General features: G+C 47.6%; 7 protein-coding genes, 1 long non-coding RNA gene and 1 pseudogene across 18 annotated transcripts; 5 read left to right on the top strand and 4 right to left on the bottom strand.

Annotated features, from left to right (window-relative positions):
* The first annotated feature begins 17,440 nt into the window (after positions 1–17,440).
* Positions 17,441–20,639, top strand: LOC120650716 (4-hydroxybenzoate polyprenyltransferase, mitochondrial-like). Its single transcript, XM_039927951.1, has 9 exons — positions 17,441–17,947; positions 18,271–18,406; positions 18,519–18,640; positions 19,199–19,268; positions 19,364–19,513; positions 19,616–19,751; positions 19,836–19,932; positions 20,036–20,256; positions 20,340–20,639. The coding sequence occupies exons 1-8, from the start codon at positions 17,556–17,558 to the stop codon at positions 20,103–20,105; spliced, it is 1,173 nt and encodes a 390-aa protein (XP_039783885.1). The 5' UTR covers positions 17,441–17,555; the 3' UTR covers positions 20,106–20,256; positions 20,340–20,639.
* A 718-nt stretch (positions 20,640–21,357) lies between these two features.
* On the bottom strand, positions 21,358–27,810 carry LOC120650691 (lysine-specific demethylase JMJ25-like). Of its 5 annotated transcripts, none has more exons than XM_039927907.1 (16): positions 27,416–27,810; positions 26,902–27,051; positions 26,250–26,423; positions 26,031–26,161; positions 25,633–25,732; positions 25,395–25,527; positions 25,256–25,319; positions 24,401–25,175; positions 23,795–24,127; positions 23,297–23,534; positions 22,752–23,209; positions 22,590–22,662; positions 22,405–22,490; positions 22,177–22,296; positions 22,029–22,096; positions 21,358–21,932 (listed from the first exon to the last, which is right to left on the bottom strand). In XM_039927907.1, the coding sequence occupies exons 1-16, from the start codon at positions 27,719–27,721 to the stop codon at positions 21,707–21,709; spliced, it is 3,435 nt and encodes a 1,144-aa protein (XP_039783841.1). In that variant the 5' UTR covers positions 27,722–27,810; the 3' UTR covers positions 21,358–21,706. The 5 variants fall into 5 exon arrangements, with proteins under 5 accessions (XP_039783841.1, XP_039783858.1, XP_039783873.1 ...); XM_039927924.1 differs by having other exon boundaries at positions 26,250–26,420; XM_039927939.1 differs by lacking the exon at positions 27,416–27,810 and adding an exon at positions 27,271–27,321.
* A 1,825-nt stretch (positions 27,811–29,635) lies between these two features.
* Positions 29,636–32,463, top strand: LOC120650685. Its single transcript, XR_005665774.1, has 5 exons — positions 29,636–30,315; positions 30,409–30,566; positions 31,295–31,359; positions 31,625–32,002; positions 32,105–32,463. It is a non-coding gene; the product is annotated as an uncharacterized LOC120650685 (long non-coding RNA).
* A 2,197-nt stretch (positions 32,464–34,660) lies between these two features.
* On the top strand, positions 34,661–36,007 carry LOC120650677 (transcription factor TCP7-like). The gene has a single exon (XM_039927889.1). The coding sequence runs from the start codon at positions 35,198–35,200 to the stop codon at positions 35,861–35,863; it is 666 nt and encodes a 221-aa protein (XP_039783823.1). The 5' UTR covers positions 34,661–35,197; the 3' UTR covers positions 35,864–36,007.
* A 6,702-nt stretch (positions 36,008–42,709) lies between these two features.
* On the bottom strand, positions 42,710–44,072 carry LOC120656598 (annotated as a pseudogene).
* A 1,016-nt stretch (positions 44,073–45,088) lies between these two features.
* Positions 45,089–46,756, bottom strand: LOC120650671. Its single transcript, XM_039927875.1, has 2 exons — positions 46,124–46,756; positions 45,089–46,047 (listed from the first exon to the last, which is right to left on the bottom strand). Exons 1-2 carry the CDS (start codon positions 46,669–46,671, stop codon positions 45,333–45,335), a joined length of 1,263 nt encoding a protein of 420 aa, XP_039783809.1. The 5' UTR covers positions 46,672–46,756; the 3' UTR covers positions 45,089–45,332.
* A 1,293-nt stretch (positions 46,757–48,049) lies between these two features.
* Positions 48,050–53,161, top strand: LOC120650648. 2 transcript variants are annotated; one of them, XM_039927851.1, is made up of 12 exons: positions 48,050–48,210; positions 49,751–50,006; positions 50,098–50,172; positions 50,259–50,317; positions 50,396–50,531; positions 50,709–50,805; positions 50,888–50,954; positions 51,200–51,298; positions 51,936–52,025; positions 52,260–52,414; positions 52,490–52,591; positions 52,782–53,161. In XM_039927851.1, exons 2-12 carry the CDS (start codon positions 49,754–49,756, stop codon positions 52,879–52,881), a joined length of 1,233 nt encoding a protein of 410 aa, XP_039783785.1. In that variant the 5' UTR covers positions 48,050–48,210; positions 49,751–49,753; the 3' UTR covers positions 52,882–53,161. The 2 variants fall into 2 exon arrangements, with proteins under 2 accessions (XP_039783785.1, XP_039783792.1); XM_039927858.1 differs by lacking the exon at positions 48,050–48,210 and adding an exon at positions 48,970–49,259 and having other exon boundaries at positions 52,782–53,117.
* Positions 53,162–53,309: 148 nt separating this feature from the next.
* LOC120650642 (pentatricopeptide repeat-containing protein At5g38730-like) lies at positions 53,310–58,730 on the top strand. 3 transcript variants are annotated; one of them, XM_039927835.1, is made up of 10 exons: positions 53,310–54,632; positions 54,860–55,474; positions 55,541–55,611; positions 55,941–56,385; positions 56,539–56,626; positions 56,756–56,844; positions 57,243–57,463; positions 57,560–57,681; positions 57,758–57,829; positions 58,255–58,705. In XM_039927835.1, exons 1-2 carry the CDS (start codon positions 53,393–53,395, stop codon positions 55,333–55,335), a joined length of 1,716 nt encoding a protein of 571 aa, XP_039783769.1. In that variant the 5' UTR covers positions 53,310–53,392; the 3' UTR covers positions 55,336–55,474; positions 55,541–55,611; positions 55,941–56,385; positions 56,539–56,626; positions 56,756–56,844; positions 57,243–57,463; positions 57,560–57,681; positions 57,758–57,829; positions 58,255–58,705. The 3 variants fall into 3 exon arrangements, with proteins under 3 accessions (XP_039783769.1, XP_039783758.1, XP_039783776.1); XM_039927824.1 differs by having other exon boundaries at positions 54,860–55,611; positions 57,243–57,321; positions 57,404–57,463; XM_039927842.1 differs by lacking the exons at positions 53,310–54,632; positions 54,860–55,474; positions 55,541–55,611 and having other exon boundaries at positions 56,034–56,385; positions 57,243–57,321; positions 57,404–57,463; positions 58,255–58,730.
* Positions 58,731–58,934: 204 nt separating this feature from the next.
* Positions 58,935–64,970, bottom strand: LOC120650616 (testis-expressed protein 2-like). Of its 4 annotated transcripts, none has more exons than XM_039927795.1 (7): positions 64,707–64,970; positions 62,434–62,678; positions 61,390–62,071; positions 60,965–61,319; positions 60,405–60,502; positions 60,137–60,331; positions 58,935–60,053 (listed from the first exon to the last, which is right to left on the bottom strand). In XM_039927795.1, exons 1-7 carry the CDS (start codon positions 64,953–64,955, stop codon positions 59,370–59,372), a joined length of 2,508 nt encoding a protein of 835 aa, XP_039783729.1. In that variant the 5' UTR covers positions 64,956–64,970; the 3' UTR covers positions 58,935–59,369. The 4 variants fall into 4 exon arrangements, with proteins under 4 accessions (XP_039783729.1, XP_039783734.1, XP_039783739.1 ...); XM_039927800.1 differs by having other exon boundaries at positions 60,405–60,499; XM_039927805.1 differs by lacking the exon at positions 64,707–64,970 and adding an exon at positions 63,315–63,579.
* Between the last annotated feature and the right edge of the window lie 1,849 nt (positions 64,971–66,819).

The following is a 66,819-nucleotide window of genomic DNA, read 5'->3' as shown; positions in this document are numbered from 1 at the left end:
GGAGACGCCATGGCTGGCGGCTCCGGTGCTACCGCTCAGGGCGGTGGCAAGAAGAAGAAGAACAAGAACCGAAATCGCGGGGAACCGCAATCTGGCGGACCAGTCGTTGCAGCAGCAGCGCCAGCGGCGGCGCCGGCTGTGGCAGCAGCGGCTGGGGGGCAGAATGCACATGGAAAACGCCCTCGCCCGCAAGGTGGAAGCGGATGTTCATGCCCAGTGCATCCCACCGCTCGCCACAGCGCCGCTGACTGCCGCGAGATCCAGAAGCTCGCGAAGCGGGTCAGTGGGCGGCGTGAGCAGTCCTCCAAAGACGGCTCACCTCCTCCCCGCCAGCGAGCCGGCAAGGAGAAGGCCTCCGACAGCGGGGCCGCGGCCGGGGAGAAGGAGCTGGGGTACCAATCCCCCGCTCGAGAGCTGAAGGGCGTCTACCACGACGACGACTCCGATTCCGACAACGGCGACCGCCACAAGAAGCTGTACGTAATGTACGGAGGAAGCTGGGAGCTTGTCTCCCGACGGGACGTGAAGACCCTTCACCGGGAGGTCCTTTCGGTGAAGGCGGGGGTCCCGAAGGCGGCGCCGCACCAGAGGTGGATGAACACCACCATCTCTTTCGGGCCATCCGACTGCCCGGAGAATATGGCCGGAGCTGGTGTACTACCTCTAGTCACCGCTCCTGTCATATCCAACGTAAGGCTCTATCACGTGCTGATTGACGGTGGGGCTGGCCTCAATGTCATCAGCTATGCAGCGTTCAAGCAGCTGCAGATCCCGGAGTCCAAGCTGACTCCCTCTCGCCCATTCTCTGGAGTGGGCCCACACCCGGTGTTCCCTCTGGGGAGCATCACATTGCCGGTTACATTCGGGACCGAGGAGAACTTCCGCACAGAGAGCGTTCTGTTCGATGTTGCGGAGGTGAACCTCCCGTTCAACGCCATCATTGGCCGACCGGCACTCTACCGCTGCATGGCCATTGCTCATTATGGGTATTTGGTCTTGAAGATGCCTTCCCCTGCAGGAGTCCTCACCGTGCGGGGCGACCGCACCGCTGCCGTCGCTGCAGTTGAGAGGCTGCATGCTCTGGCGGTAGAGGCTGCACGTTCCGAGGACGATCCATCCACCTCGCAACCCAAGGCGCCTGCAAAGGCTACCAAGGTCCAACCGTCCGATCCGGACCATGTTCCCGTGAAGACGGTGCAGATTGGAGCGGACTCCACCAGGACCACCCGCATCGCGGGGAACCTGGAGGAGAAATAGGAAGACGCGCTCATCGCTTTCCTCCGGGCAAATGTCGACGTGTTCGCTTGGGAGCCATCACAGATGCCCGGGATCCCCAGGGAAGTGATCGAGCACAATCTGAGGATCTACCCTGACGCCACGCCGGTGCGCCAGAAGCCTCGGAAGCAGTCCGTGGAGCGACAGAACTTCATCCGCGAGGAAGTCCACAAGCTCCTACACGCCGGCTTCATCGAGGAGGTCCACCACCCCGAGTGGTTGGCCAATCCGGTCGTCATCCCAAAGGCCAACGGGAAGCTTCGGATGTGCATCGACTACACCAGCCTCAACAAGGCATGTCCTAGAGACCCCTATCCTCTTCCGTGTATCGATCAGATCGTGGACTCCACCTCCGGGTGTGACCTTTTGTCTTTCCTAGATGCATACTCTGGTTTCCACCAGATTCAGATGTCTAGAGAGGATAGTAAGCATACCGCCTTTGTAACAGTAGATGGGCTTTATTGCTACATTGTCATGCCATATGGCCTAAGGAATGCCTTACCCACGTTTGTACGAGCTATGAACAAAACCTTCTGTAATCTAATTAGAGATATTGTTGAGGTTTATGTCGATGACATTGTGGTCAAGATTAAGGTAGGGTCAACACTAGTGGAGGACCTGTCCCTCGTCTTCGACCGGCTCCGCGCCACGCGCACGAAGCTGAACCCAGAGAAGTGCATCTTCGGTGTCTCAGCAGGGAAGCTGCTGGGTTTCCTGGTCTCACATCGAGGCATCGAGGCAAACCCGGCCAAGATCAAGGCGATCGAATCGATGAGGCCTCCTGGCCGCGTCAAGGACGTCCAGAAGCTTACTGGATCTCTCGCTGCTCTTAGCCACTTCATATCGAGGTTGGTTGAGAGGGCCCTTCCCTTCTTCAAGCTATTGAGGTGGTCCGGTCCATTTTCTTGGACCGAAGAGGCTGAACAGGTCTTCCAGGTGCTAAAGCAGCACCTCACCTCGCTGCCAGTATTGGTGGCTCTAGAGCCCGGTGAGCCGTTGTTTTTATATCTTGCTGCGTCTGCGGATGCAGTCAGCATGGTGCTGGTCGCCGAAAGGACGGAGCAAGCTCGCCAGGGGGACACCAGGGTCTCCCCGGCCAAAGATGGTGAGCCGGACCCCGGACACGGGGGCCGTCAGCCTCACCTCTGCCTGAAGCCCCAGACCCCGCACAAGGGGGTCCGGAGGAGCCTTGTGCCAGTGGGAACCCAGAGCCGCTGGGGGCCCAAGGACCTGATGTGGTGGATAAGGGCGAGCCGGACCCGGTAACCAGGGTCCAGACCGTCCAAAAGCCAGTTTACTACATCAGTGAAGTCCTCCACGAGGCGAAGGCCAGGTATCTTGAGACGCATAAGCTTATCTATGCAATACTTATTGCGTCCAGGAAACTGCGCCACTACTTTCAGGCACACCGAGTTATCGTAGTGACGTCTTACCCGTTAAGAGCGATCCTGCATAACTCCAACGCCACAGGCAATATCGCCAAGTGGGCGGTAGAGCTGGTCGAGTTCCAACTGGACTTCCAGCCATGCCATGCAGTCAAGAGCCAGATCCTAGCTGATTTCATAGTGGAGTGGACTCCTTCCCCAAGCAATTCTGGGTGTCCGGTCGTCAACGCTGGACCCCCGGAGCCGGAAATCAGGGCGCCAGTCTTCACCGAGCCCCACTGGACACTCTTCTTCGACGGGTCCGCCCGCGAAAAGTGGGCCGGAGCTGGTGCGGTCCTCATCGACGCAAACGGAGATCAGCTGAAGTACATGGTGCACCTTGAGTTCAAGGCCACCAACAACATGGCGGAGTACGAAGCTCTGATCTTTGGCCTGACGCAAGCCCTCTCATTGGGGGTCCGACAACTTCTGGTGAAGGGGGACTCCCAGCTAATCATCAAGCAGGTCCGAGGGGATTGCAACTGCAACAATCCCCAGCTCGCGGCATACCTTATACACGTGAGGAAGCTCGAGAAGGACTTCGACGCCTTGGAACTGGAACACGTTCCCCGCGAGCACAACTCAGCAGCAGATGATCTCTCTGCGAGAGCATCTACCTGGGCATCCGTGCCCGAGGGTGTCTTCGAAAGACGGCTGCTGAGACCTACCGCCTATCCTGCCGAGCTGGGTGAAGGGGATCAAGCTAGCACCTCGAAGCCAGCGGTCCCGGCAGCACTCCACCTATGGTGCCCGACCTGGGTTGTGTGCTCTGTTGAGGATCCTAGTGACCTCACAGAGCCACCCCCGCCTACTCAGGGAGCTCCCAATGCATGGATCTCCGAGATCCGGGACTACCTGAAAGATAACATCCTCCCTGATGACGATGTGTCCGCTGAGCGCATAGTCCGATTGGCTAAACGCTACGCGGTGGTAGAAGGGGATCTCTACCGCCGTGGCGCCAACGGTGTCCTCATGCGGTGCATTTCCCAGGGAGAGGGCCACGAGTTGCTCGCGGAGATCCATGGAGGCGAGTGCGGAAGTCATTCCTCATCTCGCACGCTTGTTGGCAAGGCCTTTCGGCATGGCTTCTATTGGCCAACAGCACTCCAGGATGCGGCTGAGCTGGTAAGGTCCTGCAAAGCATGCCAATTCCATGCAAAGCAAATACACACCCTGGCTCAAGCTCTGCAGATGATTCCGCCCTCATGGCCATTCGCTGTGTAGGGTGTGCATATCCTGGGGCCATTCCCCCGGGCTGTCGGCGGGGTACCGGTTCCTCTATGTCACCATCGACAAGTTCACCAAGTGGCCGGAGGTTACCCCTGTGGTGAATATCACTAAGAAATCAGCAGTCGCATTCCTCAGATCCATTGTGTGCAGATTTGGCGTCCCAAACCGCATCATCACGGACAACGGGGACCCAATTCAAAAGCAGACTCTTCCAAGAGTACTGTGAGGACATCGGCATCCAGCTATGCTTTGCATCCGTAGCACACCCCTGCAGCAATGGACAGGTTGAGAGAGCGAATGCAGAGATCCTCAAGGGACTCAAGACCCGCACCTACAACTGCTTGAAGAAGCATGGTGCCAAATGGGTTGACGAGCTTCCATGCGTACTATGGGGCAACCGGACCACACCCAGCCGAGCCACCGGGGAGACTCCGTTCTTCCTGGTCTACGGGGCTGAAGCATGCCTTCCCCCAGAAATTCACCTGGGCTCACCACGGGTCCAGGCCTTTGACGAATCCATGCAGGAACATCTGCGGTGCGACGACGTGGACTTCGTTGACGAGCGAAGGTGGCGAGCAGCAATCCGAAATGCACGCTACAACCAGGCGCTCCGGCGCTATCATCAATGGTTCGTGCACAGTAGGGAGCTCCGGGCTGGCGACCTCGTCCTCAGATGGATCCTGAGCCGAGCAGGGCTCCACAAACTTTCCCCCAGCTGGGAGGGGCCCTTCAGGGTTACAGAGGTATGCCGGCCCGGATGTGTTCGCCTCGCCACAGAAGATGGAGTGCCGCTGCCCAACCCATGGAACATAGAGCATCTGCGTAAGTTTTACACCTAGGCGGAGCGGGGAAATGAACTTTTCCTTTGTAATAAGATAGAGTTACCGTGCGGCCCAGAGCGGTTGGGGGCCACCCTCGTAAACCCGACCTCTGGCATCCATCGCACTGTCGGCTAACGCGCGGCTCAGAACGGTAGAGGTCCGACCTCGTAAACCCGGCCTCTGGCATCCATCGCGCAAGCCATGTACATCAAGATTGCAAAGGAAAGATTTTCTCCTAGTTCTGTCTTTGTGTCAAGTTAATTTTCGCATTTCGATTCTCGAAGTTTTCACCTTTCTAACCCCCGCAGGGACCTCAACTCTTGTTGCTACAACTAAGATCTGCATTGAGCTGCTGGATTACCGTACAGATCCGGACCCTCTTGCTGCTGGAGAGGAGTCCAGACCCCTAGGGACCTACTCTGGAGAGCGAGTGCTTGTTTCCTGGGGTGGTCCGGAGCCCTGTGTAGCCGCTTAGCTGGTTCCGTACCCAAAAGCCTACACACTCCACCACCCTGTAACGAGTACTCTAGTACCTGGAGCCGGGTAATTAAGGTCCCAGACCCCGTTCCAGCTCAAGAGTTGGTTTCCTAAGTCCAACACGGCATGTCCAGTCCTATATCTCAAAGGATCGAGTACAACAAAGTGACCTTGCCCACTGCTGCGAAAGGCCTGGGACGATGAAGCCAGGTCCGGAAAGATCGTGCTGTTTCCTGGAGTGGTCCGGAGCCCTGTGTAGCTCCTTAGCCTGGTCCCGTACCCTAAGCCTACGCACTCCACCACTCTGTAACAAGCACTGAGCAACCGGGACCTGCGCATCTAGAGCCCCGGACCTTGTACCAGCCTGGCACTAGTCAGAGATGAGTCCCGCGGGCCTGCTACTAAGCTGTAAATTTGAAGTTGTACACAGGTTAAGTCCTGACTGGTGGTAGCCAGTCTCAAACCATGGAGCCTACCTACCAGGGGGTCCTAGCATCCGCTTCAAAGCCTTCATGCAGATCAAGGTCTAGTCTCAATGGTAGACAGACTCAAAACAACTGAGTCTATCTCCCAGGGGGCCCGGAGCATCCGCCTTGTCCCACACATCATGAATGGATTCTGCATGCGTCAAACAGCTAAGTTGCAGTATCATTGCTACTGTATAAGTAAATTTGATTCTTCTCCCTGTAGTTCTGTATGCTACACAGGGAACAAGGCGCTTGCTCGTCTTACAAACTATGCAGCCCTATGCCCAAGGAGGTCCGGAGTATCTTCTACGGCTCACGTGGCAGACAGGTCCAATCAACTGAACCTATACCGCAAATCAGCAACTAACAAACAGCTAAGTTGAAGTTTCTTCTATTTCAGAAAATTTCAGCTAGTACAATGTTTGTTACATAGTGCAAAAGGAAAAAGATACAATGCCCAGCTTAAGGGTCTGCAGGCTCCCGCTTGAAGTAGGCGGCAATGAAGTCGACGACTTCCCGCATGCTGTCCCGAGCGGCGGCCTCCGTCTCCGCTACAGGGCCATCGACCACGGGCGCCAGCGAGATGGCAGGGTCGTGGCTCCGGAGGCAGGTCAGGATGTGCTCCGCCACCATCTGGATCAGCTTGCGGCCCTCGGCTTCGAGCTGCCCAGCAAGGACCGGCCCCAGGCGCTGGAGCCTATCCGAAGCAGAATTCAGCACTGGGAGGGCGTCAGCTACCGAAGCTGGCGGCCCCGCCACCTGGATTGGGCTCAGTCCAAGTGGCACCAGTGCCAGGCTCTCTTCGGTCGCCCAGTCAGCAATCCGCTGGGCCTCCATGCGCTGGTCCTCCTGGTGCTTTCGGACCGCCTCCCGGACCGCCTCTTGCACCCGGGTGTCCAGAGCCGCCTTGGCCACCTCCACCTCGCGGGACCTCTCCTCGAGCTTGGCCTCCTTCCGCTCCGCCGACTCCTTCAGCTTCTTGAGCGAGTCTAGCTGGCGGCCAAGTTCCTTCTCTATGCCGGTGACGTGGGCCTCCCGTGCATAGAGGGACTTCCGGGCCTCCTCCAGCTCCGTCTCGGCATCAGTCAGCTTGCCTGCTCTCTCATGCAGTTGCTCGCGCAATCCCTGCAGAGTAGCAGAGAAGACGTCGAGCTCCTGCCTCCGGACCTCGAGGTCCTCGCTGCAAGTCTCCAGCTCGGACTGCTAAGCCGCGAGGCGAGCCTCGAGGTCGGACCGCTAAGCCGCGAAGCCAACAACCTCCAGGGTGAAATCTTGCTCCCGCTGCGCCAGGGATTTCTCTCGGTTCGACAATGCGAACTCCCGGTCAAACACCTTCTTAAGGTTGGCTCGGTAGGCCTCTTGGTCCGCCTTGAGCTTCGACCGAGTTTCTGCAGCGCGGGAGGCTTCAGCCTTCGTGTGCGCTTCCAGGCGGGTGTGCCAGTCGGAGAGGCGCTGGCGCTCACTCTCCAGAGCAGACCACTCCTGCCGGAAGGCCGCCTCGGCGGAGGAGGTTGCCTCCTCGATCGACCGCCGGACCTGAAACAACACCTGGGGGAGGGGAGTCGCATCCTCCTCCGGGAGTTGGAGCTGCAGGAGCCGCCTGCCAAAGACCACCTCCAACTCCTCCTCTGCAACAGGACCGGAGCTGGAGGTGGGGGCTTCCGCTGCAGCACTTGTCTCCGGCGCCAACGCTGCCGCCGCGTCGGGTGCGGCTGTGTCCAGCTCCGGCGCCTCCGCTGCCGCCGAGTCGGGTGCGGCTGTGCCCAGCTCCGGCGCCTCCGCCGCCGCCGCGTCGGGTGCGGCTGTGCCCAGCTCCGGCGCCTCCGCCGCCGCCGCGTCGGGTGCGGCTGTGCCCAGCTCCAGCGCCTCCGCTGCCGCAGCGTCGGGGGTAGCGGTGCCCAGAGCCGGCATCTCAGCCGCCGCGGCATCGGGTGCGGATGCCCCCAGTGCCTGCGCCTCGGCCATCGCTGCGTCGGGTGCCGGCGCCTCCGCCGCCGCTGCGACGGCTGCCTCCGCCATAGGTGCCCCCGCCGCCGCAACGTTGTGCGCTGCTGAGTCTAGAAATGACACGCCTGTCAGCATCACGTCGTGCACCACTAGGCTGGCATAGGTCGCTATACCTGATGATCCCGAACCCGCTGTCGCTGTTGCTGTCGACGCCGAAGCCGCCTGGGTACCAGCCGACGAACCAGCGATGGTGGAAGAACCGCCGGGGCGACGACCCCTGGCAACAAAATGGAGAAACCTTTAGCAAGAAGCGGGGCACCTCGCGCAGGGGAAGAGAGCAGGATAACACTAACCCAGAAGTACCGGGTACCCAGCGTCCTCGGAGGCCCGGCCTCTTCTCCTGCAGCTGCTGCTGTTGCAGCTGCTGCCCCTGCAGCTGCGATGCAGGCGCAACCCGGGCTTGCTCCTGCTACTGCTGTCCCCGTGGTTGCGGCACGGGCGCGACCCGGGGTTGCACCTGTTGCTGCTGTTGCCGCTCTCGCGCCCGCTGCAGCTGCTCCTGCGGCTGCTGCTGCTGCTGCTGTTGCTGCCGACGGGAGGAATTCCTCGGCGGCGATGGTGGTGGTGTAGTCACCCCAGAGGACCCACGAGGGCAGGCAGCCCGGGAGCTACCCTGGCCCGCGCCCTCAGAGGTCCTCTGGCGCTTCGCGGCGGACTCCGAGACCAGGGTCCCGTCGCCCCTGAGTAGCCTGCGCCGGCCTGCATCTCCCGACGATGCACCGGAGCTACTCTGTGCCCGGCTGGAACCGGCTGCGGCCGCGCTGCTGGCCGCGGCCTGCTTTCCCTTCGTGGTGGCGCCGGACCCCGCAGCGCTTAGTGTAGCTTGATCCCCGGACGCGCCAGGGATCTAGAGCCCACGGTTCGGGTCGCCTCCGGTCTGGCATGGGGCCAGTCCCCCGTCGTCTAGAGTTGGCAGGGTAGCCAGCACCGCCACCCTCGCGGGGTCCTCGCAGAGGGGGACTATGCACTGAGGGAGGATTAGGTTCTCCGGGATGAAGGCATCTCCCGTCACGTTCCGCACCAGAACCTCCAAGGCCTCCTGGGTCAGGTCGCTCCCCTCTCCGCGGTGGGTCCTGCTGCAGTCGTTGAGGCTAGTGAAGCTCCAAGCAGGGTGCGGCCGCTGCTTCAGGGGGGCGATCCGGTGCTTCACGAAGTCTCTGAGCACGTGCCACGAGGTGAGGCCGCTCTCCGCCAGCGACCTGATCTTGTCCAGCACGGAGTCGAACTCCGGCTGCAGGGACGGCTTGGCCCTCCAGGTTGCGCGGTCGGAGGCGGGCCCCTCGGTCGGCTGGGCGAGGCGCTCGTTGGCTTCGGTGGTGGCGATCACCCAATCCCTGCGCCACTCCTCCCACTTTCCGCCGGCAAGGCCGGGAATGTAAGGAGTCGGCAGGTCACTCCTTATCTGGAAGTAGTACCCCCCCACTTCGTCCCTGCTCCTTCCGGACCTCACCAGAATGAAGAAGTAGCGGAAGAGGATGACGCAGGGCCGCACTCCCACGAACATCTCGCATAAGTGCACGAAGATGGACGTCAGGAGGAGGGAGTGGGGCGTCAGATGCTGAAGTTGGAGGCCGAAGTCTTCCAGCAGCAGCAGCAGGAACGAAGAAATCGCCAGTCCCACTCCGGTGGAGATGTGCGAGGTGAATAGCACGAACTCCCCGGTGCGGAGGTTGCCAAGGGGAACCGAGCCTACTCGCACCCCCCAGCCGGTCTCCTGAGCACTCCACCCAAGCAGGCGGCGCACTGTGTTTAACTCTCCCTCGGTCTGGAAGCGGCGGGGATGAACAAGGGATGCCATCCCTCGGTGGAGTGAGGAGCAGCCTGCGTAGGGGAGAGAAGGGCAAGGAAAGCTCGAAGGCAAAAGGGCGCAAAGGCCGGAAGTAAGAAGACGAATGTGGGAAAGTGACCACGGAATGCGGTTCGCCCCATTATAAAGCCTGACTCAACCGGCGCGCCCCGGAACCGTCGCCGGAACCCAAGCGACGTCCGCGCCTGGTGTTAACCGCCCAGTCCATGACATGGGGGCCCAGGCCCACCTGTCGGGGTGAGCGGGTAACCAACAAGGGTGCAAAAAGACAGGATCTGAACCGTCGCCCGCGTGCGCGGAGCAAGGCGGAAGCTGAGCTGACGTGCGCGCATTAATCGCTGGCGTGGCCGAGCTTTTCGGGAACTGCGCCGGTGGTAAATATTCCGTTTACCCCGGCCGCAACAATACCGAGCATCGCGCGCGTGACTAGGTGAACCACTGTGCGTGGGGCCCATGGTCAGTAAGCCGTCGCGATGTGATGAGGCAGCAAACAACCCGATGGATGGTCAAAGCCGGTCAAGACCCCTGCAGTAAGAAGCTTCAAGCTATACGAAGCCAAATCACAGTAGTGGCCCCACCTGTGGGTTCGAACCTCCCCCAAGGTGTGCCCGGGGGCCACTGTCGGTACCCTATAGCAGGGATACCCACTCTTAGTGCAGCAAGGCAGGACCCGTGTAGTTATCCGTAACTGCGCAGAAAAGACGGAGTAGTCAGGCCCCACAGGTCAGGCTCTTCCCTCACCAGGCCAACGGCCCCGGACCCGTTCCCCGCCTGGGGATGGGTCCGGAGACGCCACGTGACTCTAAGGAAGGGAAGCTCCATGTCGACAGCCGAGGCCTCGGACCCCCCGTGGGGGTCCGGGACCTCCTGCGTCCATCCGGACCTCCCGCACTGCGTGGGGGTCCGGAGCCGCCACGTGGCCCGGAGGCACGGGCTCGAGCGCGAGCCTTCCGCTGGAAGACTCGTGCGCCCACTGCATTTAATGCAGTTGGACAAGGCGTGCTCTGCCGATGCGGCGCGCGAGACAGCCTTTGTCAGGCCTCACTGTGCACCGCGTATTACCAAGGTGCACAGTGCAGCCGTCTGTGCCGCACCCGCGCAGAGCCCGTCTTCAGCATTAAATGGATACGACGGCACGACACTTTTCCATCATGCCGCATATGCCGCAAGCTACACAGACCGCTTAAGCTACGTGGCAGGCGTCGCCAGGCATCGTCCCGACAAGACATCGCCTGGACATGATGGACATGGTGAGCGAGGGACTCCAGGAGCAGGCAAAGGAATCCAGGAGAGAGATCTCCTTTGCCTGCGACGCCATAATGTATGAGCAGTGCGTTATTTTTATACTACATCGTTGGGTCCACCTGTCGGGGACCCAACAGCCATGTACGCGCCCCCTTTGAGATATAAAAGGGAGGCGCTCACTGTGCACGACAACTCTCTCCAGACAGACTCAAGCTCTCGCGAACTCTCTCTCTCTCGAGGGAAGGCAATTCAACACACAGTGGACGTAGGGTATTACGCTCCGGCAGCCCGAACCACTCTAAATCTTGTCGTGTTCATCGTGTTCCTGAGGGAGATCGAACTAGGACTAGCTAACCCCCGAGTACACACCCTTTGGGCTTGGGCGGGTGCCTTCCACCACCCGGCTGTGGTTTGCAGCACCACGACACTCGCACAGCAGACGGAGCACATCGGAGGTCCGTCGGGTAAATTCCCGATAAAACCACTTAAACCTGGATCGAACAAAGCAGCATAACTCACGCGAAGGCGAGTCCAGAGATTACAACACCTCACAATATATTACACCATAAAGTTTAACATAAGAGTAGAATTACAACTAAGTTCCAAATTTAACCAAGTACTTTTCAAAGCCAACATATAAGAAGTTCACCAGAGTTCTTTATTTTAGCGGAAAGTAAACACGAGAACTAACGACGAAAGGGGTGTCACGATGAAGCCCATTTCATGACATCACTCGTTCTTGTCATCGGTGGCCGGGGACGTATCCCACTCCACGGACCAACCAGGCGGGAGAGTGCAAGGCCAGGTCAAACCAGCAACCATATCCTCAAAGGTTTCACCTGAAACAAAATATAGCCACAAGCAAGGCTGAGTACACTAATACTCAGCAAGGCTTACCCGACTGAGGGTATACTTAGCCCTTTATCTAGACATGCAAGGCTTTTGGATTAAGGGGTTTGTTTTGCCGAAAAGCAGTAAGGACTAGATCCTTAATTGCAGGTTATAGTTTTCATGTTCTAGTTCAATTAACCATTCTATGTGAGCATCTATCCAATAGCATACATGGTGAAAACAATTATCTTTTATCATCCAATCAACCATATTCAACATCCTTATCTTTCACTTCTTACTCTATGTGGCAGAAGAGTTAAGCAGTACCATTATCCGTGAGAGGCGGACGATTCGAATCGAATTTGTTAACCTGGCCAGGCAGACCTAAACACACGTCACGTGGTTACTCCCAGAGTCACACGTGCAACATTTCCCCTTTCTTTCCGGGTTGTGGATCAGGGTCACCGTCCTCGACTACAGAGTACGACGACTCTGCACCCGCATGTGCACGCATGAGAAACGACGTTCAAAGAAGGTGAAAGTAAAGTCCACTTGCCGGTCCAATCAGGTACTTATGCTTACCGATTACCATATTTCTCGGCATGTGGTTAGTACGTTCAAACGCTTAACCACCACTACCACACACTGCGGCCTTATCAAATTTTACTAAACAGACGGGGCATCACAAGTATCACAGCCCCGCCCGTAGACCTTATAGTTGCAGCAGGTAGTAAACATACAACTCCTATAATGCTCGCGAGTGACATGAAATCACTCGACTTCTACCGAAACATTAGCATAGCCAACTAGCGACCTACACATACTAGTGTTCAAGCATAGGTACCTAGGATCATGCAACTAAGGTTCCAATCAACTCCTGTAACTTAAATGCACAAGTAGATAGGAACAATAATAAGTTGCATAAATTTAAAATAGTAGGACATGCTCCGGGGCTTGCCTTCCTGGGCGTAACTAGTTCTGGGCTCTTCCGAAATCGGGTTCGGGTCTTCAGTAGCTTCAGTTAGATTCACTTGAGCTTCACGCTGCTCACTCTCGGACTCGGGCACCAGCTCGTACATTCCGTCAGCGAGAGTGGTAGTATCTATATGAAATGCACATGGGTGAGTTGTGGTAATGATAATAATTTATAACTTGCTTCACTATAAAGTTGTAATTCAAACAAAACCCGAAGTTAAAAAGTGAAACACTTTCATTCATATTTTACTGGGCAATCGTTTATAGAGTAGGAAAATAATATTAGTTAGTTCATAAAGTCAAGGTGGGGTTTTCATCACAGACCAAAAAAAACCCAAAAGTTGTTTCCTTTAACAACACTAACGATAACATGCTAGAATCAAGATGAATTTACACAAAATAAACCACAACACTTTTGGATCTAAAATTTTTACAGAGGAGTCTAAACATAAAGCTAAACACACTTTAAATTTATCAGAATTTTTCTAGACATATAACATGAGTAATAAAATTGACAAATGCCACTCACATAGAACAAGACTAAATTGTACAGAGAGTTACAAAGTGTTTTTGGATCTCAAAACTTGTATGCTATCTTAAATTATGAAGTCTGAGCCATGGTAAAATTTTCATATTTTTCCAGTTATAACAACTATTTATAACAATTTAGCACCATTTTTAAATATTAAATCACAGAGCTATCTACACAAAACTAAAATTAATGAAACTTGGACAGTGGTGTTAATCTAGTATTTTAAGCACACATAAAAAGTTTCATACACATATCTATAACAGAACATCCAGAGATAAAAAGTAAGCTACTCTACTAGATCTAGCCAAAACTAGGGTTTCCTCTAGTTATAGATGTTAACTGGTGCTTAGATTTTTACACAACACTAGTCATGGCATGTATTAGCTACCAACCAAAAATCACCTATAGATGCTAAGTAGAACTCCTAGAATAATTATAGCCTAGGTAATCTAATCTTTTTCCTAGATTAAAATATAGACAGAAAATAAATATATGCATGTAATGAAAGTTGCAGATCTTGCTGCAAGGATTCCAGAACATTTGGATTTGCATTTGTCTGATTTTTCTACGAATTTATAGGCATTTTCAAAGTTTGCTGTTTTGGGAAACAAAAGAAAAAGAAAGAACTTTTTGCGCAAAGGCCCCTGGAAGAACTTAATTCCTCGCAGAAACACCCCTGGCCGGAGTTGAAGCAGGGGAGGCGGCGGGCGGCCGGATTCCGGCGTGGGGGCTCACCGGAGGCGGGGAAGAAGTGGTGGAGAAGCTTCACGGCGTCGAGAGGAACCCAGGGGTGGGCTCGGTTAGGGCTAGGGGTGGCCGGGAGGGACTCCTCCGTGGAGCAGGAGCTCCGACGGCGGCTGTTGGTGGCGGCGGTGCGGCGGGCCTGGGCGGCAGCGAGCGGGTCGGGGAGCAACGGTGGAGGTCAGTGGTGCTTGCTGTGGGGTCGGTTGGGCGCGAGTATGGGTAGAGGAGGGAGCTCCGCGGGAGCCTAGGGGGCGGCGGCGCTAATGGCGGCAGCGTCGGCCGTTTCCGGGCAGAGGGGCAAACGGGGCTCGGCGCTCGCGCTCAGGAAGGAAGGAGAGAAGGGTGAGGACGATGTGGAGCTCGCGGGAAGGGTCTAGGCGGGTCAAGGCGAGGGGGAGGGCGAGACACGGTCGGTCGGGTCGTCACGGCGTCGCCATGGTGCCTCGGCAGCCATTCTTGGCGAGCGCGCCGTGGATTGCGACGCGTGGCGAGGCCGAGAAGCTACGGAGAGGAACCGGGGCGGAGCGGGCTGGGGCGCGGCGAGGGCGCGGCTCGTGGCTGGGGAAACGGCGCGCGGCCGGCGGCTCTGCTCGGCCGGGTGGGAACAGGGGAGGGTGAGAGAGAAGAGAGAGAGAGAAAATTAGAGGTTTGATTCAAATTCAAAATTTTCTCAAAATTTTCCATTAACACTCAAAAAAGTTTTGAATACGAAAGATGTTCCAAATTTCAAATCCTACCACTTTTGTTTCAGGCCTACTTTCATTTGGGGCCCAATTCAAAAGTTAAATTTGAATCCCGACGAATGTAGTTATTACCCGGTTCGAGCTAAATTCAAATTTTTCTTCGACTTTTGTATGAAAACTTTAAAAAAATTTAGCATGACAATTGTTCAACCTTTAAAACTCTACAAGTTTTATTTCAGGAAAATGTTCAATTAAACCACGGTTTGAAAGTTATTTTAAATCTAACACAACTAAGATTTTGAATTCCTAGTCATTTCATGTAGACTTGCATTGGGTTAAGGGTACATGATTTGGTGCTAATGACCCTGGTTTAGCTAATGAAACACCTGGGGTGTTACAGCTAGACAGCTCGCTCGATTAATACAATTATTAGCAACCAAGTTCAGTGAAGTGGTTGGTAGATATGAGGCCTTGTTTAGTTGGGAAATTTTTTTGGATTTTGGAACTGTTCATTTTTATTTGGCAATTAATATTCAATTATGGACTAATTAGGCTTAAAATATCCGTCTCGTCATTTACAGTTAAACTATGTAATTAGTTATTTTTTCAACTGCATTTAATACTCCATGCATATGTCCGAAGATTTGATGTGATTAGTACTGTAGGAAAATTAGCCTGAATGTGATAGAGGACCATGGCACTGTACATTATTATTATTGCACACGATCGATATGATGGAGCTGACCATGGTCTGATGGTTTTGCCCTCGTGCATCTGCAGGGTTCCTAGCTCCTGCTTTTTTTTTTATCAAGACGTATCTGTATTAAAAGTTAAGGAAACAGTGCATACTCGTACACGTGCAGATACACTCCAGAAGGATACAAAGGACAGTTGTTTAGCACAAAGGTCCCTAGAAAAAGATTGTGATCTCTTGGTAATCTTTAGCTGTCAGAAATATAAATAACTAGGCGTATAGCCCGCGCATTTGCGCGGCTAGTATTGAAAATTCAAAAATTTGCATGTCGTTGTATCTTTACTTAAAGGTTATACTATTTTTTTACCATACATCATCCTGTTCATTATCGTAAATTATGTCTTATTGTTGATTAAAACAATTCAACTATGATCTACCTATGATAACAATTTAATTTGTTGAGTTTTAATAATATTATGCAGATCATTATTCTTATTTTCATTTTGTTTTGATTGATTGTTGTTAGCTTTAGTTTTTATTAATAGTATATATTTGTAACTGATATATAGCTAAATGGTATTTTATATTTAATTTTTCATAATGGCATTGGTGGGTGATTTTTAATTAGGCACAGAGGTATTTTAGGCTAATTTTTATCGTAATGGCAGTGGTGTGTAATTTTTATTTTTCTATTTTTCTCCGATTAACATGGAAATTTCTAGGCCTTGAGAGCGAACGTGGAGGCTCCGTTTGTTGGCCAAATAATAAGATAATAGATTAGTGCTTGCGCTCACTCTCATCACATGAAAAAAAAGGTAACAAAGAAAATTGTATTACTCTCTTGTATGGCCATGCAATCGGCATCTTATGAGCATAGCCATTGTCTCCACATCACCATAAGGTCGAGGTGGAATTGTATCTCATTTCAACACAACATTCACAATAACTTGACAGCACTGCTTTCCAAGAGCCTCACCTCCAAGAATGTTGTTAGGATTAGTAGAAACGATTGTTCCCTTAGTCACATGCAGATTAGATCTGAAGATGGCATGAAGTATCACCACATGTCCAACCTGAAGCAAATGATGTATTTATGAGAATTAAATTGATGTATAGAACTACTAATATAACATTTAATTAAGATTTTTGTATGAGGGATGAGACAGTTAGAAGTTCCTCATGTGAATTGCAAGGGGCATCATTCCTTGTCGCGGCATTGATGGGGCAGCACTGACACTCCCGGGGCTTCTCGATCTGATTGTGCTCCACTGCTGTCGTGGCTTCATCTCGGTGGCGCAGCGCTCTCCTATATAAACATGACGCCGTCTCATATATATCGACCCATGCATCGGCCATCGCCATGGACATGGAGGATCGAGGGCCGGCCGGGCCCATCTGCGGCATGCATGACGACGTTTCAGCAGGTAAATGCTTGCTTTGCATTTAAAAAAGGACAGCATGCATAATCATGCATTTATTTGCTTTGCATTGTTTGGAGAGCAGTCACTCTCTTTATTTCTTTTTTTTCCAACGTACTCCTCTGTCCACGAAAGAATACAACTCTACAAGTCAAATAATTTCAAGTTTGATCAAAGAATTACAAATATTTATATCTTTAAATAGATCTAATGATACTTATTTTGTACCATAAATATTAGTATTATTTTGTCTAGATAAAGTTGAAATTATTTGACTCTTTGATAAGTGAGAGTTGCATTCTTTTTTGGATGGAGGGAGTACTACGTACCATCCAGTAGACAGATTTATAATTTTTTTTGAGGGGGCCAATGCTAGCTTTTTTTTAGAAACACAATACAGACGCAGACGCTCACAAACACGCACGCACACTCATTCCTATGAATACACGTACGCAACCCTACCCCTATAAGCACCTCGGAGAGATTGAGCCGGCAAATCCTCGAGATTAACGAAGTCACCCAGGTGCTCCGCTATCGACGGGAACGTCGCCTACCACTGAAAGCACAAACGCCGTTAAATTCTAGAAAATTCGCTTTCACGAGGAGTTGAACCTAGAACCTCAGATGCTACTGAGGCTTTTGTAACCACTAGACTACGTGCCTTTTTGCGGGGGCCAATGCTAGCTGTTGTCATGCGAGAGTAGAGTATCGGCATCGGCAGGCCCTAATTAATTAAACCAGCCCATAATAATACTTACTACACACAGGCCAGAGCAGAGCCCCGGATGGATGGAATGGAAGCCCGTGGGCCGGATCCTCTCTGGCCTTCCCTTTTCCCTTGCCTCCCTGTCGGGTCGACGCCGCCGCCGCCGTTCCCGTCGCGCCCTGCCACTGCCACCGGAGGAGGGAGGGCGGGCACACACCCATGGCGCTGCTCCGCGCCGCCGCAGCCGAGCTCCGCCGCCGCGCCCGCCGCTCCCCTCTCCCCCTCCCGCCGCTCTCATCTCTCCTCTCGAGCCCACCCTCCGATCCTAGCCCTCCCGCCCACTGCCGCCACCTCATAAGCCTCCGCCGGTACCCGCACCCAGCATCAGCATCCGCCTTCTCCCCCGACTCGCTGTACGCCAGGATTCTGCTACCGAGCCACTTCTCGCCCGCCTCACCCCTCTCCACCTCCTCCTCTTCCCAACCCGCGGACAAGCCACCACCGCTGACGTGGGTGGACAGCTGGATCCCGGAGGCCGCGCGGCCGTACGCCATGCTCGCCCGCCTCGACAAGCCCATCGGGACCTGGCTCCTCGCGTGGCCCTGCATGTGGTACCTTCTCTCTCTCTCTCTCTTGGATTCATTTCCTGCAGTTTGAGGTGGTTAGCGATCCAACAACTACAACACATGGAGTCATGGACACTGCTTCTTCTGGACACAAGGGCAACTCGGAATCATACATACATTGCCACCGTACAGACTCAAGTACAGTCCTTAGCTAACACAATGATCATGTAGCCAGCCATTAGCACACATTTTATCTAAATGATAAGTTGGTCCAATGATCTTGTGCCAATCTTCTGTGCATGTGTTGCTTTCTTTACACTATTAAATCCATAGCATGTTGAAGAGAGACTCAGACCTTTGCTTCGCAGGTCGATCACCATAGCAGCGATGCCAGGGCAGTTGCCTGACTTCAAAATGCTGGCACTCTTCGGATGTGGAGCTGTCCTCCTCAGGGGTGCTGGCTGCACAGTGAATGATCTTCTTGACCGCGACATTGATAACAAGGTGATTCTGTTTCTTCTTCTTCTTTTTTTCCTATGTGCATATGATCCCTTCCCTTTGTATTTTTCACTGAAATCAGCAGAGTTAAATGATCCGTGATTTTCTTACTCCACAGGTTGAGCGCACCAAAAGCAGGCCTTTTGCATCAGGTGTTCTTACTCCTTTACAGGGAGTGGGCTTCCTCGGATTTCAGCTTCTGCTGGGACTGGGCATTCTTCTCCAATTGAATAATTATAGGTATCCATGCTTCTTTGGCTATTATATTTTTACAGTATTAGATGCGTTTAGCCTAGACTGATGTAGTTTGACAGTATTAGATGCGTTTAGCCTGTCCATGCTCCTGCAAACACTGATAAGTGATTTTCAATGTCAGAGCATTATGAGCAATTGCTGGACCATTTAGGAACTCTTTATTTCAACTCTTCTTTTCTCGAGGATAAGCAAGATACCCTATGTTCTGCAACTCAATTTGATGGCAACACAATTAGTCAACTTACTATCCATGCTGTTTGGATCTCGTTTGTTTGATAAACTCACTATGCCTGAGGCTATGGCCTGGATGATTCTTTAACTGCAGCATTAATCAACGTGTTCTGGGTTTGCATCCTAAGGTTATGGTGCATACAGTACAGTTGCATTTTCTTGATTGATAACCAGGAAAATTGTCGACCATCGTGCTTATTATATATTTGCCAATACAGAAACGGATATATAGAAGCATAATATGTGCCTGTTGATGCTTGCATTATAAGCACAGCTTATTACAGTAATTTTATGTCATTTTTCTGTATGTAGCCGTATTCTGGGGGCATCTTCACTTCTTCTGGTCTTCTCATATCCCCTGATGAAGAGATTCACATTTTGGGTGTGTATTGTACATATTATGGAGGTTCAGAATACAATATTCCTGCTTACAGAGTTTAATAGCTATGTTTTTTTTTTTCAATTCATTAATAACAGCCTCAAGCTTATCTTGGCCTGACATTCAACTGGGGAGCTTTATTAGGATGGGCTGCTATTAAGGAAAGCTTAGACCCTGCAGTCGTCCTTCCATTGTATACAGCTGGTATATGCTGGACACTGGTATATGATACCATATATGCACATCAGGTGTTTCCCTGTTCACATCCTTTCATATTTATCGTTGATGAAGTGTCCATTTTAGGTTGATGTGATGTCTTATACGCATATATCTATCTATTTACATCTCAGGACAAAGAAGATGACCTCAAAGTAGGAGTTAGGTCCACAGCATTAAGATTTGGAGATTTGACCAAGTACTGGATTAGTGGTTTCGGTGCCGCATGCCTTGGCAGCTTAGCACTCAGCGGCTACAATGCTGACCTTGGTTGGTGCATACTGTAATGCTTTAGTGAATAATAATATTATGTTTATTTAATATTGACTGCAAACCTCAAATCATTTTGGACAGGATGGCCCTACTATCCATTTCTGTGTGCTGCAGCTGCGCAGTTAGCATGGCAGATTTCAACTGTGGAACTTTCCAACCGCTCTGATTGCAACAGGAAGTATGTTTTCCTTTCTTCCAGTATGCAGTCATCATTGGCATTTAAGACAATAATCTGCTTGCAATCCTATGAGAATTTGAATTCATGAATCGATTATGTGCAGGTTTGTGTCCAATAAATGGTTTGGAGCTTTGGTATTTAGTGGGATTTTATTTGGGCGTCTTGTATCATGATGAATTTATCAGGCATGCTGTTTATCCTCGTTTGTATCATATATTGATGGGTTCAATGTAGAAACCAAAACAATTTTGTGATTGTGGGAAGAATATACCAAGCGCTTCACTATGTGGACTAGCAATTGCAGCTTGGTGCGGAATGGACTTTGTAAGCTAGCTCCATCTTCGCATGGCTTGTGCTTACATCCTTGCTAAATTGCTATTTTGACATAACCTTTGCTTCTGAAGCAGGCTATTTCTCGAGCACGTCATTTTGGTGCTCTCTCCACCTCCTGTAAGCAGTTACAAGACAAAAGGAGCAGGAAAATACGTTGATGTACAATCCTTTTTTTTTTATCCTTGTGTGCTGTTACATGTGAAAAGATCAGTTAGAGCGGCCTTTTTTTTTGGATTGTTTAGCGCCTCTAGAATCTAGGTGGAAACAGATGTGCAAAAGAATTTTTTGTATGAAGCCAGAAACACAGTTCAGTTGTTTACGTACTTATGTTTTGGAGAAAATTGAGTACTCCGTATTTATTATGTTTTGGCAAAGTTGCGAAGACCACTCTTTGGAGTGGTAAAATTTGTCTGATGTTTTGGCCCATGATGGGTTGGGAATCCTGCGATGGTCTACATCACCATTCACAAAATTGGTTGGAACGGTATATTGAAGGGGGTTGTGTTGTGTACCATATATTTGAACGGTATATTGAAGGGGGTTGTGGATTACGACTAGTGACTCTGGAACATGGCCCCTCTCACATTAGCATCTTTCTTGTTGTTGTTTTTTTTTCTTTCGTTTTTCTTTGGGACCATGTTGCCGCTGTAGTAGCACTTTCCCCCGCACGGGCGATGGATGCCGATGCATAAAGAAAAAAAAAAACAAGCTCAGAGTCGCGCCTCTCATCCCAGTATACTCAGGATGTCGTGCCGGACCCACCAGCACTGGTGCATTTCCTCACTGCTTGTGCTTCCTGACCACAAGTCTGGTGTTATATATACTGAGATGGTGCTCGCTGTCCGAGCAGGGTGGTATTAAGCCACCCTGCCTGCTAGACCTCTTGCTAATGCTAGCCGCTGGTGGGAGTGCCCTGGCTGGTACGTAGAGTCGAGACTCGAGAGAGGCCTTTGGGCTGTGAGTGACTGGTTATGTCGGCCCAGCAGCCCCTGCCCCTTTCTCCCAGAATACTGGCAGCATGCATGCTAGGGCCTACAGGTCACAGGCACCACCACCATCGCATTGCACTAAACCTCCAGACAGCCACAGCAATAATACTCAAGTCCATCAATCAATTGCCAAAATATCAGCTGATCAGCATCATACTCCAGTCCAGTACAAGTGCGCTGCTACCGCCAGCTGCTTGCTACATCTACAGGAGATGGTCAGTCTACTTAACCATGGATTCTCCATCTATCGGTGTCAACCGGCCATCACCATACTTCAACAAAATTCAGACACCATAATGGCGCCTGCGGTGACTAATCAGCCGGCCGAACAAAACCCAGGCACCCCTAATGGGGGTCTGCGGTGACTGATGCATGACCTCATCACTACTCTGCCAACAATCTCTGCACCTTCCAAAATGCATCATCGTCATCCCCAGTCCAAACATAAGGAATCAATGTCCACGCTTGCGGGAGCTTGCTGGGCGACCGCGCCTCTTAAGTTTATTATTCTCGACAGCAACTTCTTCACTCCGCTTGCCGCTGTCTTCTTCACTCTGTGGATCGTCTCCTTGCGGCACTACACCTCTTCGGCAACTGCCCTGCCCTTTCGGTGGAGGCGGCTTCTCCTCTACAGATGATTTAGCTACATTGCTGGGCTCACCAGCCCAGCTCTCCAACCTGCCAAATCAGTCACAGCGTGATCATTCAACAAAATGTCTCCAACAGCTATACAATTTTTACGGCAGAAAAATATGACTGGCCAGTGTTCCTTACCCTTCTGAGGAACAAGAATCCAAAAAATTTACTACTTCGTTCAGAGCATGAAGAGCCATCTTCTTGATCTGAAGACAACATGTTTGACTCCAGGTTAGTCATCACATCATACTAACCAGATCACTGGCAATACAAAATTAATGCTAACCTCTAGTTTATCTTCATTAGCTCTGTGGGAAGAAGGAAGTCGTCTAAACTCCCCAGTCAACTTGATACACTCGCCAACATTTTCAGGGGAAACAAAGTCCAGCGCAACTTTGATGCAAGACTGCACAGATGGACATGGTTCCATCAGTCAGAACCATGATATTTGATCCCACAACAAAACAAGAGTAAAATTGAGCTGGATTGTCACGAAGGTAAAGATCTGCCACACCTTCAAATTTCTCACTTGATGAGGACATCCAGCGGGAATGAAAACTGCTTCGCCAAGCTTCTGCTCAAATGTCCAGGGTTCAATACCTAAAGCAGGGAAGCCAACAGACGAGAAGAGGGGCATGCCATTTTCAGATAAAAATCATTCAAGAGATCTCAAGGCACGGGGGTGGCATTTTTTCTAACCATATTCTTCCTTGAGCTTTCTCTTATGCTCTGCAGTTAAGTAGAAACTCTGGTCGTGTATCGGGTGAATAACCTGTTCAGTTAACATGAACAGTGATTGTTGGTCAGCATATAAAAGTACAAAGGAAAATAGTTCTTTAATGACTGCAACAAGAATATGACCTGCTTCACTGGATTGCAGTGAATATGCCGGAATTCAGAGGAATGTTTCCTAAGATAATCTTGTAATTTCTCGGAATCCTCTCTACGAAAGATATCCCATAAAGCACCGCCCGTGTTCTGCTGCTCTGGGCCTTCCCCCGCAGCAGGCTTTTCCTGAATGTCTTTGGAATTTTGTTTTGCATCAGTGCCATTGCAATCAACCTTTTTAGGTTTCTCTTCTTGAGATTTGGTGCCAACTTCCTTGAGAGTTCCACCTCTAGATCTCTTTCCATGCTGTCCCATGTCAATACCATCTGAAATGCAATGAGATCCATTATGCATCTTATGAGATGCATTGATCTCATTACTTGGAGCTGGGCACTGCCCTAGTTCACTTCGTGAAACAGATTCATGAGACGACTCTTTATCCTTTGTATCGCTTTCAGAATCATCAGGTGGTAAAGCATTGATGTCCAAACCTGCATGAGGCATGCAAGAAATGCCACAAGGCTTTAAAACAAACAGAATAACTCAATCATTACCAAAAGTAAATTTGCGTTACAAACCATTAAAACTGGATTTATTGGCATGATTGTCTTCCCTACTATATGAGGTATTTGATTCTTCATCAACAGATTTATCCCTCTTTTCAATTGGAGATTGTGATAACCTGAGATCAGTGCTGGATTCTAGACCCCCATATAATTCCTGAAGATCTTGCGCCCGCATGTCTTGTTGGATTTTTTCAATTTGGCAAAGACTAGTCTGACAAGTCACTTCAGCTGTGTGTGTTAAGATATTTACCTGGTTAAATCACACAACTTCCACAATCAATATTGACCTTGTTAGATAACAAGATCCAATAAACTGATAGATAAGAAATAAAAACCATTAAAAGTTCAACAAATGAGCTAGGTACCCAGCAACGGAAAACATCTGCTGGGAGAGCAAGATATAGTAAGTGGACAGTACCCAGGGACCTGGCTGAAGTCAATTTTGTTCAGCACTGAAACCTCATGTAGAACAAAACGAGAAGAACATAATCATTAATAAACATAACATACCGCATCAGAAATGTCACAGTGAAGCTTGGTCACAGAATCACCCCTGCCTAGCTCTTTGTGGAACCCATAAGCAATGTAACTTTTGGGTCCAAGATCTGGCTTCAAGACACCAGTAGGAAGCTTAACTGCGAGATTTAGCGGGCCATATCGTGGATCAGTATACTCAGGAAACGGTAATGCGCTAATAAATTCAGCACCATGACGAGGCAATCGCTGGTCAAAGGAACTAGAAGGAGGCCAGTCTTTTAGCTTAAGCATCTCAGGCCAGTGAGTCCTAGTATGAGCTCTGCCAGATGTATATCCCGAAAAGAACATATGTATATTAATTTCCACCTGCAGCATGAATGCATAGTAAGCACCTGCATATAAAGCTGCAAAAGAAGGAAACAAGGCACATCTAAATTCAAGCAGAGACTCATAAATATCCCTATCTAAAATGAGAACTTCAATTTGAGCAATGAAGTTTGCAAATACTACTATAATACATGTTCTCTTCTTCTGGACAGAAACTATTATATCCAAGCCAGATAAATATGACCAGCATGATATTAGAAAAATGAACATATCGCCTAAAAAAAGGTTTCCTCAAGAATAGAGTTACCACACCTCACACCAATCAAGGCAATCTAATGCGACTACAGCGAATTGCTCATCTTCTGCTTTGCCTTTGGTTCTTTCCCGCAATGCCCGCCACATTACCATTGGTTCCCAACTCAGACCAGAAGTTAACTGAAGGACATCAGATACAACTGGCTCACCCTTTGCCCAATGCATCTGAAAGTGCACTAGATCATCATCATGGATATCAGTAGCAACCGGACAATAAAGGAAGTTATCACTTGAGTCCTTCCTGTTAGCAGCCTCTCGTACTGATTTGCAGTCAGTTCTTATCTTGCCTGAATGATCAAAGCAAGGGCACCGACCACTTCTGACAATTGCTTTAGCAAACATTTCACTTCTGAGAACTTTGTCAGCTCTATCGTCTAGCTCAGCAAGTATCTTCTCTGGAAACAAACACTTGAGGTCCATTAGTGTACCACCACATCCTCCTATTTCCTTTGGTGGACAAGGTATGCTACCATTAATCTTTGCTTTCCACAGGTGCAGATGGTTATTGAACTTCTCAACAGCAGCCATGTCATTGTGAGGCTCGCCATTCGAGGAGTTCTTATGCCTCCTCGAAGAGAGACTTTTATTAGCATCCTTTGACTGAAGGCCAAAAGCATAACTCCTACCTCTATTTTCATACTCCAGAATCTCCACCTCTTCTCCTCCTGGGATCTCACCTTTGCGAAGCTCCTTGCAGCAGTTAAGGCAAAGATCATAGAAACAATGTTTGCAACTTCTATGAAAATTGACTATAGAAGTTCTACACCTATTGCTGCAATAGAGCAAAGGACAGATTAGATGCCAGCCATTAGATTTATCACATGAAGTAAATGAACATGGAAATAGACCAACCAATAGACACGGTCATCTAAGTCGCACTCAGCTTGTTCCACCTTGATTCCATTTACTGAAACTCCTGCCCACAAAACCAGATGGGCATTTAAGCAACCACAACTATCAGTCTGTGTCCCATAAAACCACAGTATCATACCTTGTATTTGGGCCTCTACTTCCTTCTCCTCCATCTGCTCCTGTTGCATTTCTCTCATCCAAGGAAGCAGCAAGCTTACAATATGGCATGCATAACGAATTTGATTTTCTTGAGAAATCTCCTTTTTCGGAGGCTAGTCACACGGAATGGGATAAATCATTAACAACGAAAGACAATTTGAATCCATAGCAGAAGAAATGCAAATATTGTAATTTGGCAAGAGATGCTAAGCGTGTACCTCTTCAACTCCTCTCATCCGTAGGCATGCCTTGCAATTACAGTTCTTGCGACAATATGGGCATTTCGCAGCAAATTCATCTTCTGGCAAATTAGGATACCTATTTACAAAAACAGTTTTGAGTCACTGAATCCTGTGCAACACACAAGATGAAACAACATGGCATGTCATTCATCAATAGCTGGTGAAACCAAAGTATTAGAAACAAAGCGCTTCCAATAAATGTAGCATGTTAAACTAAAGGAGACCAGTAAAGCACAAAAAAACTTAATGCCCATAGAAAACATCGGTCAATTATGACATATTGTGTGCAAGTTATATATGTAACTGTCATATCGCAAGAAAAAAGTATATGGTGAGAAATGCAATCAGTAGGAAATATGGTTGAGATGACACACCATAGTTCTATGCATGGCACACAGAATCTCTTTTTCTTGCATGACTGACACCAGACCACCCTTCCTTTGTCTTTCCTCTGACATTGGTGGCACATGAGGGCATTTTCCCCCATCAAAATCGTCCTCCCTACCTAGATAATTTAAACAGATTTTGCATTCGTAAAAATAGTTGTGAAACCAGTCGACAAACAACTTAACATCAGGAAACAAGTAGCTCACCATAACATTTGCATCGTATTTTTTATCCTTGGCAGATGGGAGCTTCTTTTCCTCTCTATCCATGTTTTTCAACTCAGACTCTTTCCCCACATCTCTTCTTTTCCGCCTCTTTGCGATCTGCGAAAACTCGCCAGTCTTTGACTCCTTGCCCCTTGCTGCCTCAGCATCACTCTGCTAAGTAAAACAAATGGTAAGCTTGACAATATGTAAGAGAAGGTCAGACTGAATTTGCTGGCATCCTACCACACGACAAGCACTAGCATCCCAAAAGATTAGATAATAAACTGCAGATCTTTAGGGTCACTAGGTCATACCAGAGTTCTCTAAAATGTCTGCAGGCACAATGATAAGTATAATAGGTGCACATAGCACATTCCAACCTTTCAGGACTTACCGATGCACACTGCACATTCCAACTTTTTCAGGACAAAGTTCACCATTTTGTGGGTAGGAAACTTAAGGTTTCATCTTGTAGCTAGGTACATAATTTATGAGTTAAAAACTATGAAGTATAGTAGAGACTTAAAGGTTAATAAACTGTTACAGAGGACAAAGGAGGAGTTGCGTCAAAAAGTAAGGTTTCCCTTCCTTTATACGTGGCTAAAAAATCATTCAGAAATCAACTATTGCTGAGGATGTTATGTAAATATACCCCATTCATTTCACCGTTGCTTTTGCCATTTGAGAACTGGGCCATACTGTCCAGTTCGCCCACTTTCGTCTTTCTTGGTCTTCCTCTCTTCTTCCCAGAATCATTGCTTTTAGGCCTCTCGTGGATGACTGCCGTTTCCTCATCATCCTGCTGGCAAAATTGCAATTAATCAATTCAAGTTCAGCACAGAAAGAACCAATCCAACAAAAATACGTGTGTGCGTGGCCCGTAAAACGCATATATCTGTAGTAAATCGAGGATTCCGGTAAAGAATCCGCGAAATGGCAATGGGGAAGGACGACAGTATGTCGAAAACTTAAGCTTCTTCTTCCATTATACATCAGGAACACAAAGCAAAAATAGAAATACCTTAAGTGATTGACTGACCGCCCCAGAAAAATGCATCGTTCCTTATCGGCATTGTCAAAATAGTGAGATATAATAATCAAACCGCACCTCAAAGCGATGCAATCATGCAACCCGAAATGAAACAAGGGGAAGAGAATCTGCACACCTCGGTATCGCTGTCGCGCTCGTAGAATGCGTTGGCCGACGGCCTTCTCTCCCTGAGCACCCGAGGACCCGCCGCCACCCCGCGGCCTAGATCCCCGGGGCTTATCGCCCGCGACGCCAGAGCCCGGTCGCCGGTGCAGCGGCGCCCTTTGGTCCGCAGTTTCGGCTTGGGCGTATTCTTCTTCTTCGTCTTGAAGCTACCTTTGGGCCTCCCTCTCTTCCGCTTTGTCTCCTCGCCACCTCCGGCCGCGGGAACCTCTTCCGTAGCCCCCGATTCAACATCGATCCCCTCAGTATCCTCCGCCATGGATTGGCCGGCTGAAGGAAGGAGGGAAGGAGGCGCCGTCGGTGGTGCAGCAGCAGTAAAATCCCCCACTCCCAGCAGTGACCGCCAGCGTTTTTAGCTGCTGCGTCGTGGAGATTTTTCCGTTTTGCCTCCGCAGCTTTTGAGGATTTTGGCCGTGTTTGGAGAGACCCTTAAATTTTTTTCAAAAAAAAAGACAAATGTATGTATGGAGTATTAAACAAAGTTTATTTGCGAAACTTTTTTATAGATAGCTGTAATATTTTGAGATGAATCTAATGAGCCAAGTTCTATCATGATTGGCTACAGTGATGCTACAGTAACCACGCCTAATCATCCCCGACTATACAGTCAAATGCCTCATCAGTTACAGTACCATAGTTGTGGAGGTGGATTCGTGATTATACTTTATTTAATACCTCTAATTAGTGGTCAAATCACCGAAAAAATTTTATAAATTTTTTTTCAGGGGCCATCCAAACACGGCCTTTCTGGAAAATGACCTGCCCATGTTTAGTTCCCAAAAAATTTCTTATAATAACCATTACATCGAATCTTTGGACATATATATAGAGTATTAAATGCAGTTGAAAAAATAACTCATTACACATTTTAATTGTAAACGACGAGACAAATTTTTTAAATCTAATTAGTCTATAATTGAATATTAATTATCAATAAAATATGCTACAGTATTAAAATCTAAAAAATTTCACGAACTAAACAAGACCTGAATTTTCATAGAAATGACCTAACTCGTGTCAATGATAAAAGCTTTTAGTTCCATCTTAATACTGCATGGTAACCGAGTGCACGTCTAGGAGAATGTTTTCATCTTGCCAAACAGCTCTAATTTCTTCTAGATTTTATGAGCCGCTAGGTGGGAGAATAATTTTTGGCGGGAAACACTGTTTTTAAATATAGTGTAATTATATGTTTTTATAATAATAATAATAATGCTACAGTGTGGTACCTGACATGGTAGAACAACCATCAGATGGGTTGTGAAGACTAAGGGCCTGTTTGGCAGGGCTCCGGCTTTTCCAAAAACAGCTCCGGCTCCGGCTCCTCAGATGGAGCGGCTTCTCTGGTGGAGTTGGAGCCGTTTTAGAAAATGTTTGGCAAAACAGCTTCACTTGTTAGATTGATGTGTAAGCCGCGTGAAGCCACGATTTCATGGCTTCACCTTGCCTGTGTAAGCCGCCGATGGCTTCAGGACCGGCTTCACACGTGAAGCCGGTTACAAAACAAACGTTTGGGAGGGTTTCACCTGGAGCCACTCGTGAAGCCGCTCCAGAAGCCCTCAAATGGGGCCTAAAGAGAAGAGAACGTGTGGAAGGAAGTGGGTGAAAAGTGAATAGAATACAGATGGAGGAGGATATCGCAAGAAAAGCTGGGGGAGGAGGGGGGTTTGCGCAAACAAGAATTTTTGTCAAAGCCCGCCGGCCTACTTCTCTGTGACAGCATGGCCCCACACGTCAGTTGGGCAGAAAACAGGGGGCGGCTCTGCCTGTTTGGATTCGAATTTTGAACCCCAATTCAATTCCCCAAAGCGAAGCCGCGGCCGGGAAAAGGGTTGCCTGCCCGCCTTCCCGAAGCGAAAGCGGTTTTCGTTTCCCAGGCTGGCACCTGGCAGGGTAGCCGCATCGGAGAGGAGAAGAAGAAGAAGAAGATGGTTTGGCTGCCGTACACGGCCACCCGCAGGCAGCGCGCCGCTACCGCCTGCCTCTTCCTCACCGGCGCCGCCCTCATCGTCGCCGCCGCCCGCCTCTCCTACGCCAACATCGAACCGCAGCGCGCCAAGGCCGCCGAGCGACGCCGCGTCCTCGAGGCCTTCATCCGCCGCAAGCTCGGATCAGAGTCAGACCACCAACAGCGACAGGATCCGCCGCCCACCAAGCCCCCCTAGCGCCCGCGACTTGTCATCCTTTTTCCAGATTCCGCACTCGCCCCTTGCCTTGGGGATCTCGTGCTTTTCTTCTATTGCTACTCTCTAGTCTCTACTACTATCACTACCAGCATTGTTAATTAAAATAAATGTAAATGTTGGAATTCTGCTGCGATTACCTCGCTTCTACAGTACTATTATGTTCACTGCAATTTTATTTTTCGTCAATCCGTATCACATTCATTATTGATTGATCCTGACACGCGCATTGTTACTAGCACATTATTCTAGCACCGAGCAGTCCAGCACATGTAGCTCGGCTCGACAAGTTCCCAATTTATGTCAGATTTTGATAGCTCTGTCTTGGGCTTTTGTCGCTATATAAGCTTGTGATTGCACTGCCATGGACCGGAAAACATCTTTTACTCCATCTAAATATTGTCCCAACGAAATCTTCAGTTTTTGTAACATGCATACAACCATGTCAGCCATTTCTTTTATCTCTTTCAACTCTATGACTTATCTCTGAATTCCTTGAAATAACCAATCCAATTGTCTTGTGCTCTGCAGGTTATTCATGGTCCGCTGGAGCAATGTCATTGATGTTATCTATGCTGATAATTTAAGGCTGACCAGAAGTAGATAAAACTGTGTAAGCTAGTCTAAGGATTATTCTTGACGGTCAGCAGTGCCCTTATGGCCCCCTCAGGTCAGCTAGCTATTTTGCACGAGTTACAGTGTAGTTGCAGTCAAAATTCTGTCACCTGTGAATAGTATCTGACGTTCCATGCACTGCATGTAGGAGCATATTTCTGTGTTATTTCGGCACTGTTTGGCTTCTAACTGGCCAAGCAACGGCTGCTCTAATTGGAAGAATTGGTTGGAGAAACCAGCCTGAAATATATGAGGCACACAAGTTCCGGTGACTTGTTCAGATGGAGTGATGAACTTATCCTGCAGGTAAGTGAACATCTCCTACCTGCTTACCCCTAATAAGGTGTCCAGTATCGTTTCTTGCTTGAAGTTCTTACGGTATTGTCTGCTTTCATCTGTCGTTACGAGTAACTCAGCAACAGCTCGTGTGTGACAGTCATAGATTAGGCTCTGATTATGTAGAGAAATTAAAATATTTGAAACAAGTTCTGGAGGATCTTATGCCGGTGGTGAGCGATAGATGGGAGGATTACTAAATGTTTTTTTTCTACCGAATATGGGTCGGTGGGCCTGTATTCTCCTATTCCCTTAATGGGCCCGATATCTGCACGATGGTGATTGGGTGGGGGATTTCGTTTTCCAGGCCCACTGACATCTCAATCTGTCTCCGGCAGCTGGTAGTATAGTATAAAAATGGCAGGCAGATAATTACGTGTGATAATCCAAGAGCATGGTTGACGTATGATGATGATTTATGCAGTTCCTTTTTTCACAAAATACATTTAATATTTATAGCTGTTCCTTGCCTTCCATAGCCCTTGTGGCCTGATTGAATGTGCAAAGTTGGGGGAATCTTGATAAAATCCAATATCAATTCGTGCAAGCAATATATGCTAGTAGGTTGGATTAAAGATTAGCAGCCCGGAGATGAATTAGTTTGCATATATTATATGTGAAAATCTATTCTATATGTGAATCTGAAATGGGGGGCCCAACCCAGTTGATGATCTTGTTCCTTGATGTCGTGTCTACAGAGCTTTGTTGAAGCCTGGCTTGACTTATCGGCGCCATGATCATACGCTGCTACTGCTCCATACTGGTTACTACTGCCACCGATACTCTCCGTCCGATAATATAAGTATTTTTACGTTTAGTCAAAATCAAATTTAAACTTTGACTATAAATATTAAATAATTTATAAAGATCTATAAAATAAAAATGACATTATTAGATTCGTCACGAAAACAATTATCATAATATATAAGTGTTTATATTTAAAATAATTCATTCATAAGAATATTGATGGTTAAAATTAAATAAGTTTGATTTTGATCAAATCTAAAAATGTTTATATTTTGGGATAGAGGGAGTACTGGAGAGGAGGGAAGGGAGGGTCCACATGGGCATCAGTCACCAACGGATGTCAACAGAGACCGACGGTGTCACGGGCATAGTCACCAATGGTTACTCCTAGAGAGAAAGAGAGAGATCGCAGATAACGGCATGCAGTTGCTTTGGCTTGCTTGGAGCCCTGCATCTGCCTTGCTGGCTTGCTGCCACTTTGCACTGCAAGGGACCCCATCCCATCGTACGGGCTGGATGGCGATGCCTCACCCACCTTCGCATCTCATCTTCTTCTTGGCTAGTTGAGTTGGGTCCAGCTAGCTATCCATCTACTCCAGGAGAGGGAGGGAGGATCGATGGGATCTTAAAAACCGTCCTCAATCTCCTGTAATCCACTTGTAAGTCCGGTCTGCTTGATACTCGTTGCTGTGTTGTGTGTTTGCATTGGTTGGTTAAATACACACCTGCTCATTTCTTCTTCTTTTTTCCTCAAAAAAAAGAGAGAAGGAAAACGTACCAACAGTAGCTGGTCCTGCATCCAATCAGCGCTCTCCGCGTGTCCCACCCGCTCCTCACTGCAGCAGGCCGACGTGGCAACCCGAGCCATCTAAAACGTCGCCTCCCAACAATATCCACATCCTGTGGCTGCTGAGGAATGAGAGGCTGCTATTCATGTTCTAGGAAGTACTACGAAGGCAGTCGTTGATTAGTACTCCCACTGCAAGAGAACAAAAGGGTCCTGATTCGGTGAAGATAGATTGTGCTTGTGCTGCTGCCGTAATGACCTCATACAAAGCTGATAATACTTTGCAATTATTTATTTTTAGAAAAAGATGAACTGACCCTTGGATTTTCCCTCTCTCTAGTGCATTTTCCCTCTCTTTCTCTCTCTCTAGTGCACGTATGTTACTACGGGTAATCTAATAAACTTATGTAGTACTCCCTCCATCCAATTATTTAAGGTCCATTTGTTCATGACCCAAAGACCAAGGAAGAATTAACCTGAAGAGAAAATGCAATTACTTCATCCTTAGGCTGGTTCCAACAGTGGGTCTGCAGCCCCAGCCCGCAGCCACAGTCACATCAGCGCCACGTCAGCTCTCGCCAGCCCACTCGACCCCAGTGCTCCATCAGTGAGCCTGCAGCCTCAGCCCACAGCCACATCAGCGCTACGTCAGCTTTTCCATTCCAGACTTAACCATTTCAAAATGCGTTCTTTTATAATTTAAATGGACACAATAACCTCATTTTATTAAATTTAAAAATTCGGAAATTACATAAAAAATTTGAAATAAAAATTGGGGACGAAATTTGTGATTTTTTGGAATTTTTTTTCGATTTTTTTGGAGTTCAAACGGTCAAAAATGGCTAATTGCAACGGCTAGCTGACGTGGTAGCCGTTGGCCAATCACAGAGCGCCATGTGGCAGCCGACCGGACGCCGAGTCGGTACCGACCGGCCGGGTCGGTATCGACCGGCCGGTACCGACCGCGCGCGGCTCCAACGCCGGTCGGTACCGACCGCCCGGCCGGTCGGTAGCGCTACCGCCCCGCGCTCTCGGTTTCCGCGCTTACCGACCGGCGCGGGTCGGTAGCCGGGTCGGTACCGACCGGCGGGGGTCGGTACCGACCCCCGTTGGAACCAGCCTTAGTCTCTTATATGGGATTTGGCCGCTGGGGATCCACTGTGCACAGGCATGGCTGGGGAAGAAATTGATGGACGTGCGGCAGATTGGAAAAAAAAAACCCACGGCCACAGCGGATCCGTTGGGAAGCCTCAGGGTTTTATCCCATGCATGGCGGGGGAGTTACTCCGCCACGATCCACGAAGCGTGGCGCGCCAAGACTCCAAAGAAAACCGGAATAGGCCTTGCACACTTGTATTTTTCGGATTTCCTAATAGGCCTTGGATAGTTGGATGGAGAGAGTACTGTCAACTTTGTGTTCAAACTGTCCAAGTCATGACGTAATTGTGCGAGACATTAATTGTTCGTGTTCTGATTGGAATTTCGTATAATTTATTCGGATTCCGATTGGATTTCTATTGATTTGTTCGGATTGTGATTAGGATTCCGATCGATGGATAAAAAAATATTGCCCATTTTAGAAATAGTAGAGATAGAGATAACACGTATCCGTACATGTGGTTTAGCACATTTACGAACGGATTATTGCCTGCCGGTGCCGGGGGATATATGAATCAATATGGAAGCACGAAGGAAGAAGAAGAAGAAATACTCGTAGTCAGCTAGCTGGAGTGCTGGAGCAAAGGAAAGGAAATGAAAGCACTCCAATAATTCATCTCCTCTCCTGCTAGCAAGGCAGGGGAAACTTTCCAGCTTCTCTGCTTGGCAGCTAGTACCAACCAACCCGTTGCCATTTTTTGGGGACAGGGTTCCTCTGCCGTCCGTCCCCTTCACAATTGGGTCAATGACGCTCCCACGCATCAGTGTCCAGGGCGACGCTGTCTCCGTGAACTCGTTCCCAATTTTTCCCCATTTCCCTGATGTGCTTTTTTATTTATTAATGTATGCCCTACCAAACCAAACTAAAACCAGACCAAGCTAGAGAGAACGGACACAGGCACTGAATCCTGTGGAGTCGCGATGTTCATCCAGAGCAGCAGCATACAGTAATAGTATGTTGGCAGGCAGGGGATACTGAAGAAGACTCGAGTCAACGTCCGTCGAACCATTGCCGTGCGGTGTGCAAAATCCTGAATGCAAGATGGAAAAACATATGGCAAGTGAGATGGCATCGTCGTTTGAACCGAACTGAATTCACTTTGTTTGGCTGGCTGCGGCGGGTGTTTGGTACTAATTTATTATGAGAAAAAAAATATTATTATTTAGCTGGTGGCTGGTCTGATTTGGTTGTTAGCTCACACAGCCAATTGAATTGAACGGAAAAACGGAAAGTAGGAGAAGCTTGCTTTACACGTCACCGGGGAAAGCAACAACAGGCAGTATTATTTATCTATAATTTATTTATTCATCAGTAGGTAAATTCTGGATTGGAATTGGAGCTGGAGTTCACACTTCCTGAATTCGGATATTCCCTCCCTCCGTCTTCCATCCAATCCAATCAGTGTCCCGTCCATCTCCGGAACCATCTCTCTGACATCCGGGCCATCCTTTCCGCGGGGCCCACCCGTCATCCACGCACGGTGGCCTGGAAGAGGCGAGGCGTCTGTGTGGTCCCCACCACCGCGGACATGTGTCTGCCTGCCTGCTCCGGTGCTCCCTCTTCCTCCCTCACCTGATCACCTCAGTGGCTGCCTCGGCCTGGGCTTGCTGTGGCTGTGGCCTCCTCGCCTCGCCTCGCCTCTCCTCAATCATTAGCCCAGAGAGAGAACCCGAACAGAGGAGAGAAGCGGGGGGAGGAGCTCTGCTCTTCTTCCACCCACCCACCACCTCTAGGGCAGCACAGCAGGGCTGGCTCTACCACGTCCACGACCACGAGTCAGTCAGTCAGTCGCCACCACCACCACCCGCATCCAGTCGGTCAGCCAGCCAGTCCCACCACACCACTGGCACCCACCCAGCACCAAATTAGCTACGTAGTAGGGAGGATAGAGAGAGAGAGAGAGGGGGGATGACCACCAGGCCTGCAGCAGAGGGGGGCGCCGCCGCCGCCGCCGCCGACAATAAGCAGCTCGTCCCCGCCTCCAGCGGCACCGTCCGCAAGGCCCCCTCCAAGGACCGCCACAGCAAGGTCGACGGCCGGGGCCGCCGCATCCGCATGCCCATCATCTGCGCCGCTCGCGTCTTCCAGCTCACCCGCGAGCTCGGCCACAAGTCTGACGGCCAGACCATCGAGTGGCTGCTCCGCCAGGCCGAGCCCTCCATCATCGCCGCCACCGGCACCGGCACCACCCCGGCCTCCTTCTCCACCTCCTCGCCATCCTCCCTCCCCTCCTCCTCCCAGACCACGCCAACCGCCGCCGCGCCCTTCATCCTCGGCAAGCGCGCCCGCGACGACGCCGGCGCCGACGCCGAGCCCACGGTCGCCGCCCCCGCCCCGGGATTCTGGGCGCTGCCGGGGCGGGCAGACTTGGGCCAGCTCTGGAGCTTCGCCGCAGCGCCGGAGATGATGGTGGCCACGGCCGCCACGCCGGCCATGGCGGGGGAGGCGTCCGCAGCCCGGGTCGGGAACTACCTACCCATGGCGCAGGGCAACCTCAACCTGCTCGCCTACTTCTCCGGCGGGCCAGCTCCAACGGCCACAGCCGGACGGGCGGAGGAGGAGAGCGCACGCTGAACGTTGCCTTGTTTCATAGGCTCCGCCATCGGCTCACCACATCTATCTAGGGTTTTCCACCTTTTATTTATCAGGTTTTTCTTCCTTGAGACTTGTTGCTCCTCCTCCCCTCGGTTTGCTTTCCTTCATTCCTTCCTTGGCGTCGCTGCTCATCTCTCATTCCTTGTGTGTGTGTGTGTGTGTGTGTGTGTGTGTGTGTGTGTGTGTGTGTGTGTGTGTGTGTGTGTGTGTGTGTGTGTGTGTGTGTGTGCAAGTGTCACTCGGCTCAGCTCATTTCTGGTTTCCTCTCTGGTCTCTGGAGTACCAGGAGCTCACTTCTGGTTTCCTCTCTAGAGTACCAGGAGGCTGCAGAATTGGGTGGCCTTGAGCAAGAGCACCTGCAAAATTGCTCCACCTACCTCACTCGAGTCCTCAGCTCACCCACCCCATGACCTGGTTTTATTCGTGTAGGAAGAAGGTATAGCCGCTTGCTCAGTGCCGTAGGTCGTCTCTTGTTTTGTGTCACTACACCCCTGGTTGCAGTGCAGCATCCACAGCTCAGGGTGATTGGGAGCAGGCAAATGTTGTCCTGGGAGATTGGGAGGTGTGCGCGTGGGATAAAATTCTAGTCAGTCAGTGTGCTGTTGCTGTCAAAACTCCTCCTTTCCTGGGGGGTGGGCTGTTCCAACAAGAAGAAGAGAAGAAAACTTCCTCTCTGTTCTGTTGGACAAGCAAGGGAAATGGCGTCAAATTGTCGTCCATATCTGCAGCAGGCAGCAGGTGTATCAGCTCAGCTCAGCTCCCTCCCTCCAATGTGCCTCACAAAGCAGAGAGGGGAAGAAGAGGAAGGAAGGAAAAAGACCTTTTCTTACCACAAACAAACAAACAAACAAAGGAGGCTTGGGCCTGGCTGTAAGTTGTCCACTTGGTCTGCTGATCTGCTCTGTCTGCTTGCTTGCTGTCATTTTGATTGTTGCCTGCCTTTTGTGCTCTTATCTGGATTCTATTAGTAGTCATAATACTGCTTCTGCACCTGCTTGCTGGGGATATTGAGAGCAATAACTAGTCTGCTAGTCCTCAATTGTTGGTAGCTCAGTTCAGCTCTTATGTATATATGTATGCATGTATATGTATCTATGTACGGATTGTTTGTTGATCAGGTCAAGAATTAATGGACGAAAATAAGGACGGAAGAAGAAAAAAGAATCATGAATTAGAGTATTTTCTGTTCTTCCTCTTCCCACGGCATATTTTCTGTTCATTAGTCTTGCTCGCAAGTTGTCGGTACCCCAGGACTGGGGTACCCCCTCTTGCTGCGCCTAGGCAAGAGCCTTATAGTTATCCTTAACTACGTCCAGCAGCCGGACCCTTGCGGTCCGGAGCCCCGCTCACCCAACAGCGGTCCCGGACCTTCCCCTGGTTAGGAAAGGTCCGAGAGCACCACGTGTCCCGAGAAAAGCTGGCGGTCAGCCCGAACGACTGGAAGCTCCGGACCTCCTCCCGAAGAGGACCGGATTCCCAGGGAATCCCGGACCCCCCATGGGGTCCGGGACCCACTGTATAGTAACCGGACCCCTCTCCAAGGAAAGGAATCGTCACCCCGCCTCGGGGTGGTCCGGGGCCACCACGTGTCAACAGGCCCAGACACGTATATAAGGCCGCTTGGTCTCCTTATTAAGGCTCACCTACCGCGGCATTCATTACGACAGGAGGACGTCCGCATTAATGTAGCAGAAGCCGAGGCGATACTTTGACCAGGGGACACTATTGATCGCGTATTACCAAGATAGTGGAGCTGCTGGCGCCGCCCACGCCGCGCCTGCCAAGTCTGCCATAACAGATGGATACGACGGCTCGGCTTCACCCATTATGACGCCTACATAATAGCCTCCACAGGCTACGCCGCAAAGCTACGCTCCCCCAACGGACACCTTGGTGACGGGACAAGAGAAGACCACTGTAGCGCTAGCAGGGCGTGGGAGCGTATCGGAGGAAAGATTCGTAACCACTGTACCCATCTAAATACTCTGCGTAGTATGCTGCGCAGTCACGTTGGGCCCACTTGTCGGGGCCCCAACGTCCTATGTATCCGCCCCCTTGGTCTATAAAAGGGGGCGCCCGCTAGAAGCAAAACTCAAGCTGGGTGAGAGCCAAGGCCCGGCAGAGGATAGACTCATACACAACAGAGATCAAAACTTCTCCCAGTGGACGTAGGGTATTACGCTCCGGCGGCCCGAACCACTCTAGATCGTGTGTTCTTGTGTACTTATCTCAGGGCTAGATCAGCCCAATCGCCTAGTACCTCCCCGAGCACTCCCTCTCTGGGAATAGGCGGGTGCGTTCCGTCACCCGGCTGTGGGTACCCTAGAAATCCCACGACACAAGTACTCCTAAGTATGTTGATACACCTTGGCATTACCACCTTTAGCCCTTTTGAGGAGCACCTTTGGCACAGTTGCACTACTAGTGGTGTGGTGTGGTGGAGGCGAACGTATTGTTGGATTGGACCTGGATTTGTCATCGATCAGATATGCAAATGCAATTGGAATTCTGGTATTAGAATAAGGGTAATAATCTTGCATTGTGGGTCATGCATCTGCCCTGGGTGGCAAACCAAACCAACTTTTCATGAGGAGGAATCGTGTCTCTGTGATTGTTTTTTTTTTGCTTTGCTTTGGTTTGATTGGTGTCACCTCCTTTAATCATCATCATCATCTTTTCATTTTCTTCCTGCTCTCTGCTGTTTGCTGTAATGGCGCGCGTTTGAGTGGGCCGGGGGATCTCTCCGTCCTCTCTTATCTGCACCCCTTTTGTAAAAGGCTTCTGCTCCTCCTCCTTTTCTTAAGGAAATCTTGCTGTCTTTTGGATAAGAAAAGAGTTTCACTAATCACACGGGGGTGACGATGGTCAACTCTCTTCTTCTCAGACTACCAGTCCTTGTCTCTTGCAGCGGCAGTATTTGTACGTCCATCCCATGTGATCCATTGGTCCTGGGAACTGGCAATGGTGGTACTGCTGCCTTGCTCTCATTTATCATTTGGAAACTTCTTTGTTATCCACTCATCTGCATGAGATGAGGTAGCACACTCCTACTAAATAACTGACAGATGCTAGAATACCCTCGAAAAGTGAGCTTGCAATGTTCTGTCCAGTCTTTACTTTAATTAAGAGAAAATAAAGTAATTACAATCCCGTCTTGAATCTTGTGTGAAGTGTTTCTTGCTTATATAACAGCATAATACTGTAACAGCTGTGGGTGTTCTAGTGCTGCACTTGCTCTTGTCATGTTAAGAACACTTATTTCTTTTCTTGCTGCTGTTAACCATATGTATGCAACTCTGCATAATATTTTTATTAAGTTCACATAGTATAACTCAGACACTCACAACGCACGCACATTTATCTCTATGAACGCACGTACGCAAACTCTATCCCTGCGAGCATCTTCGACGGCAAATTCTCGAGATTGATGAAATAAGCACATGCGCTATGAACAGTGCATAAATATCTGGAAAAAGTATTTTTTGCCTCCTTGAACTTTGGGCCGAGTCCGCTTTTTCTCCTTGAACTTTAAAACCGGTCGACCAGCCTCCTCAGACTCCCGAAATTGGTCGCAGGACCTCCTTGAGCGGGTTTGAAGGCGGTTTTACTATTTTTTTTATGTTTTATTTTAACGGAACCTTTAAAAATCATAGTAAATAAAAAAATCATAAAATAGAAAATCTAATTTTATTGGACTCCACATGAGTAGATATACGCAGTGAACATATTATATACTATATTTTAGTACAATTTTTTTGCTATATCTTTAGATATATATTTTTTTGTAATTAATTTATAGCCACAGTTTTCATCATCCAATTATGATGAAAATTTTATGGCGGACTAATCATTATATGATTGAGCTGTAGTAAATATTTTATAATTATTGGATAATGTTTGACTGATCTATAGATTTATCTATATAAAGTAGATAAATCTATAGAAAAATCTAAACGAATCTATAGATAAACCTAGATAAATCTATAACTCAGTCATACATGATCCAATAATCATAAAATTTTTACTGCATCTCAATCATATAATGATTAGCCCACCATAAAAATTTCACAATAATTGGATGACGGAAATTGTAGCTATAAATTAATTACAGAAAAGTATATATCTAAAGATATATAAAAAAAAGTGTATTAAAGTATATCCTATAATATGTTCACTGCATATATCTACTCATGTGGAGTCCAACAAAATTGAATTTTCTATTTATTATGATTTTTCAAAAATTCAGTTAAAATAAATATAAAAGAAAAATAGTAAAACCGCCCTCAAACCCGCTCAAGGAGGTCGTGTGACTGGTTTCGGGAGTTCGAGGAGGCTGGTCAGCCGGTTTCAAAGTCCAGGGAAGAAAAGTGGACTCGACCTAAAGTTCAGGGAGGCAAAAAGGACTTCCTAAAGTTCATTAGGTAGTTCATTATTCCCTTCAATCAATTCCTTATTGACGATTACTATTTACTACTAGTAGTAGTACTCAACGTACGTACGACATACATACTAGGATTTGATTTGATGGGATTATTATTTTTACTAGCAGATATGCCCGTGCGTTGCAACGGGACAAAATAATCCTTTCATGCCCCTAGTCTAAGAAACATGGTTCAAAACTTATGTAATAATTTGACCTATGACCTACATTGGTTATTACCAAAATGGAGTTCAAATTTACGTGTAGACGGGCTGATTATAATTTTAAGAAATAATTATCAAAATAGTAGTGCAATACTTAGTATCTAATTATAATTTTAAGCACAAATATTATTTCGGTTTGACCAAAATTGCACAAATAATAATGAAAAAAAAGACTAAAGGCTGTGAGTTTCTATTTTAATTTGGGACAGACATTACATAAATGGTATATCCTAAATGCCATATCACCCTCTGTTGAACATGCAGTGCTTGGTTCTATGGGCATCACTGTTGGATTGTAATACATTACGTGTAGCATCATTTTCTGCCACCCTTCCCCTAGTGAGACTTAATGTAATAGGGGCATCTCATCACATTATTGGAACCGTTAACTTAAATTATGAATTTCATAATCATGAACAGAAATAAGGTGTAAAAGAACATTACTTGACATATTTGAACTTGTCGATTTCTTAAAATTTATTCATCAAGCTTAGTTGACAAACTATATTGGACAAGCATGCTGCTTGCCGATCGATCAATGCTCCGGACTTGTTGTCATCTTAATTTACTCATCTTGCTTGCGTATATACTTGAACAAATTAATTAGTAGTCAGAAGAAATGATGCTACACTTGTCCGTATCAATCAAATTAAGCCGCGGACAAACCAAGCAATGGGTCCCATGCTTCAATAAAGAACAACAGAGAACGCCAAGTGTGGATCTCCACAGTCATGGACTCAATGAGCCTTGTACAATTCCATACAAGAGCAGTACCCCATCTACGATAATCCATTGCAATCAAATTTTGTACTCCCAAAACTGCATCACCGCTGCCATGCATGTTCGGCAGATCTTGCCATTCAATTTTTTACAGCCAAGCAGCCATAGCGCGCGCCCTCATGATAACATGGGTGTGTGATATGATTTTTCCGTTTTGCAGTACCTTGCTCGCCGCTTATCCTGGTCTGGTCCTCGTAGGGGGGGTATATATGCGTCAATGGACCATGGCGGGGATGACTTGCCGTCCGTCGCCGCCGCAACACGTGGTGGTGCCTTCACCTCTATTCTCTCAACGACGTGGTTGTTGAGAGGATTTGTGAGTGGGAGGAGGCAATTGATTTGGTGCCTTGACATGGCGCTGACCCCGGTGCCCCCCAGTTGTCGCCGGCGAACTCGAGGCGGCCGTCCTGGTAGTCCGTGTACTGGTCGCTGAAGTCGGCGACGGTGATGAGGAGGAAGGCCGGCAGCACCCGCCGAGACAGCGCCACCGGCTCCCCCGTGCGGATGTGCGTCGCCACCACGCCCTCGGCGGGGACAAGGGACCGCAGCTTGCGGCGCCATGCCGAGCCCTCCGACGATAACGACTCTGCTGCCGATTCTCTGAGGTGGTCCCTCAGCTCCTGGTCCGTGTAGTGGAAGAGCAGATGATGCGGTGGCGCGGCACGACGCAGAAGATAGGTCGTCGTCGGATCGCAGAGCTAGCCTGCAGGGCCTCCTCCGTCCAGGTTATTATATATAGATAGGTTTGTTGGTGATGATGGTAAATGGTAATGGTTAATTGGTTACGTACGTGGTGTACGTCAGTGTTGGTGTACCTGACGACGATTGATGCATGTCGCCGTATGTGGCTTGATGACTACTAGTACTTACTACTCGGTCGCCATCGTTTCCTTTCATATTCAGTAGCTACCTCTCTTGTCTTCATCATCGTCATGTCATGTCATGTCATCATCAGTAGGAGTAATTCAGTATGAGCGAGGCAGCAGCTCTCGAAAATGAAACTAACATAAACTGAATATGGGCCAGGCCATACAAAAACATGAAATCCAAATCCTTTCAACCGAGCCAACCCAGCCACACAACACAAGATCTATACCAACGGGAGCAGGTGCCTGAGCTATTTCCTCCGATGCTTCTACATCTGCTCCGCATTTCACTTCATTTTTTTTCAATAATCCAAATCCGCGAGCGCGGATGAGATTCATTTCCGCCCACCCGCCCGGGTAATATAACTACTCTATTCACCACACCCATTACCAAGCATTGCCCTTGTGTAGTGTAGTAGCATTTCCATGTTTGTTTGCTTCAGGGAGCTTGCATTAAATTCTCGCAGCGCAAGCAACGATGCTTCTCCTTATTTATATACATAAGATATTAAGATGGGATACATGGGGCCTTACATTATTCAAGATTATTAAAACAAAAATTAGACCCAACCTAGGACTAGGAGGAAGAAAGCCCCAGCTGGTTGGTGATGCCTGCTGCGCTGTGGGGCCACTCATTCTCTTTAATTGGCCTTGTCCAGCATCACCCTGCCCCAAGACACCCACACTTCCCATGTCATCCTCTTGTCCCAGCTAACATGCCCCATTCCAGCAACAACTTCAGCCCCTCGATCCTCTGCCTCTTTCTTTGCCTCTCCAAGTTGAGATATACTTGTGTAAGAACCAAGTGAGGTTCTCCCACAAATGGGTTCTTCTTAATACTCTCCAAGAGGACCTTCTCCACTTTCTCCCAGTCCCTATCCTTTCTGTCGTCACTGCATATATATGGCCTCCCAGTAAAGGTCCCTTGCAGCTATTTGCTCATTGGGATCCAGCACCTTGATGCAATAGTTGAAAACTGGTGGGATGACAAGCTCAATTTCTTCATCTCGGTCGGTCAAGGCGGACAGTCTCTCCCATTTTGTTCCTCTCTTGCATGTAAAGCTGTTCGTCTCGTAGGATGAGATTGTACAGAAGTGATAGCCTTGATGCCGCATTCATCCATAGACCGTGTTTGCAGGTTCCTGGCCACAAAGCGCCCCAGTTGTCGCCGCGGAACTCCAGCCGGCCATTCTCGTTGGCATAGAGCTTGTCTTGGTAGTCAATGTACTGGTCGTCGCATATGTCGGTGATAGTCATCAAGATAAAGAGCGCTATGATCCTGCGCGAAAGTGATATGGTTTCACCAGTTTTGAAGCGGCTCGCTTCAATGCCTTTTGGTGGAAGAATTGAAGTGAGCAGAGCTTCTTGCGCCATGGCTCGGATGTGTCAAACGTGCCGTTCTCCCTTGCAGCCTTGATGGACATGTCGGAAGCAGCTAGGTGATCTGCCAGCTCTGCGTCGGTGTATCGGAAATGGAGTTCTTCATGAATGAGCTTGTGGCGTGGGACGGCGCAAAATAGGAAAACTAAGCGTTCAACTGGTGCACCAATGAGCTGCTGCACATGCTCACGAGTTGTGGTTGATTCAAAGATGGAGATGTTGACATATGAGTTGGCATACGATGAGTGCAAAAGGCCACATCGAGTGATGTCAAGATCCGCACCCCACAAGTGGATGATGCGATGGAAATTGAGCAGATGAGCTAGGAATGCTCCATTCTTGTGGTGACGCTCACCGGCACCAGCTGAGCGTAGGATGGACAGAAAAGATGGGAGCTCGGGGTCAATTTTATCTAGCTCATCACGAAGGAATGGTTGAGCAGCTGCAAGGAGGGATGGTAGGTCCTTTCCATGGGTTTTCAGGCTGGAGGGACAGAAACCTGCTTGCTGGGTCGACATGCTGATGCAAGTGTTTGTAGTAGCTGATGATGTTTGATAGGAACCAGTGTGGGTGGATGCCAATTTATAATCTCTTGGAGTGTTAATCTGTCCAGGATCTTTTGATGAAGGCAGAGAAAATGATGGTGCATGTACTGGCTGCGTAACATCTTCCAAGTGCCAACTAGGATGTTGGACCCTTTCTTAGGTTAGTTTTGCTGTAGACAAATTAGTTGCAACCTCTTTTGTTGATGCTTGTCATATGTGTTAATATATCCAACCATTTTCTGGTAGCAGTGATAAAAGACAGGGTGTGGATGACTACGAGCAGCGATAAAAGACAGGGTGTTAATGACTACGATTTTCTGACTAAGATTGTGGCCTTTTTTAGGTTTGTTTTTTCTGCGGGGAAATTAGTTTCAGCTTTCTGTTTGTGCTTACATGTAAAGCGTATACATGTGTTACAAACCCAACCTGTTCCTGATAAAAGTAACAAGGATAGCTCACGAAAGGCTTAAAGAGTTTCCAACGAAGATTAGTTGTATTCCTGTTGTTAAGCAGATCTTGGTGCTATATGTAGCTATCTATATTTTTTCTTTAGTAAAAGCTCCAGTTGGTTATTGGAATTTTCCATGGGCGTTTGTTTGATTATTTCAGTTTCTACAAGAAAAGTTGGATGCTTGCTTTTTATGTCTGCATTCATTAACATGTATAGTGTTAGTAAGTCCACTAGCTGTTTCTAATATATATGACTGCTAATGTTAGTTGCGCATGGCTAGAAGACTGCAAACAAGGATGGTGGCTGCTTTTATAGGTTTGTTTTGCTAAATATAGACAAGCGAGTTAGCTTAAATCATACTTGGCATGGTACTATCTGTGGTGATGCTAATGCAACCAACTGTAACATATATAGTAGGTACCATTTCTTTCGTAGGTACACTCATAGGTCTAAAGGCGTCGCCTAGGCGTCCAGGCGTACCCAGCTCGCCTCGGGTCGCCTTTAAAACATGGGGTGCACTGCACCATATGTTCCCAGAGTTGCATACATACTCCTATACCACTTGGTTCCTTGAACTCGTAAACTACATACATATTTGAACCTGCACATTATTAGCATCTATATATCCATTTTGACCGACCGTGGGTTCAATATTTCATACAGTTGGTGCTACACTACACATACGCACATACGCTGAGAAGACATATAATTAACATGGCTGAGTGCATGGATCGGCATCAGCAGCTGCAGCCTACACAAGGCACAGACAGCTGCCCTCCTGATCACTTGACAAGCCCTAGGCTGAGGATGCCGAATGAGGTATGGGGCCAATCCTTGTCCCTGGCTTTGGTGAGCATGGCCCTCCCCCAGGACACCCAGCCCTCCCATGGCATTCTCTTGTCCCAGCAGCTGCCCCACTCGAGCAGCAGCTTGAGACCTTCTTCCGCCTGGATCTGCGCGTCACCGTACCTGTCCATGTTAAGGTATACCTGCGCAAGCACCAGGTGTGGTTCTCCTACGAATGGGTTCTTGGCAATGCTCTGCTGGAGGAGCTGCTCCACTTTGCGCCAGTCATCGTCGCCGCCGCACACTGCCTCCCAGTAGAGGTCTCGCGCCACCTTCTGGTCTTGGGCGTCGAGCACCTTGGTGCAGCCGTCCAACACCGGCGGGAGCACCAGGTGGATGTCCTCGTCGCGGTCACTGCCTTGTTCTTGGGCTGTGGCGGCATGCGCCCCCCGGTGAGCAATGTGTATCTCCTCCTCGCGGACAATGAGGGCGTAGAGTGCGGCCATGCGGGAGATGGAGGTGACCCAGAGGCCTGGCTTGCCGGTGCCGGGCCAGAGGGAGGTCCAGGTGTTGCCACGGAACTCAAGGCGGCCGTTGGCGTTGTCGAAGAGTCGGTCCTGCCAGTCGAAGAGCTGGTCGCTGAAGTCTGCCATGGTCATCAGGAGGAAGGATGCAGCGATGCGCCTGGACAGCGCCACATCCTCCCCTGTCCTGCACCGCAAAATCCATCCATCAGATTCATCGAGCAAGCAATATACTACTATACTAGTAAGTAACTGCAGGTTACCTGATGTGCTTGACGGTGATGCCGGCGGGCGGGAGGAGGCGTTGGATCTTCCGGCGCCAGGGCTCGTCGTGGTGGAACACCCCGCGGCGCGCGTCCTGGAGCGACGCCTCCGACCGCTGGAGGTCGGCGACGAGGTCGTGGTCCGTGTAGTGGAAGAGGAGGTCGTCGTGGATGAGCTGCTGCCGCGGGACGACGCAGAAGAGGTGGACGAGGCGCTCGGCGGGGGCGCCGACGACGCCGGCGACGTGGGCGCGCCCCGTGTCGGGCTCGAAGATGGCGAGGTTCACGTACGAGTTGGAGTAGGCCGAGTGGTAGAGGCCGCAGCGCGCCACGGCGTCGGGCGCGCCCCACAGCCGGAGGATGCGGTAGACGTCGAGGAGGTGGGCGAGGAAGGTGCCGTGCTTGTGCCAGCACTCGCCGGCGCCCGCGGCGCGCAGCACGGCGGCGAGCTCCGGCAGCGCCGGGTCCACCTGGGCCTCCTCGCCGCGTAGGAACGGGCGCGCCGCGGCAAGGGCGTCGTCCAGGGAACGCGGCGGCGGCATCGGCATCGCAATGGTGGAACCGAGTGGAGAGGAAGAGGAGTGGTGGTTGTTGCCAAGTTGGATACTTGTTGTACTGCTCAATCACAGCGACAGGAGTGGTGGTTGCCTCCAGTGATCCTGTTCATGTAACTGTGAGTGAGCAGCAGATTTTTTTCTTTACTTTTTTTTTTTTGCTTCCACCGATAATGGAATGCATGTGCGTGATCCTGGAATTTGCTTCACACTTTTACAAACTTATTATTATTAGTCGTCTTAACTTACTATATAAATCGGACTTATTATATGTGCGCCAACTTTAGCTATCGCGCCGGAGTATATATTTTGAATACGGTTGCTTTGGTTGGGAACATCCATCCCTGGACGAACCCACGAGAAAGAAAAAAGGAAAGAATGATGTCTGCTTGTTAGTGTGACGGCCTGCGAATTAAGCATCATTCAGGCCCAGCAACCACTGTTGGTCGTTCAGATGTACTCCGGGCAGGCCTGCGCTTATCCTCCTGGATCTGCAATTAAATTAATTAATATAAGAACAAGGGCACACTGCGCATTCAGACAAACACAGCGTCGACAGCGCCCCATCACAAAATAAAACAGTAGGATTACATGCATAGTCATCTTCAACAGATAACTTATACTATTATTCATTCAATCGTCATCAGTTTGCCTACGCATATATGCTGCTGCATGGTGCTCTCTCTCTCTTGGGTTCTTTGGTTTCCCTAGCAATGCAAGTCTCATCCTGCTCTTAAAATAACTCATAAATAACTGTCAAGAGTGTTCTGGCCGGCATCCACTCAAAAAACACACGCAGAGAGATGGATAGGAGATTATATTCCCCTGGCAATACAAATTAGTAAGCTTGAAGCGTCTGCAATCCAAGGTCGGATCACTTGCTTCAATTAATTAATTTGTCCCACCAAGCAAGGCACACCATCTTATCTTATCCTGATGCCCATGCTGGCATGCATGCGCGCAATTATATTAACGGTATATACTGGTACAATCACCAGTAGAGTGTTTTATTTTCCAAGAAAACACGGGAGAACTGCACAAGACTTGACGTGCGTGCGCAACCTTTTTTCCGTCTCGACCTATTGCTCAAACTCTATATATACATGTTCTTTCCAAGGATATACTATATTGGATATTTTTTATTGTTTTTGCGTCATAATATATCAACAAGCTACTAAGTCTGTACGTTTTCCTATCAACATTATGCACAACTTTTTTTTGGACCTACAGCAAAAGTTTTTCCCACAATCTGAAAATGTCATAGCAACACCAAAATGAAGTCAAGCCAGAGGCTGGAAACCGTAGAATGGAGGGCCCACTTGTCAGCCGCATGTTCTTCCGGCCTCCCTATAAAACGTTGGAAACAAATTTTTGTTGGGCGCCAGTTCCCAAGCCTTCCTTCTTTTCTTTCTTGTTTCTTCCCCGCAGGCCGCAGCCGCAACCCAACCGGCCAACCCCATCACCAGATTACCAGAGGATTTCGTCTAGGGACTAGGGTTTCGCCGTGGATCCTTCTCTAGTCTACTGCAGCAGGTAAGCGACTACCTCTCCCGCTCCTCCAACGCCAAATAAATCTCTAGATAGATTTTATACATCCCGAATATATCCATCCTTTGTGCCTTGTGCTGCTCCCACTCAATTTGTTTACTGGATTGTCGTTGGCCCTTTCTCAAGGGTAAAAAAAAAATGGTACAGCGATGGAGGTGGAATGGTCTCAGATTCACTGAAACCTGTACAATAATAACATTAGTTTTTAGTTAATTTCATCTTGTCTGCAGTTCGGATTCTCGTGCCGCAACGATTAGTTTGGTTTCTTAAATTCTAATTAAAGCGACCAAATGCTGATTTGGGATCTTATTTCCGATCTTCTCGTGGTTTGCCTTGCTGCTGAGTAACTTACTAGTGGGAATTCGAATGGGTAAAGGTAAAAGACGACGCCTTTGCTGTTCAAATTAGCTCTTCTCGTCAGTCTTGACGATTGAACCGACGAGTTTGCTTGCAGTTTCAGTTTCCATTTTGCCTGTCGAGACACTATAAACTTCTGTTTACTTCACAGTGAAAAGGTGTCTTCTCCCTGCCTCCCCCGTTTCACTTTAAAAATCAGATTTTTTTTTAAAAAAAATATTTTTCAGATATTAAGTTAATTTTGTTTGTGAGTAACCGGTGGTTGCATTGATTGCCGAATTGGTGGTGTGGCCTAGAACCAAATTGTTCTATCTGAAGGTGTAGAGGTAACTATATATAAAGACAAAGTTACAGTTCAAAATGCTAATTTCTTCAGGATTAGGCCACAAGTTTTCAGTCATGCAAAGGAGGTGGGGAATAAAGTGGAAAATCTAGTTGCGAGATTGTTGACGTGTCTCCTCCGGGCATGTGAGCTCTTAGCTGTTTGATGTGGATGTGATGCTCGTGAGAGACTTAATTGGTTCCCTCTGTTGGTTGGCATGTATTTGACTAAATCACCGCACCTTGTTTGCCTGTTCAGTTTCTTTTCTTTTTTACCTTTCCCATTTCATTTGCACCGGTGATCTTGCTTATGTGTTGAAGTGGATTCTGAAAGAGGTGCCACCTTGTATGCCCTGGTATAGTATCGTCCATCTTTAAATTTATTGCCACATTCATTTCCTGGTATAGTGATATGCCTTTGTTGTTTTTTCTCGAACACGCACGAGAGCTGTGTATCTTTGTATTAAGAAGAAAAATATGCCTTTGTTGTGACTGCTTCTTCATTCTTGTTTGGCACTCTGATTTTATCTTCTTATTTTAAAAAAAGAAAACCAAAATCCCTTTGATTTGATGCGCTATGTGTTCTCTAGGTGATGCGCTAAGATTTCAATAACTGGTAACCTTGCATTTTATTTTCTTCTACTGAAAGGAGCACTATTCTTTTTTAATCATCTAATCAATGCTTGAACCTAATGCTTGTACACGTGTTACCTTCTCTAGTATTTTTTTAATCACTCGTTTTCAGCTTGCTGATTATTCATGCTCTGGTGATGCGGTCCACAACACGATGTTGGGTCATATGCTGTTTCTTTGAAAAAATCCCTAAGAAAAATCCGCAAACTTGCAGGAGATGGGGTGCTTCAATTCTAAGCCAAATGATGCTGTTGCGATCAGAAGAAGACCTGGTAACATAGGTGAGGTGGCTGTGTTTATACCTGGATTGCGAGTTCCTGAGAGCTTGGAGCTATCTCAGCCGCTAAGCGATGGTCTCCCGAGGAGGCTGGCTGAACGTTTGGCTGCGTTGAGGAGCCGAATAGTGGTCATGGCTGCTCATGAGGCACTGTCAGTGACCAGGCCCAGGAAGCGCACCTTCACACAGCATGGTATGTGAATGGTTTGTGTGATGGCTTGATACTAATGCGAGTGAGCGAGAGAAAAGAGAAATCGTTAACTCTCTGAATGTGGTGCCTTCAGGAGGATCTACATCAGCTGATCTTCTTCAGGCTTTGGAAGAATACTTGCCAGTTCTTCTAGGACTGGTGAAAGAGGGTAAATCTTGTATTCTTTGGCCTCCCATCTTTCTGTGAATCAGATCAAAATAATCTGTTTCACGTTGTTTGTTCAATGCTTATCAGGGAGCAACTTGGAAGATAAGATACAGTTTTCTTGGATGAACCAAGAGGATGATGCAGAGGTCTGCTTAGATTGCACCTTTCAGTGTATGTTTTGCATTTGCATTATCAGAGATTACTGATTCGCTGGCTTCTGCTAGGAGACGGCATTGCCCAGTTCTTGGTATGAGGTGTTGTCGGTTTTGCACATGATGGCTATGCTGCGTTTATCTCAAGCAAATTCCCTGCTTCTTCCAAAGACGTCGCTTGAGGGATACCATACTAAAGTATCTGAAGGTCTGCAATATAGAATCCATTCCTCACTGTTGCAGAAATATATATAGATCATTTTAATGCTATATGGAGGTGCATTTATAATTCTCAGCAACTCTAGTTCTTGTCAATTGCAGCATAATAACTACATTCTTTTTTTTATAAGAATAACTACACTTTGTGATTCCATCCATGTTTCAGATAACAAACGAGCTTCTGTTGAAATATTTCTCAAGGCATCTGGGTTCTTGGAGTGTGCTATCCAACATGTTCTTCCTAGGATATCCCCAGAAAATAGGTGGGTGGAGTTGCCTTCCCACTTGCAGAAGGCTTACCATTCTGTAGTTAGTGCAGGAGTTATTGACTGCCATTTCGTGTAGGAAAGGTCTCCCTGTGGACTTATCTGAAGGAGTCCTGAAAGCGATCTGCATGCAAGCTCTTGGTCAAGTATGTATTTCCCTCTTGTCTCTTTGCTAGCCTTTCCTTTTCGGTTCATCTCTCTTGGCAATAGCTTGATATCACAGGATTCATGTGAAGATCAGTTCAAGTGTCCACTTCATAGTTCATCATGCCATTTCGTTCACACCATGCAAATCTTGCATAGATATTAGTTCTGTGGCTCCTTTTACTTGTTTTGTTATCTGAAAATGCATGCTGACCAATTATGTGTACATAAAATATCCTGTTGCCAGGCAATTGATGTCCAACTTGGGTTGGCAATTGACAGTCCAAAGGCTACCCTGGCAGTGAAAAGGAGGTTAGCATGTGAGATGGTCAAGTGCTGGCAGCAGGTACGGATTGATAGCATTAGCATGCTTGTGTTATCTTGCATTTTATTTTGGCTGTGTGTGTCCTGGTTATGCAGAGGCCAGGGAATGTTTTCTCAAGGTCTTGTATCAACTCGATGTAAAAAATCTTGAAAATTAATAAAGTTTCCCTTATCGAAAAAAGGTAGTATTATAGATCGTTGTCATTGTTTTTTTTTGCTGTGCCCCAAATATATCAGAAGTGCTCCGATGTTTTTATTTGTCAGCTGACTCAGTTCTCTTCCGTATACTGATACAGATAGTAATAAAGATAGGCATGGCAAAATGGGATATCTTAGTGTCACCCTGAACCAGTACTTGTGAATTTACCCTAAGTACTTTGTTGGACCTCCCTTGTAATGTGGTTTTAGTTTATAGCTGTTTCCCTCCTGAACAAATTCATTATCTTTGTATATAATTAAGATGCTAATGTTTACCTAAAACTCTGAAACTAATTAGCAGTAGAACAAGAGTGCCAAAGGTTATATGCTGATGTGTCAGTACTACTGCCTTCTGTGTGATGCCTCAAACAATATTGTCGTATAGTTTGAGAAGTTAAGAATCAGTCCATTTTTATGATATGTTTTGTTTGTCTTTAGAATCATTCTAAATTTATTCACAGGCACACGAAAGTATGGCGGATTTACCTCTAATTGATAGCTGGGGTGAGAAGCACAGGCTATTTGTGAAGTGGAAGTACATCGAAGCAAAAGTATGTCAACATTTCTTAAAGATTATTATGACTTTTTATGAATTGTTTTCATAATATGCACGTCTTTTTTTTGTAACATAAACAAAAATCTGCATTTAACTCGAATGCTTGAGTAAGACATAAGCATATGAATAGCCATGTTGGTACTAGATAAGCTTTGCAATTTTATTATTATGTGTAAAAACAGGTGAGGAGGAAAGAAGAGATCTGAACTTTATAGCCTAAATGGTACAGGCTGCCGCGTACTATTATCATGGTCTCATCCTTGACGAAGGCAACACGGAGAAATCCCGCAGGATGGCCGTTGCAGCTTTGCAATCTGCAGAGGAGTTGCTCAAGGAGAGCAAAGATGTAGCCGAAGCCTTCCATGCAGCACCTCCTGTTTCGAGGCAACGGCAATCTGTATTTCTTTTTCTTGACTTGGTTGAGTGGTGATTGTAACTAGAAGCGTTTGGTTTGTGCAGAAGCCCTCCTGTTTGTGGATCGATGAAGTATCTTCATGACAAGATCCAGAAGGACTCGTCCTGCAAAGTTCGCATCAACAAGGACCTCTACAGCAACGACAGGTGACAGTTTACTACTTGTTTTGTGGATCTCATCTGCTGCCTGCTGGTGTTGGTTGGTTACAAGCTGCAAGCTGAATAATAATAATAATAATAATAATAATAATAATAATAATAATAATAATAATAATAATAATAATAATAATAATAATAATAATAATAATAATAATGCAGCCGTGTTGGTTTGTTGCAGCATCCATGAGGGGGTGCCGGCACTGCCGGACTTCGCGGTGGCTCTGAAACCCGAGGAGTATCGGCTTCCTGCTGTCACAGTGGACGCGGCAAATGGCTAGGGCAAGCTGCACAACGATGATCGCCATGTAAAGAGATGGATTTGAGTTGTGTATGTATGTAAAGAGATTCAGGGACCACTTTGATTTCTTTGGATTGGATTACCTTACGGCTTCTTACTAGTACAGAATAACAACCAAAGTGTTCAGGAATAGGGTAGTGGTAACAACAGGACCGCTGCTAGATGTTTCTCTGTCCATCCGTATTAATCAGTGTCATGACAGTTAGTTGATGCTCATTTCTTTCTCACCCTACTTGGGTTGGGTTGGGTTGGGTCTCTAAGTACTACTGACTTACGTATTACTGTTTTTCTTGAGTGGACTAGTAGTATTACTGAATGATCAATTATCACTTTTCTGTTTTTACATTGGGACACCTATTTGTTAGTAGCATTCTACGTATTAGGTGCAAATCATAGTTTGTACGAAGAGTTTGGTTTGCATCATATTGATATGTTCCCATTATCAAACGCCCCCCTTCCCGCCAGAGCAGAGCAGGGGAGCAGACCCCGCCATGGCCGCCGCCGACCTCTCCCGACCGCTCTGCGCCGCCGTCATCAAATCCTCCTTCCGCCCCCACCTCCCGCTCCTCGCCGCCGCTCCCGCACTCCTTCAACGCCTCTCCCCGCTCCCTTCCGCCGCGCTCGCCTTCTTCCGCGCCCTGCCGCCGCCGCACCCGCTCGACGCCTCCCTCGCGCTCCTCCGCCTCCTCGCGCCGCACCCGCGCCACCACCCCGCTGCCCGCGCCCTCCTCCGCGACCTCGCCTTGCGCCACCCGCTATCCTCCCCGCTCATGCTTCCCTCCCTCCTCGCCGACCACCACCCCCACGTCCCCAGCTGGCTCCTCCTCCTCCTCTCCCAGTCCGCACGCCCCGACGACGCCGTCCGGGTGTTCGACCAGATGCGCGCCCGGGGCCTCGCCCCCGACGCCCACGCCTGCACCGCGCTCCTCACCGCGCTCGCCAGGGCCCGGATGACGGCCACCGCGCGCAGGGTGTTCGACGAAATGGCCAGGGCCGGCGTCGCCATCAACACCCACGTCTGCAACGCCATGCTGCACGTCTGCCTCAAGGCTGGGGACGCCGCGCGCGCCGAGGCGCTCATCACCAGGATGGACGCGGCTGCCGTGCCCTTGGACCGCTTCTCTTTCAACACCATCATCGCCCTCTACTGCAGGAAGGGGATGAGGTACGAGGCCATGTGCGTGCGGGAGCGCATGCAAAACCAAGGGATACGGGCGGACACCGTCACATGGAACTCCTTGATCCACGGGTTGTGCAAGGATGGCAGGGTGAAGGAGGCGGCTCGGCTGCTTACTGAGATGATTGCAGCGCAGGTTCCGCCAGACAATGTCACCTACACCACACTCATTGATGGGTACTGTCGGGCAGGCGATATCGGGGAGGCGGTCAAGCTGCGAGGGGAGATGGAGGCGAGGGGGATGCTCCCAGGGGTCGCCACTTACAATGCCATTCTCAGGAAGCTCTGTGAGGATGGCAACATCAACGAGGTCAATCAGTTGCTTAATGAGATGGATGGGAGGAAGGTGCAGGCTGATCATGTCACCTGCAACACGCTAATCAATGCTTACTGCAAGAGAGGGGATATGGCTTCAGCATGCAAGGTCAGGAGGAAGATGTTGGAGTCCGGGCTGCAGCTGAATCAGTTCACCTACAAGGCTCTCATCCATGGATTCTGCAAGGCCAAGGAGCTGGACAAAGCCAAGGAAGCCTTGTTTGAGATGGTCGATGCAGGTACTCATATGACTTCGAATGTATCCTATCTTATATACAGTTGCCATTTACTACCATCAACTGATTATAAGACTGCATCAGATGAACAAAAAAATTGAGTGTATTAGTATGATTATTGTCTTACAATCAGAGTAAAGCCATTTCGAGTAACTTGTACTTTCTGATTATCTAGCTATAGTAACAACCTCTTCTGATGATGATGATGTGCTTACTTTTATCGCATGCAGGTTTTTCACCCAACTATAGTGTATTCTCCTGGCTTGTCGATGGTTTCTGCAAGAAGAATAGCGCAGGCGCAGTACTGCTCATCCCTGATGAGCTTATGAGAAGAGGCCATCCACCAGATAAAGCAGTATATAGGTCGCTAATTCGAAGGCTTTGCAGAAAAGGCTTGGTTGACCAGGCACAAAAAGTATTTGATCAGATGCAAGGCAAAGGTTTAGTAGGTGACAGTCTAGTATATGCCACACTTGCCTATGCATATCTGACCGAAGGAAAGCCAGCTGCCGCTTCGAATACTTTGGATGACATGGCGAAGAATCAATTGCATATAACACCCCAGATTTACAAATGCCTGTGCACATCTTATTCTGATGAGAAGGAAACCCTTAATATGTTGTGGGTTCGCGCTATCGAAAGAGGCCTAATAACAAAGATTGTTTTCAAATTGCTGCACCAAGCAAGGCTGCTGGAATCAACGTAGCCTGCATGCTCCTGCTCCAAGGCCAGACTATCTAGAGGCTACCCTTGATTGATACTTGAGTGCAGAGTTACAATTCTATGACCAAGTCCATTTGGTCCCTTCATGATTTTCGACCGTACAAGCGCTGTAATGAAGTTAGGTAATTATGTGCTCTGTCTTTGTCTCCAACCTTGATTTGTTAATCTGTATTAAAAATTATTTTCAGGTGCGTCGTAAGTCGCTTCCTAAGCGTTTTGGGGCGAATGGACAATCCATGCTGCTGACCCACTTGAGCTTGTAAGCTCACCCTCTGTTTTTATGCTCACTCTTGTTACTTGCTGGGTGAATATATTCACTTTGTTATAGCATAGGTCTTAGCATAGCTGTGTTCGTAGAAGAATAAATGATGACTCACTGTGTGAGTATGTGCCCATTTTTGCTTACAAGGAATGTGCTATCTGCTGCTTTGCTTGCTGTTTTGCTAATTTTATTTAGTAGACAGACAGGTGCTTAGGGACAATTTAACTAAAAGGAATTGGGCAGGTGATCCAAAATGTAGTTTCTGTGAGGACCCTGAATCTGCCAATCATAGTCATACCTCATCGGGAGAAAATGTTGACCGACAGGTTTGTGGACCTGACTACTTGGCTGGCCCAAGACTGCCCAGGCCCTTGACATGAAAATAGGCAACCCAGCCCCAGTCAAGGCCCAGGCAAATAGCAAGGGGTCGGCGCGGCGGAATTAGGAAGAAGATAAGCTCTTCCTCTTCCTCTACCTCGGGGTCCCGGCGTTCCCGCGGCTGTGAAAGTGAAACGAAAAGACGATGCCACGGCTACTCCCGCCGCTTGCTAAAACCCCTCTCCTCGGGGTCCCGGCGTTCCCGCGGCCGCCGCCACCACCTCGTCCTCTCCGCATCTTCATACCCGCAGCCGTCGCGGGGAGAGGTAGTGCCGGGGAGAACGCGGCGGCGGCTTCCGGGACGACGGCGAGGGAGCGCCGCTTGGTAAAGGTGCGGGAGGAGCGCCGCCGCCGCGACCACGACCGCGAGCACACCTACCCCGGATGGGCCAGGTACGCAGCTTCAACTCCATGTCTTGGTTTGTGTGTTGAGTTTCTTTGTTGAACCCTTCTTTGTTTGTTTCCATCTGGCTTTCTGGTCTTCATTGTTTCCTGTCGAAATGAATCCGTCCTAACGTTTCGTGTTGCTGTCATGTGGTAATGCAGGGTCCTGGAGAATGCCTGTAGGGATGACGACGAGCTCCGCGCCATTCTTGGTGATAGCATCGGGAACCCAGAGCTCATGAAGCAAAGGGTGAGTCCTGCGTGCAGTGGAGGTCGCTGCCCTACTCTTTTGCTCTTTCCAGTTTCGCTGTTTTACTAAACAAAAATAGACACCAATTGTGCTATGCCAAGCCTCACGTACACGATTAACAATTCACAGATCCAGGAAAGGGTGCGCAAGAAAGGCAGGGCTCAATTCAATAAATCCAAGACAGGGTCCATTTTTGCTTTCAAAGTCAGCTTCCGAGAGTGAGATTCCCATCCACACTGTATCCCTCTGTTTTCCATGTGAGCACATCAGAAAGCGGATTGTGCTAATATTTCCTGCCTGCAGCACACATGATACTGTGATAGTTTCAAATCACTTGAAATACCTGGGCTGCTAAACACTTCTGTTCCTAAAGCAATGGTTCCATTTTTTGCTAAAAAAAGATATATCACCCTCTTTAGACCTTGTAGCCTTCATACTATACTAGTTGAAATGGCTTTCTGACTGAACAGACGATCATCTCCTCGGCTTACATGTTCTTATAAACCAACTTGTGTGTACATGCTCAAACTTTGGAATTAACCACTCCATTTTTTTCGATTATTATTGCAGCTTCAGCAAGTAAACCCTGATCAGTGTTTTCCCCCTATTATTGCAGCTTCAACCCATTGAATTCATTCATTTGGTTTGAGCTCTTTGGAGAACCAACAGATCGAGATGTTGACCTGCTCGGCGGTGTAAAGTGACTTGATACAGTTTGATTGCATTCTCATTATCCAGAAAACAACACTCTTTCTTGACATGAAGTATTCTTCACAGGTAATTCAGGCTTGGTATGTAATGGGAAGGCTAGGAGCTTATAATTCTTCAAATTTGCAGGTTGGGTTCATTCAAATGTATTTTTTATGTTCTCTATTGGCTTCTTAATTCCTAGACTCCTTTTGAGATCTGCAATGTTATCAACTTTAATTTCAGCTGGCCAACTCAATGTTGGACTACAATCCTTCATATGATTCTGACGAAGCTTCATCAGTAATGCCATCATCTTTCCATGATATCAGTGATGTTGAGTTCCAAGACAATTGGGCTAGGGTTCGGTGAGCATAGGAAGCACTCAATAGTTTTGGCACTTGTGTAATGATAAGTACAGATTCTGAAACTCACTTCTTTCAGGGTGGACCTTGGAACCTCAGATTACCTTGCACTGGATGTATTACTGAACTGCCTAACACAGTTGAGCTCAGAGTAAGACATCTTTCACTGGTCATGTAAAATATAGTAGCAGTCTTAGCTTGGAAGTTGCTTTGTTACTGGACATCTCACTATCACCCCAACTGCAGCGATCAGTTGGTGCCTGAAACTCCATAGACACGTGTAGCTAAACCCAAACTATGAAGGTTAACCTAGAAAGAGTAAAAAAGATCTTTAATACCCTGTAGAAAGGTATTCCTTGAAACTAAACTTGCCATTTTATGCCCCTGTTTACTATGTAAGTATGTATTCCTTGAACGCTAGCTTCATAGTAATGGATATGCATTGCATAGTGCAGCATAGACCACTTATCAGGGCTGTTAGTGTTATTCCAGGTTTCTAGTTCCAGGTATTTCATATTTAAAAACACCATATGCTATAACTAACTTCTGTTAATTTGGCTTTGGCTGCACTTGCAGACACTTGGGCATCAAACAAGTTGTTTTTGGCGGCAAAAGAATGGGCGACTGGGAAGAGGGCATGACAAGCTCTGATTATGGATACAAGCACTTCAAGATATAATAGTTTGTGAGCGACATTCGATGGTGATGCAAACCCTGTTTGTCCTTATCTGCTAGAGATTTTGCTCCTCTAGATGCACGTACCCATTGTGGCAGAGAAATTTTGCTGATGACCAACTTAACTCAAGATTGTGCCTGAATTTGGATCTGCTCTTGGATGTAACTAATTGATTTTTTATCATAGGTTATATTGTCGTAACCGCACTGGATCCAACGTTCTGAAAAGGAAAAAAAAAAGATACTGCTCAAATTAGAACTAACAGAAAGAGTAAGTAGAAAATATGAATAATGGCATTGGTGATGTTTGAGACGTGTCTTTTTCTGTATGATTGAAATATCTTTTTCTGTATGATGGAATGGGGGCTGCAAATTGATTGTTTGGCTGCCTGAAAAGTAAGGGATGGAGTCAGTAATGTAGGAAATTCTTGATTTCGTTCCGGACTCCTGTTGGAAGCATGACGTTTAAGCCTGCAAACTCGCACGCTGAGGTTGATAGGTGTAGCTGGACCTCATTAGCTAATGTGGCCAGGTGCTTATTGTTATTGCATATTGATCAGCACAATTCACAGAAGGAACAATTTGATCAACAAAGATGTCGCAATTCATTCATTATTCATTCATGCTAGGTTACATAGGGCCAGAATATGCGGTAGCAAAGGAACTCTAAATATCGAAGCTTCTTTTTCTGATTAGACATTTTGTTTGGACGGACAATGACTAGGGTATCATTACTTTTAACATGTTAGCTTCTATATATTCTACTAGCTAGCAGATAGATAGTAATGTCACCTGCAAGCAACCTATCCCTTGATGCCTGCGTTCATAGTATTCTCCAAGCTGCTATACACATGTAACTTCAAGTACATTGGCCATCCATCCATACATATTTGCCATCACACGCATCAGCTATCGTGGAATCGTGAATGTTGCAGAAGTAGCAGCTACCAAGCACACAAGTTCACCTATACACCGTTTCCCAATCAATGAAACAAGCTGTGGATCCTACATCCTCGCTAGCTACTAGTCATCTCCAAGCTGTTGGTCCTAGCATTCTCTCGCATCTTCTCTACGATATGCCTCCCCTTCTCTTCGATGGTCCGCCTCTTCTCCTCCAGTTTATCTCCCATCCTCTTCCCGAAATCCATCATCCGAGCTCGCCTCCCGCCTTTTCTCTTCGTGTCCTCTCCAATGGATGATGCTGATGCCTGCGGCTGCTCGCCCACTGGTATTACCGCCCTCAGAGATGCGTACATGGGAGATCCAACTCTGCTTTCTGAAGCATCTTCCTCAAGCTTTTCCGTGATCAGCAGTGGCCTCCTCAACTCATCAGGTTCATTGCTATGGGCATATGCACCAGTTGGACCTGATGATGACTGGCTGTGCAATGATGTTTCTAACACGGGCTCTTGTTTTGCCTCATCAATGGATGCTACTGCTTTCAGTGGTTCCTCGCTCCCAGCTGTCGAAATGGGTAAACTCGGCATTGGCCTTTTGCTACTGCCATCATCCTTTAGGCCACCTTCCTCAGGCTGAGTTGATGCTGTAGCTGTAGCATGGCTTCTCATCTCAGTTGTATCGTGATTTAGCCAAATAAAAGGAGCATTCTTGCGAGGGACCCAGTCATCCTTTTCTGCCAACATCCACGGCATGGAGATGCTTTCACAATTCGGAAGTACTAAGCTATCACGAAGTGAAGCCTGAACAGCGAAGCATGCCTCAAAATTAGAACAACAAAGTACCAAAGCAAGCGCATGGTCAGAGCAAAAGGTGCACTCAATACCTTGAATCTGTAACCAATAAGTGTAGAAATATGACTGTTGGTGATTTTCCTATCCCCAACAGAAGATTCCAAGTCCCATTCAAGATCAGGCATTGACGTAAATCCATACCAAATTTGATCAGAAGGAGGGGGCTTCAGATGTATCCGCAAGGTACCTCGAACAGATGAAATCCTAATTGCCAGAGAAAGTGGAACCTACAGTGGAAGAAAATGCATCATACATGTGAAAGATATATGGTGGCAGAGAGACATTAAGAGAGGAACAAACCTGCGAGACATGATCAGCTATCGAATGCAATATATTTTTCCATCTTGATATATATGTTGAGGTCCATCCAGTGCTCTTCGACTGACTTGATGCATCTGCTAAAAAATAATTGTACTATCGCATTCATGATCCAAATCCAAGTTTGATGCATATGTGTTTTGCCCTTATACTTTTTCTCACAGCTCAATATTTTTTCACAATGATATATCAAACAAAATAAAGAAAGAAACAAGGACACAAATTCTTGTAAAATGTACCTAATGTCTCTCAATGCATAAATAATTTGACAATATAAAACACTGTCAACCAAAGGCCTGAAGCAGCTGTTGGACTATAAATTCTAACAATGTATACTAGAAGTCTGTACAATTATAAATAGGCAAAACAGGAAAAGAAACTCCTCAAGATACTGAAGCTAAGAATTGCTACAACAGTTTGGCAGAAAATAAATGATGTATCTTTATTGTTTAATAATCATTGAATCACTTCACTGCATAAGAACAAATAATGATTCCAATAGACATGTTAAACAGGGAAAGACGTGTGAAATTAAAAGAGACCTGCTTCATCTTTTTCCCCAGCCATAGAAGCTGATGTATGTGAACCTTTAAATTGGTTACCATACTGTTCAATACTTTCAAGAAGATCAGAGTCAACTTCTCCATCAGCATCTGCTCCAAAATTACTTTTCATAATGTCCTTTTGCAATTCTGGTTCCTGAACCTCAAGCCTTGTTTCAATGTGCAGCAGTATTCCACCTGAATACTCAAAGTCAACCTCAAAGGCCCACAACTCATTCAGATCCAGTGGAAGGACTCTCATCGCATGTGCATAAGGTGGAAGTTCCCCAAGGCTGAAATCAGTAAGTATAATTTCACCCACATAAGATGGGGTCCTCATATTCGACAAAGTCCTCTGACCAAACAAAAAAAAATCAGTAAAAGCTATAGACAAGAGTGGATTGAAAGTGAGAAGTATATCTAACCTGAATGCGTGCTTTGATGGACTTGTTTATCTCACCGCTCATTTTAGCATCAAAAAACAATCGTGATGATAGGAGGTTCCAACAAAGTGTACCTTCATCAGCAACTCGATCATCTGCATTCACATCAGGTGAAGCTGAAAGCTGTCCATTCTGATTCAATGCAGCAGCTGGGACAGTTGCTTTCACCATATCTTGCACTGAACTGCTACCGAGCTTGTCCTCTTGTGGTCCTCTTAGTGCTTCAATAAATGGTGCACCCTGATAGCTGCGCAATTTGTCAAATATCTTTTTTTCCCCCTGCACTGATGATCCTGAACTTGTTTTGCCCTCTAATGGAGCCTTTGTAGATGCCTTCTTTGCCAACTTCTTCAGGAAAAGACGGACTTTTGAAGATCCGTCAGTCTTTGATGTCCGGTCCATAACCTCATGGTCCTCACCAGAGAGTACTGGGGGTTTCAGGAAACATGGGTATTCAGAATTCAGCGATGATATGTAATTAAGGAACTCCTCACTCAGCTTGGCATGCCAATTTAACTTTTCCTTGTCAGCAGTAGCAGCAATACGAAGTGCTTTACACCATGATTCCTTCTCCCAGGAAGTGTCGGTATAAAGATAGCACACCTTGCTTCCATTATAAATCTCATAGTCCTTGCTTTCTAATTTTATTGGATACCTCTTAGCCCTGACAGTTAGCAAAAGCAGTACAGTTATATCGAGAGTCAAGTATAAAAGTCGATGATCAACAATCAACCCTAAAGTAGCTAAGGCACAGAAAGTTGTTTGATAAGCACCCTTAAGCTACCTTGTAAGATGAATTTCACTTGTATAGAAGTTCCTTCAAGAAATAAAACGTACTTAACTTTACCTGATTGCAACTATACACATCCAACCAAAGCTTTCAATGTCCTTACTACGTAAATATGCTTCTGAATTGTATTTGATAATTAAGAATGCATGGCAAAGTTCAACTAACTTCCCATGTTTACATGGAAAGCAGTGGTTGACGAGTCACTGACAAATGGTAGTTAGTTTGCTAGCACTAACCATTTGCGTGAGGGCATACTTGATGCAGAAACTGCAAGGACCGTGCAATTCAGAAGCTCAATGGTTGCCTGGGAGCCATCAGGACCAGACAAGCAAAGGGAATGCCCCTTGATTTTAGCCATCTTCTTTGCAGGGAAAACCTCCACTATATTCTTTTTGTCTTTCATCTCTTTGGGACCTCCAACTGATAAGCGTTCATTACAAACTTTTGGTACTTTCTCTGGCTCCAGTACCCACAGAGAACCCTGAAAGCACATAACACTTTGGTAATTAGATATGTGTCCAATCAAAACTACAGAATATCGAATACATGTCAGTAGCTCAGATTTCCCGTTAATGAGTAACACGATCCACTAGAGACTATGCTGAAGCAACTCAATGAGGTGCGAACTGCAGATTTATTTAAGACATTAATGTGACTTACACAGCTATCATCAGTGGCTCTGCAGTCTACTGGCTAATGAACTCCAAATGTCTAAATTAAGCAAATGGGGCCCGCAGCAGCATACAACAAGCATCGGCATAATACTAGCACCTAGCAGCAACCAAAAAGCTAAGATCCAGACACAGAATCAAACCATTTCAGCAATTGAACAAGAGCAACTGGGGGAGAAGTAGCATGAATTCAAAGTGAGGCTCCTCCCTCCCATCCAGCCGAAGTGAAAGCAAGCTAGCGAGCTAGCGGAGTTACATATACAAGCGGAGCATTTGCCGCAGGCAGGCAGCAAAAGTGGGGAGGCGATCGGTCCTGCAGAGGCAGGCAGGCAGGCAGTCGGTGCCCCAAGAGGGAGGGATGGAAGGAAGGAAGGAAGGCGAGCGAATCGAATCGAATCGAAGGGGAAGCAAGGACAGGGGCAGCAAGCGTTGGCATCTCACTCTACCTGCTTCTCGTAGGGGAACGGGCGTTCCCCGGGCAGTTCGTCGGCGGCCGGCGCATCCGCCGGCGCTGCCTGCTTGCGGCGGAGGCGGCGAACTAGGAGCAGGGCCGCGGCCGCCTCGAGGGCGGCCAGTGCTAGGGCGCCGAGGAGGAAACCTAGCAGGAAGGCGAGCGCCATGGCCGAGCCGGCGACGTGGGACCTGGTTGTAAATCGAGTCGTCTGGGCTGGGGCAGGGAAGGACCGGATTGCAAAACGGGGAAAAACTGGGGGCGTTTGCCGCGTCTTTACTCTTTGGCGTGGCCGCTTAGCTTTCTTTAACGTGTCGCTCGCTGCCCCGGGCTGTACGACACGATGGCGTGTGGGCCCGGCCACGGTGTTAGCCCTGGGCCCACATGGCGGTGCTTCAGCGACTGCGCGTGGGCCCTCTCACTCATTGCTGCTTCAGGCAACGGCTTTGGATTTTGTTTCCTACAACACAGGTTGAGGTTGAGGTTGAGGTTGGCTCTCTTCCCCGGGTTTGGCGTGTGAATATGACCATGGATACGTAACTCCATTTCAAACTGTAGTTTGTTTGTCTCACTCATTTGTTCAAAAAATTTGTATAAATATTGTCAAATTTAAACTATTTTTGAAGATCATGTATTGATAAGCAACTCACACAAAAAAGAAGTGATATTTTGTATAATTTTTTTAAATAAAACAAACAAACGACCTATAATTTGAAACGAATGGAGTATTCACTCTCACCATATGCAATCAAACAACATCAGTTGTCAACAATCATCCGAAGTCCAAAGTATTCCAACTCTCATATATATTCCAATAAATTGTAGATTATTTCCTTTTGTATTTACACCCCCCCCCAAAAAACTTATTTATCATTTAATGCAATCTACCTTGTAATAAGATTTGCTCCACCCTTTCCTATCAAAATAATGCTACGAGTTCATAATACATATTTCTAACATATATATTCCTACAAAATTTTAACCCAAGAGTCTCCACTGGTGCTTGGAGAAATAAAGAAAACTCCTATAAAAGAATGGATTAGTAGTTGAGGGAGGGAATAAATCCAACTAAAATACTCTAAAGGGTTATTAGGACTTGGCTAAATTTGGGGAAGTAATTTGGACTTGTTTTCGGAAAAAAAAAGCTAGCACTCGGAGATTTTACTTAATTCATGGCAAGCTGTCATTTCTGTGTCACAATTCACAACAAATTAAGGAAAAAAAACACAGAAAGAAAACTATCTAGTAGAGCTCTGATCATATATATATATATTGTCTAGGCATACATACTGCTAGGTACACAGATTAATCCTCCTGATTATATTAATATATAGTAGTAATAGTAGTACTAGTTACAATCTGATGATGGGGGAGGTACGGCCAGTACGGTGTGATCGAGACGTGAAGAAGTTGAAGTCGGGATGGTGTGCTCCGACTTGCATGCTTCAGCCAGGAAGATGCTGCCCCGTAGAGATGATCGGATAGCCTGCTGCTGCTGCTGCTGCTGTCTGATGTCCAAAGGCAAAGCAGCAGCTTCCCTTGTTGCATCCTGCAGCCCGAACGGCGAAACAGCCACGCGCCTCCTGCTGCCGGAATGGCAATGCACAATATATGTACGTATATAATTCCCATGCATCCGTGTGCATGGATTTAATTAATTAATTTGTTTAACACATGCATGAATGCACATACTAGCTTGTAGCCTAGTAGTAGTTAGTACGTACCTTGAAACACCGAGGAGATAGAATGATGTAGGTCAGAAAACATGCGCAAGTCCCCTTGAGGTTTCCATGATATGGGATGTGGTAAATAGGATACCTGATTATTAGTATTACGGAGGGATACATACATTATTAAAGAGGCAAAGTGAATGCTCCTATATATCCATCGATCTCAACAAGATAAAAAGGCAAGCAAATTTATTTGGTATAAACAAATTAATTGGTACCATGCTACAGATAGCCAGCTGGAAGGTGAGAGTTGTGCACTCTTGAGCGATGTCAAGTAGGGATAATCTTGAGCCAGCTCTGCCACCTGGGAGTATATATACAGCTATATATTATTACCTTCTAAAGCAAATAAACATTTTAATTAATTTGGTACAAATTAAGCTAGGACAAATAAATAAAATAATAATACCTTATCGGCGAGAGGAATCCTCTCATAGGGTGGATCCCATTCACTGTAATGGAAATTCAAGTATCCACCTTGCTGTATTGCAGGAACACAATAATCCGAGTCATCTGACGCGCCGTCCCAAGACCTAGAGACCTTTTCGGCAGTGCTATCATCACTCCTGCATCATGCTCCTGTATCATCACTCACTCATCCTCGTCAAAATTTAACTAGCTAAATACGTACAATATAATAGTCAGGCAGCAGATAATAACAAGTACATATGTACGAATACGAACCTGCTGGGGCCAGCAAGTAGTGTCTTGCTGGTGTATATCTGAATAGCTGATAAATAGGGAACTGTTGACACTGTTTTTTAACACGTGTCAAGAAGGATGATTTTCGTAAAGGGAAGATGGCCAATTTGGAAGAAATCAAAAGATGCACATGGTCAGAATCGGCCGATGGAGCCCGTCCGATGGACTAGGGGAATATACTTCGAAGATGCTGATCCGCTAGCTCTGGTGCTCGGCCGATGGAGAGTTGCCGATGAAGTCAAGGAAGGAGAAGAGGATCCAGACTCTACGAAAATCTTGATGATTCGGTTGTAGTATTTAAAGTAGTTTATCTTTAGTTAGTCTTTTCTTTTAAGTCAAGTAATTTTTGCCGTGATCGGCTAGGATTTGGTAGCGCTAGACTATAAATATCAGTTGTAAGGGACCGGAAAAACTTGACACACATCCAATACAACAAACTTTACAATTTCTTTGCACTTTTTTCGGCGACTTCGCATTTCTTTTCTTTTTCGACGAGTTCTTTCAAGTTGATCAAGGACGCCTCATATTCGAGCGACTTGGTTTGCTGGTGAGTCTTCGTTTTACCGAGTATATTTGAGCTTTAGCTACCGGGTGCATCGCTGTGGCTTCGTTCAAATCTATTCAAAAGTTATCGAGTTTATCTAGGCTTTGACTTCCAGGCGCATCGCTATCGTCTCGTCTAGATTTATTCACCAATTACCTATATTGACTAGATTTATAGGTTTTCCTATGTTTTTTTGCCATTATCAGATCTATCCTCTAAAAACATATTAGACCGGCTTTAGGTTCTGCAGTAACACTCGTGTTATCTCAAGAGCCGGTTTAGATTTGTTTTTAGTTTACATTATCTAAGTTGTACATTCGCAGCTATACACGCGAAATCGGCTACCCTAAGCCAGTTTTGTCGTTTAGTGCATCGGCTGATCCTGCTGACGCACTCTTTTACTACACGCTCGCATTTAATATTTTTTTGTCGCCTTCTGTATCGGCAGAGCTTGCCGATACACCTATACGAGAGATATTCGAAATCCTAGCCGATACGCTCTTGAATTTGACTTTGTTTTCTCC

The sequence above is a fragment of the Panicum virgatum genome, chromosome 1K, assembly GCF_016808335.1.
Source record: "Panicum virgatum strain AP13 chromosome 1K, P.virgatum_v5, whole genome shotgun sequence".
Lineage (NCBI taxonomy): Eukaryota > Viridiplantae > Streptophyta > Magnoliopsida > Poales > Poaceae > Panicum > Panicum virgatum.
Note: the sequence above shows the minus strand (reverse complement) of the source record. Positions and strands in the feature narration are given on the sequence as shown.

What these genes read in the sequence shown, in the direction of transcription:
- LOC120650716 (XM_039927951.1), top strand. Translation starts at nt 17,556, where the DNA reads ATGGCGCTGCTCCGCGCCGCCGCAGCCGAGCTCCGCCGCCGCGCCCGC. An exon ending in ACCGCGACATTGATAACAAG is followed by an intron (nt 18,407 to 18,518) that starts GTGATTCTGTTT and finishes CTTACTCCACAG; the next exon opens with GTTGAGCGCACCAAAAGCAG. An exon ending in CTCCAATTGAATAATTATAG is followed by an intron (nt 18,641 to 19,198) that starts GTATCCATGCTT and finishes TTCTGTATGTAG; the next exon opens with CCGTATTCTGGGGGCATCTT.
- LOC120650691 (XM_039927907.1), bottom strand. Translation starts at nt 27,721, where the DNA reads ATGGCGGAGGATACTGAGGGGATCGATGTTGAATCGGGGGCTACGGAA. An exon ending in AGCGCGACAGCGATACCGAG is followed by an intron (nt 27,052 to 27,415) that starts GTGTGCAGATTC and finishes CAATTTTGCCAG; the next exon opens with CAGGATGATGAGGAAACGGC. An exon ending in ACTGTGACATTTCTGATGCG is followed by an intron (nt 23,535 to 23,794) that starts GTATGTTATGTT and finishes TGATTTAACCAG; the next exon opens with GTAAATATCTTAACACACAC.
- LOC120650677 (XM_039927889.1), top strand. Translation starts at nt 35,198, where the DNA reads ATGACCACCAGGCCTGCAGCAGAGGGGGGCGCCGCCGCCGCCGCCGCC.
- LOC120650671 (XM_039927875.1), bottom strand. Translation starts at nt 46,671, where the DNA reads ATGCCGATGCCGCCGCCGCGTTCCCTGGACGACGCCCTTGCCGCGGCG. An exon ending in ATCACCGTCAAGCACATCAG is followed by an intron (nt 46,048 to 46,123) that starts GTAACCTGCAGT and finishes TTTGCGGTGCAG; the next exon opens with GACAGGGGAGGATGTGGCGC.
- LOC120650648 (XM_039927851.1), top strand. Translation starts at nt 49,754, where the DNA reads ATGGGGTGCTTCAATTCTAAGCCAAATGATGCTGTTGCGATCAGAAGA. An exon ending in CCATACTAAAGTATCTGAAG is followed by an intron (nt 50,532 to 50,708) that starts GTCTGCAATATA and finishes TCCATGTTTCAG; the next exon opens with ATAACAAACGAGCTTCTGTT. An exon ending in TGGTCAAGTGCTGGCAGCAG is followed by an intron (nt 51,299 to 51,935) that starts GTACGGATTGAT and finishes ATTTATTCACAG; the next exon opens with GCACACGAAAGTATGGCGGA.
- LOC120650642 (XM_039927835.1), top strand. Translation starts at nt 53,393, where the DNA reads ATGGCCGCCGCCGACCTCTCCCGACCGCTCTGCGCCGCCGTCATCAAA. An exon ending in GTTTGAGATGGTCGATGCAG is followed by an intron (nt 54,633 to 54,859) that starts GTACTCATATGA and finishes TATCGCATGCAG; the next exon opens with GTTTTTCACCCAACTATAGT.
- LOC120650616 (XM_039927795.1), bottom strand. Translation starts at nt 64,955, where the DNA reads ATGCATGGGAATTATATACGTACATATATTGTGCATTGCCATTCCGGC. An exon ending in AGTATGCCCTCACGCAAATG is followed by an intron (nt 62,072 to 62,433) that starts GTTAGTGCTAGC and finishes GCTAACTGTCAG; the next exon opens with GGCTAAGAGGTATCCAATAA. An exon ending in TAGCTGATCATGTCTCGCAG is followed by an intron (nt 60,332 to 60,404) that starts GTTTGTTCCTCT and finishes CTTCCACTGTAG; the next exon opens with GTTCCACTTTCTCTGGCAAT.